Source organism: Narcine bancroftii, chromosome 5 (assembly GCF_036971445.1).
Source record: "Narcine bancroftii isolate sNarBan1 chromosome 5, sNarBan1.hap1, whole genome shotgun sequence".
NCBI lineage: Eukaryota > Metazoa > Chordata > Chondrichthyes > Torpediniformes > Narcinidae > Narcine > Narcine bancroftii.
In genome coordinates, this window is record NC_091473.1 from 70,898,402 (window position 1) to 70,970,490 (window position 72,089).

The 72,089-nt window shown below is 41.7% G+C and overlaps 2 long non-coding RNA genes across 2 annotated transcripts; one reads left to right on the forward strand and one right to left on the reverse strand.

Moving 5' to 3' along the window:
* Positions 1 to 8,058: 8,058 nt before the first annotated feature.
* On the reverse strand, positions 8,059 to 26,321 carry LOC138762711 (uncharacterized). The gene is made up of 3 exons (XR_011357072.1): positions 26,189 to 26,321; positions 19,307 to 19,381; positions 8,059 to 8,232 (listed from the first exon to the last, which is right to left on the reverse strand). It is a non-coding gene; the product is annotated as an uncharacterized lncRNA (long non-coding RNA).
* Positions 26,322 to 26,400: 79 nt separating this feature from the next.
* Positions 26,401 to 40,556, forward strand: LOC138762712 (uncharacterized). The gene is made up of 4 exons (XR_011357073.1): positions 26,401 to 26,432; positions 30,233 to 30,473; positions 40,259 to 40,307; positions 40,458 to 40,556. It is a non-coding gene; the product is annotated as an uncharacterized lncRNA (long non-coding RNA).
* Positions 40,557 to 72,089: the final 31,533 nt, after the last annotated feature.

The window sequence follows — 72,089 nt, forward strand, 5'->3', positions numbered from 1 at the left end:
TCTATTTCTATTTTGTAGTGATGCTGGAAGAGAATAATTCAATGCAGTAACAGGCCATTTCAGCTCACGAGTCCGTGCTGCCCAACTTATACCCAATTAACCTATGCTCACGGTATGTTTTAAATGGTGGGAGGAAACCAGAGCCCCTGGTGAAAACCCATGCAGACATGGGGAGAACGTACAGGCAGCGTGGGATTCAAAGCCTGGTCCCAATCGCTGGTGCTGTAAAGGTGTTGCACTAACTGTTACGCCAACTGTGCCGCCCATAGTATACTGTATACTTATGGGAGTGTAATGTACAGAAGGATCCTTTTAACCCATTATGTTATGCTGAACCTGTACACATTGCCAATTGAGGCACAAATGGAGTATTGCATTCAGTTCTGGTGACATGGTTTAGAAAGCATGTGAGGCTCCAGGAAAGGGCACAGAAAAATTCAGAGATGAATTCGTCCTTGGAGAACGAATTGCAAAAGAGCTAGAAAGAGCTAGAAAGAGATGTTCTCCTGGGACAAGCATAAACTTGGTGGCTTTAAATTCCTGCTATCACTCCAATTAGCACTGTCTCCTGATTTTTTTCCTTTATAACTGCAAGTTTCCTCTTTACTACTTAATCAACATCCAGCCACCAGACATCATTCATAATTAATACAAGCTAAATCAGTGCCAATTGTAATGCACTTTCCTCATTTTGCCTAGATTCCATTTTCAATTGCTATACTACTGACTCACTCATGCTTCCAACCCTTGCAAAGGGCATCTCTAATTCCTTCTTTCTAAACCTCTCCTGTTTTTAAAAATCTGTCAAAAATTAACTTGCCTTTCCACACTAAAGAAAACTGATAATGTGCAAAGAGGGATTAATTCAGGGGGGAGGCTGTTCTTCTGAGTGAAGTTTACAAAAAACAGCAAAGCTGAGAACCGCAGGCACCGCTAGCTCAAAGGAAGGTTAATGAGATCAGTAACTGAACTGGGTAGGCTGCCTTAGGAGGATAGACTGGAGACACTAGTAAACCTGTTGCTTCACTATTTCCAAACAACTGTGTTCATCCCAACCCGTAGTGCTGCTTGTGTGGAAATTTGCTCGTTCTCCCTGTGACTGGACAGGTTTCCTCTGAGTGCTCTGGTTTCTGCTCACATCTCAAAGATGTGCAGTTTGGTCGTTAATTGGGTGACTGCAAATTACTCCGAATATGCATGGTGGAATCTGGGTAGACTTAATGGGAAGGTGAGGAGAATGAAATGAAATGAGCGCAGTATAAATGAGTTCTCAATGTTATGAAGACTCAGAGGGCCAAATGAACTGTTTTTGTCCTCAATGATAAAATAACTATAGTATGAATTTGAGTGACAATTAGAAATAATGCAGATGAAGCAAAAAAATCTTCCCTTACCTGTGTAAGTGATTGGGGGTCTGGGGGGACATTGACGCACACAGATGGTTGATAACCAGGATAGGTAAGATGTTATGAAAGGCAACTGGTAAGTAAAAGCAAATAAAGGGAGCCAGTGGTTGGGAAGACAGGGATGTTCACCAAAGGATCAGATAAGTTATGTGCAATGTGTTTACTAGTAGATGAATGAATCATAACAATTTGTTCGTGGCTAAAATAAGGATTAAAAAGTACAAATATGCAGCCGACAAGATTCTGAGTTTGAAAATTGTAAGTGCATCATTTAAGATATTTACATTGTTTCCTGTGCTAAATTTCGGCTTAAAAAGTTGTGTTTTATTTAAATGGAAGTGCACAAATGGATGAGCCAGAGTTATTTTTGGCAACTGCTAAGTATTGAAGACAGAAATAGATTGGATCATGTGGATAATGTGCGAAAATAATAAAAGATCCAAATAGGTAATATTATGAAGAGCTATGATTTAATGAAATCATAGGGTAAATCTTCATAAATAATTGATTTTAAAAAAGCACTTCAAGTATTTAAATAAAAATAGAAGTGGTTTAATATACACAGGAAGTCATTGTTTATCATCCTGAAAAATGACCTGGGTTTACCAGCATTTCCCCACATGAGCTGAAATTAAGATACTGAAGATGCAGGAAATCTGAAATGAAAGGTATTTTTTCAACACGTTTCTGTTATACTTTGACCTCCTCACCTTAACCCTATGCCCACTCTAAGAGGTTTAGAAGCAATATAAAGAAGATTTTTTTTTACCCCAAGAAGTTTACAGTTTGGGACACTGCATGGTGAATCTCACAGCATTCAAGAAATATCTAGATAATGATTTGAATTGCCAAGGCATGGAAGGCTACGGATCCAATGCTGGTAAAAGAGATTTGTATAGATTGGTGTTTGATGGCCAGCATGGATATGGGGGCCTGAAGGACCTGTTCTCTATGATCCTATGAATTATATTTACATTGGGGAATCTGCTCTCAGATCCAGACTTGACACAGGAAAGACACGTTCGCGCATTCCGATGTTGATTGCGTGGAAGTGAGGATTAGGATGGAAAGAATTAGACTGTTGATATATTTTTTAACTGTTGGTTTTTTCTTTCATGTTTCAATTGGTTTAAATTATTTTAATAAGTAATTAGTTTTTTTTATTAAGAAATAGTATTTTTATTCAAAAACAAACTGCTCGGCAAACTCAGCAGGTCAGGTGGAAAAGGGATGGTTGACATTTTGCGCTAAGACCCTGCATCAGGACTGAGAATGCAGAGGAGCAAAGGGGTGAGGAGGAGAGATGAAGCAAAAGCTGGCAAGCAATAGGTGGATGCAGGAGGGGAGGGATTGATGAGCAGATGGAATCAGCTGGGAGAGGGTAAGGTGACAGCAGCTGTGGGGTGATAAGCAGAGATAACAAATTTCACAGATTACATAATCTGGAATGCGATGAGTGAAACCGGGTATGGGAGGGATAATGGGCGAATGGGTACAGTAGGGGGTGAGGACAAGGAACCCAATGGGTGATGTAGAAAATCAAATGGGAAAAGAAACAAAATAAAAGCAAAAACTTCTGAAAGTATTGCTGAGAGGTGGAAAGGCCATTGAGCAAAGGAAACATGATTAAATCCAGTAAATGTGAAATTTAGATTAATTGCACAGGTTTCATGTTAATGTTGCAAATGATTTCAAAGAACAGCAGAGGAGAGAGTGTGGAAAAACTGAAGAAAAATGAATCAAGGCCAGTTACATCTTTAAATAAAGCAACAGAAATGAGAGAAATTAATCAGTTTTATGTAAGGAGGCATGTTAGAAAAGCAGCAAGAATCATTAAAAAAGATCAACAGAGCAACACAAAAATGTAGAATTTATATTTCTAAGAATGACCTTGCTGCAAGCACAACATTACAAAATAGTGGTACCTGGAACTGGGTAACAGGAGAGAGACACGGATGTATTTGAACTGCTGAAAGATCAATTACTAGAAAATGAATGCCTGCTGTGGGACCAGAGGTCATCCTTCCCATGGTTCCTCCCATGGTCAAGAAGCTTGATTGTGTGTGCTGATCTGGAATTTCAAGTAATGTTTCCCCCCCTGCTTTATCTCAATGACCTTTACAGTTAACACTCTTCAATCTTACAGCATTGTAGTGGGTCCATTGGATTGGTCACACTTGGACTGAATTGTGAGAAGAGATGCAGAATTTAATCCTATTCCACCATGTTTTCCTCAACATCCTGCAAATGAATTCTTGTCACTTGCATATGAAATAGCCTTTTTAAAACTCGTATGGAATTTGATTCCATTCCCTTCTCAAGATGTATCCTGCAGACCTTAATAATCCCATATGAAAATGTTCCTCCTCATTTCCCCCTTTTGTTCCTTTGGCCTATAATTTATTGACCCAATTATTGACCAGCTTGTGGGAGCAAATAGTATCCTCATGCCTAAACTATCAAAGGCCCTCTCAATTCTGTGATGCCTTCCTTTAACCCCTGCTTCACTCATTCTTCCTCAGCAACACAGCTATCCTTCTCAAGCAAAGAGATGTAGCTAAAGAGCCAGCTTGAGTAAATTTGTTGCCTATTTTTCTCATTCCTGGAGAGCAAACCAGCTCCAATGGACCCATTTCACAGTCCTTGCCTCATTCACAACTGTGAGCAGGAGTTCGCTTTCTCCCAGCATGATGATTAGAATAATTAGTACCTTAATCTTGATGAACTAACTCTTCATTAATGCATTCTGAAGCAAATCAGAATTTAACACTGACTTCCCATGTAGTATTCTGAAGAAAAATTAACAGTTTATGAGGAAGTGGCTTCAAACTGAAACATTAACTCTTTTTCTCTTCTTACTGCTGCCTGACCCGCTAAGTATTTCTAGCATTTTCTGGGTTTCTTTTAATTTAGTCTACTTGCATCCTGCAGTTTATTTTGGTTTTTAACAGAGTTTGCCAGTTTTAACAAATCTGTCCGTCTTCTGCTGGAAGAACCTAGTAAGTTGGTCAGCATCAGCGGGAGGGAGAAAAAGAATGCTTGATTCTTTGGGTCAGAACTTTTCATCAAAACTTCATGAAAATCTTGGGGTTCGACCGATAGATTGTTTTATGTGTTCCGTATTCACGGTCCTTTATCCAGACATCTAAAATCCGGAAAGCTCCAAAATCCAGTAAATGCGAAGAGAGGGATCAGCACTTGGGGGAGGCAGTCGGGTGACTGGAAAGGGGTGGGGTGGATACGGCAGCACAATTCGGGTGGACTTTCCAAAATCCAGAAAAATCCGTAATTTGGAATACACCGTCCCTCAAGGGTTCCGGATAAAGGATCGTGTACCTGTATCTGTCAGTCTTCTGCTTGATGCTAAGCTCTATTCAAATCATATCCGACCTGCACATGGAATTCTATTGATTTATTTGCCAGCACATCAGGATTTTGATGCATCATCAATCACTCAAGGACTGAAGTTGAGAAACCAATAGGCTTTTATTCACTAAAAAAACAAAGGTACGTCCACACTGCTCGACTATCCTGCACTGAGGAGGGGGTTGTGGAAAAATCACCTTTATACAGGAGCATGTGGGGAGGGGCCATTGGTACCAGGCAAATAGATACAACAGTGGTTTACCACAGATTCAAATACCAAGGTGCTGCTTACAACACATTAAACCAACTGTGGTGTCTAGTTCTGTTTAAAGATAGTCTGATATTCCTCATTCATTCTGCAGATCAATTGCAGAGGTGATTGCCTTATCTTGGAGAAACCATGGGTATAGAAGTAAAATGCAGGCAGACTTTTCTTTTATTCTTGTGAGCACTGCTATGCGAGTGATTCTTAAGGCAAAGTCCACATTCTGTACCACAGGCTGTAATTAGTTTAAACTTAGTACACACCAGTCTTAGTATCTTTGCTGACTCCACATGTAGTGGGTCCCCCCCCCCCCTCCGCTCTAGGCTGGTAGGAGTGCGGCCAATGTAGTGGTTGTATCACCACAATTCTCTGTTCCCATTCTTTTTTTTATTTTCTCTGAAAGACAGCACACTGGTTGGATTGGGAACTGTGCCTCATACCTGAACTTTGTCTTTGAATCACCATAAATAAACCTGCAGCACCACCTCGTCTTAAGATAGTAAGAAAATCCCCTAATGATATATAACTGTCCTCAGTAATAATTGCCACTTGCTTGGCCTGGTTGATTTGGTTTTGCCAACTGTTTTCCCTGAAACAGCTGACTGTTGAGAAGTTTTGGGACTTTTGCATAGAAACATAGAAAATAACAGCAGCAGAAGGCCACTCAACCATTCAATATGATTATGCAATTTCAGTTCTCTATCCTACTTTCTTTCCTTACCCTCTTGATCATTTTAGCCAATAGAGCTACACCCAACTCCCTTTAAAATAATATATCTAACAAATCCTGAATTCCCTTGTCATGATGTTGGGTTTCGACCAAAAACTGACTGACCATTTCCTTCCATGGATTCTCTTTGTCCTGCTGAGTTGCTCCAGCAATTTGTTTTTCTTTGCTCCCAGGTCCAGCATCTGCAGTCCCTCTAGCGCCTGAACTTCCTGGCAGTGTGCCATCAGCTCTTCCAAAGTTTACATTCCCATGCTCCATGTTGACATTCCCAGTAGAAGCGAGGGAATCAGTTCTTGGACCCTATGCCAGGTTAAACCTCATGCACAATCCATTGAGGAGAAAAGGGATTGCAGAGTTGCAGAGTAAGGCAAGTTGCCTCTTAGCAATTACGGTAAATGTTCTTTCAATTATTTATTGCTTTTTCTTTTTTAATTTAATTTTATTTTGGTATGTTTATTCTTACTGGGAAGAAATTCTCATTATTTTAATGATTCTGAGGCTTAGAGACTTTCTGGAAATATTTCTGTTCCTTCATAATTTTGACAAAGATAGCATTGATGGTATTTATACATAAAGAACATAATTTTGTCGTAGTCAATTTTCACACTTACCTTCCGGAGTGGCCGTTCACACAGAACGACCTGTGTATGGATATCACTGCGTGTTTAGTTAAAGTACTGTAAGTGCAGTACTTATGTAGGCTAAACGTGAGTCTGTGACATATGACGTGCGTGCGATGCACAGTGTCACTGTGTTGACGTTGTCAGTGACATCATTCACCTGCATCCGAAAAATCTCCAACATAGAAGAGCAAAATGGCTCTAGATCCACAGATCCTGTTAATGCCAACATCACTCCAATGATTTGACATAGTGGTTGACTGCTACCTGTCAGTAAATGTCTCCTTGCTTTTCATTTAAATCTCCCACGTTTCAATGTCATGAGCTGAACACGTCGTCATGTACGTCATATTTATTAGCCCATTGTTGCAGACTGCCTGTAATTCAATTTAGATTGCAGGCAGCCCCCAAAATTGTCTTGGGCTGCCACAGGATAAATTTCGGAATGGGAATAAGTCACTCATTTTCGTTTCAAACTTTTTACACAGATGGAATTTTGCAAAAATTTCCTGTTATGCAGTGGCTGTGTAAAGACCATAATTGAGGAGAGCTTCGCATGCTGCTTGAAGCTTTCAGAGGAGTTTCATGAATGAAGCTTGTTCAGGACCATGCAGCGTTCACCATTATATCGTCTGTGCCCTATCACCCTCAGGGTCTTGTGTCTTGGCTTTCGGACAGTTGGGGAATGCAAGACCAGCCTTTCAGATCAAGGGAGATGTTTGGGAAATAACTATGTTCAATAATGCCCTCCAATATATATGAGGTTTCGTTCTCCAGGTGGGTCAGGATGGTATAGCATAGCATCATCAGTGGAATGGTTCCATCTGTAGGCTAATTGAAATTGGTCTAGCATCTCTGGGAGGTGCTACAATGTGTTCATATATGTGCTTACATGTTTTTACACTAAGGACCGAAGAATACCATTTTGTCCAGTTGTACTTTACAATTGTAGGACAATAATAAACTTGAACTTGAACACTAAGGGGGGATGTGTGTCTGGATGACTTTACCATCAAGGGCTAAATACCTCATTAATAATATGGTCACCAGACTCAGAACAACAGATTTCTTCTTAGAGGAACATAATATCCCAGGATTTATATATTAACTCTCCCAGTATACTGCATGCATAGGGAATAAGACTATATTGACCATACCAAATGACGCAAAATAATGCTGTAGGATTTGTAATGGTAAGGTGTTAGGAAGTTCTTCAATTTTGTAGTCATTGTTTACACTGCAGGCAGAGGACAAAATGTCTCCTGATAAAGGGCTCAGATTAGTCCAGATTTAAAATTGGATTGGATTCAAAAGGAATTTTTTAAAATTGCACTGGCAGTTGCCATTTCATGGAAATTGGATATGGATTTGGTATTAGATAGATGTTATGGTGAAATGCAAAGCTGTATACCTTTGGAAAAGATTACATATAATTTAAAAAGCAAATATGATATTTTTTTGAAAATTTGTTTCCATATATGCAAAAGATTGGTGTTATAACTTTATAAGTAATTATATTATGTTAATTGGTAGAATTTGGTGCAAACTTTGTCAATCTCCAGCCTCACTTAAATATTTTATTTTATTATTTTGCTAGATGTTATATATGTGTTTATATAGATTTTGACCAAGTGTTATATGTTACACAGTCGTGTTTTATTTTGTTGTACATTTATATTTAATAGATACACTGTTAGTTGTAAATGTTAGAATAATTAGGTCATAATTTATCTATAAGGTAATATCCAGTATTGTTTTAACAATAGTCTATTTTCTTTCTTTCTTCTTATCCTATCTTCTTTTCTCTCTTCTTTTTTCTTTCTTTGGGAGTTTTTCTGAACGGGGCTGGGGGGGTGGAGAAAAAAATGATTAAACAATATGTATTGATTTTGAGATATAGACATTTTGGCAAAATACATAATTTTTACATGTGCCAATAAAATAAAAATTTGTAAAGATCTGATAAAGGGCTCAAGCCTGAAATGTCAACTGCCTTTTACTGTTGAGTTTCTCCAGCACTTTAGTGTTCTGCACTGGACGCCAGCATCTCTAGATGTTCTTATTTATGAACAAAATATTTAGTTCAGGTTTGTTTATCACATTATACTTGGTGGAGTAAGAAGGGTTCTTCTGTGAGCAGACTAATAGGTCAACTCTAACATTCATTGGAATGGCATGACCGCAGTTACAAAGTATAGAGTTACAATGGGAAAAAAAATAAATTATTTCAAACTAAGGGCAGCATGAGAGCAGTTTATTCAGAAGTCTGATAGCCGGAGGGAAGAAACTTTCATTAGTCCCCTTGGTGCACATTTTCACATTATTTAGCCTTCTCCCCAATGGGAGGAGGGACAAGAGAGCATGTCAAGGTGTTGGGACTGTGTCAGGTACTACGTGTACAAGTACTCCCTGATTTACGACCATAATTGGGACCAGAGTATCTCGAAATGAACGAAAGTCAGAATTGTGCCCGTATGTGTGAAGTAACAAAATCTTAAAGCAAACTTTTTAATCAAATCTTTTTATCATCATAGATTTGATCATAACAACTTAAAGCTTCCTGAATTTGTCAATCAATCTTGGTGAATCTTTCCACATTCTGGTCCATGCTTACTTTGTTAGTCGGTGTCCTGGGGTCCCAGGGTCTGTAGGCTGGGTGCGACCATCTTGATTCTGCATGCACACGGACACCGGGACACTGACTAACAAGGTAAGTACACACATTTTGGCTCTTACATGCCCTGTATCCCTGTTATAGTTTGTCAAATACCACACAATCCGTGTAACTTTTATATTTTTTCTTTAAATTTTTGGTTGTATGTGCAGATGGACATAAGTTGCATAGGTCACAAGTCAGGGAGTACATGTATTCATTGGGACTGAGTCAATGTTGAGTGCAAACATTGTGGGGTAGATTACATAATGGAGAAGGTGTTAACATTTGATCAGTCAGCATCCTCCCAGCTGATCATGATGTCAATCAATATGCAAGGCTCCAGCCTTATTCTTATAAAGTTCAACACTCAAGCTAGCAGTGACCCAATAGCCTCACCCTTCTGAACAGTGCAATGGTCACAAGAAGGATGCCTTCACTTAAAGGGACCATTAACTATTTATTGATTCATCCCTGCATCATTTCTTGTAGTTGTCATTAAAATTCTACATATTTGCTGTTTTTGATGTTTCAGATTGGTTCAGACCATGTGGCTGATGTTGAAGTTTCTGCACAAACAACCTTTTTCTTCGGGCATGGGCACCTTATCTGAAATTCCCTTTGGAATATATCTAACTGCGGTAGAACAAGCTAAATGAAAAGGAAGGGAAAATATGGGCAAAAATATCCTCAGCAGAAGAGCATAACTGCTCTAGATGATCAGTAATTCTTCAAAGTGAACTTTAACAGGGTTCGGTTATTTGATGGAGACATCATGTGTTAGAATCTAGATCAAAAACAGACTGCTGAGGGATCTCAGCAGGACAAGTTGATGGTTTTTAAAATTTAAATTTAGACATACAGTAACAGGCCTTTCCAATCTATGAGCCCAGGTAGCACAAATGCACCAATGAACCTGCAAACCCTGTACCATTTTGAAGGGTGGGAGGAAAGCAGACCACCCGAAGGAAACTCATGCAGGTCAAGGGGAGAATGTACAAACTCCTTGCACATAGCTCCAGATACGAACCCATGTCACTGGCACTGTGTGGTGGTACCACTATGTATACAGATGTATGTATGTGCTGTATGGGATGGCCAGATCCCTGAACCTGTGATTCCTCCCACTCAGATATCCCCATAAAGGCTGTTATACCCAACCCCTCCCTTGGTACCTGTCTTGGAACCAGGCCAGCAACATGCAAGTTGTGCTGATACCTTAAGGTGATTAAAGCCTATTAATCATGATTCTCTGACTGACTGTGGTTGATTGGTAGAACACACTGAAATGGCCTTGCATTAACCATTATGCTAATTGTGCCACCCCATCGTGATGAAATGCTTTGAGAGGCTGGTCAAGGCCAGAATTAACACGTACCTAGCAAAGATATGGACACACTACAATTCACCCATCGTCACAATCACTCCACCACAGATGCAATATCGCTGGCTCTCCACTCAGCTCTACCTCACCTGAAGAACAGAAATTCATACATACGGCTGCACCTCATAGACTACAACCCAGCCTTAAATACTATTATTCCCTCAGTCCTTGTCAAGAAGCCACGAACTCTAGGCCTCTGTACCCCACTCTGCAAATGGATCTTTGACTTTCTCATCAGAAGACTACAGTCAGTTCAAATTAGAAACAATGTCTCCTCCTCACTGATCATCAATTCAGGCACATCCCAAGGATGAGTACTTAGCCCACAGCTTTACTCATTATACACTCATGACTGTGTGGCCAGGCACAATTTCAAAAAGTTTGCGGATGTCACCAGATTTGTTGGCAGAATCACAAATGGCAATGAGGAAGCGTACAGGAGGAAGATAGATCAGCTCATTGAATGGTGTAACAACAACAACCTTGCACTCAACATCAGCAAAACCAAAGAGATGATTGTGGACTTTAGGAGAAAGTTGGGAGAACCAGACCCAGTCCTCATTGAGGACTCAGTAGTGGAGAATATCAAGAACTTCAAATTCATGGGTGTCAACATCTCCAAAGATCTGTCCAGGAACCTCCGTGTTGATGCAATGACAAAGAAGGGTCACCAGCAGCTATACTTTGTGAGGTGTCTGAGGAGATTTGTTATGTCACTAAAAACTCTCAAAAACTTCTACAAGTGTACTGTGGAGAGCACTCTGCCTGGTTGCATCACTGCCTGATAGGGAGGTGCCAACTCTCAGGACAAGAATAAACTCCAGAGGGTTGTTAACTCAGCCTGTGACATCACAGGCACCAGACTTCACTCCATTGAGGACATCTACATGAGGCAGTGTCTTAAAAAAAGCAGTCTCTATCCTCAAAGATCCCCACCACCCAGGCCATGCCCTCTTCACTCTGCTACCATCGGGAAAAAGGTACAGGAGCCGAAAGACGGGCACTCAATGACACAAGGACAGGTTCTTCCCCACTGCCAACAGATTCCTGAATAATCAAAGAACCAAAGACACTGCCTTACTTTTCCTGCACTAATATTTTAATTTTTATAGTAATATTGAAATGCAAGGGTTAATGTGTGAGGAACGTTTGACAGCTCTTAGGTTGTATTCATTGGAGTATAAGAGAATGAGGGGGATCTCATAGAGACATTTTGAAAATTGAAAGGTTTTGACAGGGTGGATGTAGATAAGGTGTTTCTCTTGGTGGGTGAATCAAGGACAAGGGGTCACAGTCTTAAAATTAGAAGTTATCCATTTAAAACAGAGATGAGGAAGAATTTCTTTAGCCAGAGGGTCGTGGATCTGTGTAACTCACTGCCGCATACAGTAGAGGAGGCCAGATCGCTGGGAGTATTTAAACAGAAAATGGATAAGTATCTCATTAGTAAGGGTATCAAGGGATATGGGGAAAAGGCTGGAAATTGGAACTACATGTGACATAGTTCAGCTTAGTGTAGAGTCAAGGAACAAACTTGATTGGCCTTGTGGCCTACTTCTGCTCCTTTATCTTGTAATTTTATGTGATCTTGTGATCTTTTAGCTGGGATTCTGAAAACTGGCAACTTCCAAAAACCAGCACTTTTCTCGGTAATGAAAATGCCTGATTGCCTAGCTCCCACCGTCTGTCACCCCAACCGCCAGCTATTCCCGCCCCCACCCCTGGCTATCTCCCCCCCAGCCTCATCCACACCACCCCCCTGACCATCCATCCGTCCATCACCCTCCTCACCATCTAACTCCTGATGCGGCAGCAGGGGTGCAAAGATGCCGAGCCCAGAGTTCACTCGCAGGGTCGGCTGGCAATGGCTCAATGTGGGATGGCTCTGCCAGTGCCAGAGCAGTTCCAGCTGCGTGAGGGATTTGGGGTAAGGAAGACAGCCCTTGCTCCCGTATTGAGCCAGCAGGCAGTCACCACCTGCTTCTCTCCCACCGGATGCTTGGGACCGAGAGACACCTTTCCACTGAAGGTTAGAGAGAGTGCGGACAGGAACGGCGGGGACGGGGATGGCGGTGGGGATGGCAGGGGGGACCAGGACAGCGGTGGGGATGGGAGTTTGAGCCAGTTTTATTTTGAAGTTTTACATTAAAATAAAAAAAAACACATGCTGGGGATATTATGGTCTTTATTTATCTAAATTCATTTAGCACCCTGTTTTGTGCAATTTTGAAACATCGCGTTTGCTTAAAGGTGCCGCCTTTTTAAAATGATTCCAAAATATGTAAAATTCTGAACAACAGGTGTCTAGTCCTGACAATCCAAAATAGAAGGTTAGGCACCTGTACCAGAATAATTATGGAGAATTTGAAGCTAAAAAACAAACATTTGTGTATTAAAGACACAGGAGACTGCAGCTGCTGGAATCTGGAGCAAAATGTATATTATTCTGGATCACCCAGAAAGGGGAGAAAAAATGGTGTTGATGGTGTTATTTTGTCCTATGTCATCTTTACATATCCTGCATATCTGGATGGAGTACCCAGCCAAGTGTTAAAAACCTGTGCTGACCAACTTGTAAATGTGTTCTTGGATATCCTTAACATCTCACTCTGGCAGGGCATGCTACCCATCTGTTTCAAACAAGTGTCAATCATAGCAGGGCCAAAGAAAAATGTCGTGATCTGCCTAAATCGACCAGTGGCACTCACACGAGCAATGATGAAGTATTTTGAAAGGCTGGTGTTGAAACATATCAGCTCCTGACTGAGAGGTGACAATGATCTGTTCATTGATCAGGTCTACGGCGATGCCATCTCACTACACAAACCCCTGGAACACCAGAACAGCAAAGATGAATACGAATTAATAAGAACATCTCCTCTACAATTTCCACCAGTACTGGACCACCACAAGCATGCATTTTTAGCCCCCTGTTCTACTCACTATACCCCCATGACTGTGTGGCTCAGTATGACAACAACACCATCTACAAATTCGCTGATGATACCACAGTAGTGGGTTGTATAAAAAAGAATGATGAGTCAGCATACAGGAGGGAGATTGAAAACTTGGCTGGATAGTGTACTAACAACAACCTCGCACTCAGTGTCATCAAAATCAAGGAGCTGATCGTTGACGTCAGGAAGGAAAACCAGAGGTGAACAATCCAGTGATCATTGGGGGATCAGAGGTGGAGAGGATGAGCAAATTTAAGTTCTTGGGAGTCACTATCTCTGAAGAACTTTCTTGGATCTAACACACAAATGGCTTTGTGAAAAAAGCACGTCAGCACCTCTACTTCCTCAGGAGTTTGCAGAGCTTTGGTATAAGATTGGAAAACCTAGCAAATTTCTACAGATGTGTGGTGTAAAGTGTACTGACCAGCTGCATCACAGTCTGGTATGGGGACACCAATACCCCTGAGCCAAAAGCCCTGCAGAAGGTAATGGACGCAGCCCAGGACATCACAAGCAAAACCCTTCCCACCATCAAGAACATCTATAGGGAACTCTGCCATTGGAGAGCAGGAGCAATCATCAAGAACCCGTTCTCACTGCTACCATTAGGAAATAGATATAGGTGCCACAAGACTCACACCACCAGATTCAACAGCAGCTGCTACCCCTCCACCATCTGACTCTTCAACAACAAATTCAATCAGGGAGGGACTCATTTAAGGACTTTATTTATTTTTTTCTTTCCTTCCCTATCTTGTCATCAGTTTGTTTACATTTCTTTATTTGTTTACATGTGCACATTGTGTACAGTTTATTTTTTTGGACTGCCAATAAGTGGTAATTCTGCCTCACCAGCAGGAAAACGAATCTCAGGGTTGTATGTGATGTCATGTAGGTACTCTAAAAATAAATCTGAAATCTGATTTAAAAAAGCTTGTTTTTTTTTAGTGTAGGGTTTAGAATGCCATGGGTAACTGGGAATTAAATTCTCGTAAATGTAATTGTCCTTTTGAAAATAACCTGGTATTGTTCTACCAAGTCATATCACATGGTACAATATTTGCATACTATCAGTTGAAAACTTATTTTAAAAGAAAAATTGGGAACTAGCTTAACATTACCTGAGAGTAGCTGCCATGAACACTTATTGCAGACACTTAATTACAGACAGTTAATTACAGATACTGTGATAGTAAAAAAAATCACAAACGTTTAGAGCAAATTGCAATACAAGGAAAATGATGAAGCGATATATAAACACAAACAAGGTTAGGAAATAGATTTAAATATACGAATAAAGAATGAAACATGGGAGAAACTATGCACAGAAACCATAAATACAATAAATACTCAGTTTTGTATGATACAATACAATTGGCTACATTGATTATATGTTACACCTCAAAAATTTAAAGAATGGAATCCAACAATATCAGGCAAATGCTTCCATTGTAAACAAGAAATTGGAACAACATTACATGCAACTTGGACATGTACAAAAGTGACATTTTTTGGGAAGATTTAAACCTAATATTAAATAGAATTGCAAAAAAAATAGGATACCAAAAGATCCAGAAATCTTCCTGTTAAACAACATAAAAGACAAAGAATTAGGCCTAAAATTAGACAGGGCTCAAAAAAGATTTATTATGGTTGCACTCGCAGCAAAAAAGTTCATAATGATAACTTGGAAAACGGAAGCAACCTTAAAAATACAACAATGGTGCATAGAAATGAGCAAGTGTATTCCATTAGAAAAAAATACCTACAATCTAAAAGACAAATATACTTTATTTGAACAAATTTGGGAACCATACATAGAGTATACTAGAAACCGTCGATTTCAGACCTCCATCTCTTAAAGTAATAAGATACAAGTACGAAAGTACTTAAATATGGAATTTTGGATGACACAATTTCTTTTTTTTTGTGTTTTTTTATTGTTTATCTATGTTTCTTCTTTCTCTTTTTTTTCTTGCTTTACGTTATAGGGGTGGGGAGGGTGGGAGGAAGGGGGAAAATGAAAATGTCGCTGTGTATATTTTAATGATGAATATTTGTATATATTGTTATTGACTTGGTTCACAGTGAAGTGTTAAATAAAAACATTATTAATAAAAAGGGGACATCCCAGTTATAAATAGGAATGCACTATGGAGTTAAACAGAAAAGTCTGCCAACATTGTGATCATAGTGCAATGCACAAACGTGCTGGAAAAGCTCAGCAGGTCACGCAGCAGCCATAGGAAGCAAAGAGATATGCCCATCATTTTGATCTTGTGCCCTTCATCAAGTTATGAGCAGAAAGCAGGCAGGCACCTGAATAAAAAGGTGGGGGGGGGGAAAGTAGGGAAGAAGGGACAGTGGGAGGAGCACAAGCCAACAACCAAGAGATCATAGGTTGCTATAGGTAGAAGAAAAAAAACTGAGGAGTGATTGGGGAAGGGGTATCCCTCTGAATAGAAAGGGAAAGGGATGTGGAGCCGGAGGAAGTGGGACAGAGGAAAGGGAAAGAGAGAGAGAGAGAAAGAAAGAAAGATAGAGACAGAGAGATGGGGGGTGGGGGGGGGGGGAATCGGACACCAATGTGTACTTTTTGACTGATTATAATGAATGAGCAGGAAATTACAATGGGTGTGGAAACACATCCTGCTGTCACTGATGTTTTGATATTGAAAGGTTCATTCCCTTCCATATTATGTTTGGCCCCCTGAAGAGGCCTGAAAGTCCATAGATTGGTTCCTGAATCCTCATCAGCTTATAGCTGATAAACTGCAGATGCCAAATGGACAGCCAGAGATAGCTTCCGGTGCAATGAGAATGAAGTTTGACCAACTGCCTCTCCGACTATCAAATAGGGGCTGCAGAAAATGGGGCAACCGTGGAACCTGGAGCAGCAGGAGTGCTTCAGATTCATATGTTTTTATAGAAGAGCCTTATGATTAAGGAGCATGAAAAAGCAATCTCCCAGATTTGCAGTCTTCATACCTGCTCTTTGCAAGGCAACTCAATTTTATGAAGGGAATTTTACACAAATTTTAGGTTTCTCCTCACAGATTCAAAATTGCTCCAGACAGTGTCCTTGATTCCTAACTTCCTGGTATGTCTTGCCTCTTGCACATATTGTCTGCAAAGCTGAATGCTTAAGTGCTTGTTTTACAACTGTAAATGGGCAAATTCCCTAGCAAATATCTTCGACAAGGTTTAACATTGATCATAAAATGTTGAACTAACTTAGCTAATCAAGTTCAAACATTTTTCCCTTTTAGCTAGATAATAAATCCTTTCTGGAAAATCATATGATTGGAAAGGTGAGCGATAACTGGGAAAGAATCAAATGTAACAATAGAAAATCAGTTAAAGAAAGCTCACAAATTCACATTACAGGAAATGACAGGGATATGACTCATCCTTATGGATATCAATGGTGCTTTTTAATATTACTGAGAAGAAAGTGAAAAAGCCTCTAGGAATTCTACTCACAATGATAGACACATCACTGTTAATAAAAAAAAAGTGGCTCCCTACATCATTTCAGTGCTTGAATCCCACTATGCAGAGAAAGGGAACATGCTTTGAGAGGGGGCGGGAACCTCTTAGCACAACCATGTTACAATGGTAACAAGAAACTTAAATTATCAAAGGCATTTTGTCTCTCATGCCCAGTCCAATTTTGCCTTGCTGTTTTATCAGCTAATATTTTATCAGCATATCTAGTATGTGGCATGCCTCTTTAGACATTCATGCATTGCTCCTCTCTTGTCAGTGTTTTCTGATATAGAATTTTGACGTGTCACTCAAGCTTTTGATACGGATTCATTAATTCAGCACTTTGTCTCATCTGTCTCAATCTAGCCTTCTATGTCCTGTGTACCCTGGCTAAATATTTTGGAGCACCTCATGGACATGTCACATTTACTGTCTGTCTTAACACTGCACCAATATATCCATACACCTATGCACACTGAAGATCTTGAGTTCTCTCACAGCAGTTTCATTCAGGGTTAGCATAGCTCCAGTAGTTTGTTCCAAGAACATTTGTGAAACATTGCAAAGCTGCCATTCTAATTAATGGTGGTCTTTGACATAGGTTTGCCCAGCTGATTTCAATGGCCAACTATTGCTTGAGATGTCAGCGGAAGCCTGGTGATGAGGTCTGTGATACCAATACAAGGTACCACAAAAAAAAATAGGTTGAAGGTTGGTGCTTGTTTATCACCAGCAATTCTCATTAACTCTACCCACTGTCAGTCTCTCAGCTCTTGAAGTCATCATCAAGAATTTCAAAGGCCTTTGAATCAAAACCTTGTGGCAGTGGTTCAGCTATCTCAAATGATCAGGGTGTACTTCATTAAAACACAAAAATGCTGGAGGAACTCAGCAGATTTCACAGTGGCCATAGGAGGCAAAGAATTACAATCAATGTTTGAGCCTGAACTTTTCTTCAAGGTCTGATAAAACACAGCCAGGGACCTGAATAAAGAAAGGCTGGGGGAGAAGGGAAGAAGAGACAGAGGGAAGAGCACAGTCCAGCAGACAAAAGGTGATAATTGGGCATGCATAGGAGGACAGGAGAGGAAAGGTGAGAAATGATCAGGGGAGGGGGGATGGCTCTGTGAATGCAGACCTAGAGGAAAGGAGAGAGAGGGGTATGGAAAAAAGAGATAGATCAAGAGGAAAGGAGAAATATGGAGAGATGGAATGAGGGCGTGATAACAGAATCTGGTTAATTTGATATTACTTCCATTCAGTTCGAGGGTATCCAGACAGAATATGAACTGTATTTCCTCCAATTTATAGGTGGTTTTAGTCTGGCAATGAATGAGACCATGGACAGGCATGTCAGCATGGGAATGAAGCAGGCAGTTGAAATGGTTTGCAAATGGAAGATCACAGCTATTGTGGACAGAGCTATGATGCTCAATGAAGCAATCTCCTACCCTGTGCCCATCTCTCCGGTGTAGAGGAGACTGCACCAGGAGTAGCAGATTTAGCAGGTGATCCCTGCAGATTCAGAAGTAGTCAGCTCTCTCGCTATCACCATTCCTCACCAACCTTATGATTTACCACAAATTGTAGAACACAAAAATAATCAGCTTCATTAAATATTTTAACAAGCATAATTATATTGCCGCAGTTTTATTATTTCCATTGAATAGAGTTCCAGGTCCCAAAAATTAACTTGATTGCTAAGAAAGCTCATACATTTTACCATTTTGATATCTATCTTCCAGACTATCTTCAGAAACATTATTGTCTTGAAGAATCAATCCATTTTTGGTCAGCAGCACCAAATGTGGCATCAAGACATGCCAATACAATGGGAGTGATTCATGCAATCTTCATGATTCACTCCCATTGCAGAACCTGGAGCTCACTACTTCATATGCCAAATCCTGTTGACGCATCCAGCCAATGAGTGGCATGGATAGAGATAATCAGCTATAGAATCTGTTGAAAAGACCAAGGACAATGAAGCTGGCCACAGTGATCTCAGCAGGGATGAGATGATAAAAGACTGAGATCTTTGATTTCTCATGGATTAAACTAAACCTTCTTCATTTCTTGCTAAAACTGCTGACTTTGGTGGTTCTCTATGCATGGATCGAAGGTCTCTATCCTAATCTAAATTTTAATTAAATAATTCTATCCATTGAACAACCCACTTCATTTATTTATATTGAACAACTGGATGTGATAAAGCTGCAAATATATTTAGAACAGCCTCTGATCTACTACAGGCCAATTTTGCATCTTTGCATATGACATTACAACAACACAACATCTGAAACTTGTTCATTTGACAAACTAGATCTAAGACTTTAATTACGGTAGTGTACAACAGTCAGCTTAACATTGCTCCATGCATATTTATTGCTTCTGACAGGAGTCCGTGCAGGAATGCTTCCATTAATTACTACATACCAATATGAGAACTGTATCCCCTTTCCTATCCATTAGTGCTCAGCAGCTTTGTCTTCTGAATTTTCAGTTTCATACCTAGCATCTCGGAAGACAACGGATTAATGATCAAATTTCCTTTTATCTTAGACAGACCCCCTGTATTGACAATAACCACACCAGCAGTGTGAGTATAAGACAGCTTTAATAAACTAATATGTACGCTAAGAGATCTTGTCTCTCTGCAAGACTAACCTGGAAGGCTAGACTGTAGCTCTGGACTGCTTTCTATACAAGGTCACTGGTGACCTAGTGGTGTAATTACATATCACCACACCCCCTTTCCAAGATAAATTAGATGACTTTGAAGCACTGTGAGTGGAATGCTTAGCATGTCTTATGCTTTTAGTGGTTGTATGTTATACTCAAGACATCCAATCTGGATAATTAAAGAGCTATGTTAGTGGTTAGCAGAATAAACATAGGGTTAATAATCCATAAACAATGGGAGATAAAGATAACAATGAATATATCTTATTCTTCAAAGAGATTCTGAGTAGTTATTTTTGTGATTTACTACATATTGGAAGTGCAAATATAAACCTGCTCAAAGTACACATGTAAACAAATAAAGAAATTACTTTTGAGTAAACAATTACATTAAGCAGTCTTATTATTGGTTTGTACTTTCAGAGTAAAGAAAATATGGTATGCAAAAGAGTTAGTTTTGTAAAAGAACTTCGGAAAAACTAAAAAAGTTAAACCAAAAAACTGAAGAATTTGTAATTGAGATGAATTGACACTGGAAACTCTGGCAAATTTCAAAAGATATGTAGTGGTAAGTGTGCTGACCAGCTGCATCACAGTTTGGTATAGGGACATCAATGCCCCCAAGCGAAAATCCCGTCAAGAGGTAGTGGACACAGCCCAGGACGTCACAGGCAAAATCCTCCCCACCATCGAGAACATCTATGGGGAACACTGCCGTCCAGCAATCATCAACGATCCACATCACCCTGCACACACTCTTTTCTCACTGCTACCATCAGGAAAATATATGGGTGCCACAAGACTCACACCACCAGATTCAGGAACAGCTACTCCCCCTCCACCATCAGATCCCTCAACAACAAACTCAATCAGAGACTCATTTAAGAACTCTTACTTTTGCACTCTTACTTTTGCACTTTATTGATTTTCTCTCTCTCCCTTTCTCTCTCTCTCTCTCTCTCTCAATCCATATTGCACAGCTTGTTTACATTTCTTTATTTGTTTACATGTGTACATTGAGCAGGTTTATATTTGCACTTCCAATATGTAGTAATTCTGCTGCATCTCAGGTTGTATGTGATGTCATGTATGTACTTTGACAATGAATCTGTAATCTGAATCAGAATCTATAAAGCATTTCATTTACACTCCATCATGCATCATATACTTACTGACAGTGTATTATTTTATTTCAAAAATAAACTATTCATAATAAAAAATATAAATGCAAAGGAAAACAGTGCTGTCTTTTCACATTCTTAGTGTCATATTCATCAATACATTTCATTCCTATACATCAGGTTGCCGAACCTTTTAATTTTTCATTTAGACATGTAGCACGGTAACAGGCCATTTCGGCTCACAGGTCTGCTAAAATGGCCTGTTACTGTACTATATGTCTATAAATGGTTCACCATTGACAGTAAAACTCGTTATCTGGAATTCAGCAAACAGCAACCGGCAAAAAAAATTGAGGAAACTAAATAAATAAATAAGCTGAAATAAATAAGAATAAATAAAAATTGAAATAAAAATTTAAAATTGTAAAAGTAAATGTTCACTAAAGTAACATATAAACCTTTGGTGAAGATGGGAGCAAATATTCAGCCAGTGGAGTGGCTTGGCCATGCTTTGCTCGTAGCAGTTCTTTGAATAAAGTTGTGTTTGAATAAAATGGCATTGCCCAGGATGAAGAACTGGTTGAAGCTGCTACTGTTGGGGTGACTCTCTAAAAGTGTCTCCTTATCCTTGCTTAGTAAGAGTCTTTATCTTTATTAGTATAGTATATTATTAAGGCCTTATCTATAAACTTGGGGGAGGGGTTTTTAATTATCATGTTATTGTTTGGCCTTCAGTTGGCTCCATGGAGGAGGAGGGGCCTGCGGATGCAGTTCAATTCCTCCCCACCTACATCTGCGACACCTCACACACCCTCCACCTCCTCCAAGACTTCAGATTCCCCAAACTGGACACTCATCTTCATAATGGATGTCCAATTCCTTTACACCTCCATTCCCCACACAGAAGGCCTCAAAGCACTTCAATTTTTTTCCTGGACCTCAGACCTGAGCAGTCACCTTCCACCACCACCCTTCTCTCCCTGGCAGAACTTGTCCTCACCCTTAACAATTTTTCCTTTAACTCATCCCATGACCTCCAGATTAAAGGAGTAGCCATGGGTACCCGCATGGGTCGCAGCTATGCCTGCCTGTTTGTGGGTTTTGTGGAGCAAAACATGCTCCAAGCCTACACAGGCAAGACCCCTTTCCAACTCTTCCTCTGATACATCGATGGCTGCACCAGGGTGGCTTTATCCACCATGATGAGCTCACCAATTTCATTAATTTCGCGGCCAATTTCCACCCAGACCTCAAACTCATCTGGTCCATTTCCGATGACCCTCTCCCTTTTCTGGATCTCTCTGTCTCCATTTCAGGAGACAGACTCTCCACTGACATTTATTATAAACCCTCCAACTCCCACAACTACCTGCACTACACATCCTCACACCCTGTCCCCCGAAAGGACTCCATCCCCTTCTCCCAATTTCTCTGTTTCCACCACATCTGCTCCCAACATGAGGTCTTCCAGTCCAGAGCCTCTGAAATGTCTGCCTTCTTCTACAAACATGGCTTCCCCTCCACCACTATTAATGGCCCTCACCTGCACCTCCTCCATTCCCTGCTCATCTGCCCTACCCCCCCACTGCCCCTAGAAACAATAAAAACAGAATGCCCCTCGTCCTCACCTAGCACCCCATCAGCCAACATTGCCAACACATTATCTACTGGAATTTCCAGAACTTACCACCAGACACATTTTACCTTCTCCTCCCCTCTCAGCCTTCTGTAGGGACCACTCCCTCCGTGACTCCTGTGTGCACTCTTCCCTCTCCACCCATTGCCCCTCCCCCCCACCCCCGGCACCTTCCACTGCGTTCATAGGAGGTGTAATACCTGAACCCACACCTCCTCTCTCACCACGGTCTGAGGTCCAAAGCAGACCTTTCAGGTGAAGCAACACTTCACCTGTAACTCCAAAGAACTCATTTACTGTATCTGGTGGACCCTCTTGGCCTTCTCTACATCGAAGAGACTGGTCGCAGATTAGGAAACAACTTCATCCAGCATCTCCTCTCTGTCCGCAACAAAAGCGACTTCCCCGCAGCCAACCATTTCAATTTTGAGTCACACTTTCAAGCTCACATGTCTTTTCATGGCCTTTCACACTACCCCACCCTGACTACCCAAAGATTGGAGGAAAAACACCTCATTTTTCATCTGGGCACCCTCAGGGCATGAACATTGAGTTCACTGCATTCCACTAATCAGCTTGCCTTTTCCCCCTCCCCACCTTTAACTAGTTATTCTAGTTCCTACTTCCTTTATCTCTCCACCTAGCCTAGTCTCCTCCCCCCCACACCCCGTTCCCCTCCATCTCTCCACTTATTATCTCCTACCCTTACCAAACCCCCTCCCACTTCCCCCCTTTGATTCAGACATCTCTCATCTTCCCCCACACCTTGATGAAGGGCTCAAGCCCAAAACGTTGGTGATGTATCTTTACCTTTGCTACATAAAGGCACTGTTTGACCTGCTGAGTTTCTCCAGCATGTGTGCGTTTTTTTCACTTAACCACGGTGTTAACAGAATCCTGTGTTTTACCAGTGATGGTTAAATGTTTTCAAGGAATGCGATTGAAAGTAAAGTAAATGCTTTAAGATTTATATATTCATGTACGTGAAGTTTGTTCAATGTAAGTACAGTATAATATTTTTGTCTTTTGAACTGTTTATTCTTAATCCAAGTGCATTAGTTAGGCATTGTAAGAGTGAGTCTCAAGCAACTGGAAAACTCACTTATCTGGCATCTACCAATCCCTGTAGATGCCAGATGCCAGAGGTTTTACTGTATTTTACTGCATAGCACCCCTATGGCCCTTTCCATTGTTTGATGGGCTTCCCTATCAATCTAATCACCTCAATGCTTGATAGTGGAAGGATCCCTGGACTGTGGTCCATCCCCCCCAGCAAAGTCCTTGCATTGGCTAAGCCAAGTCTCAGTTCATCCCTGTATTCCTGCTGTATTGATGTTGGCAGCATCCCCTCACTCTGTAGGAAGAACCATCGGTTTCGGACAGACCACAGAGCATCTTTCACCAAGTTGATGATCTTCCAGCAGCAACTAGATTACTTTCTGAGTGCATCCCCTGAACATTGCCGTTAGGTATGAACCATTACAAGAACTCTTCCATCCTTCTCCATACACTCTTAGGAAATCCACAGTCTGCAAAGAAGTGGGCGACTATCTCCTCCTGATCACTGTGATCTCAAGGACAATGTGCTTTCGGGATGAGGCAGAAAGGATCTGACCAAGAGGTCCTGGTGCTTGTTAGAAAGTTCTGGCAATGAGGCATTCTGCCAGATGACCTTGCCATTTTGTTCAGGGAACCACCCCACATTGTCCTTGCCATTCAATGATGACAGGATGAATGTTCCATGCTGATGGACTTGTGGTCAAAGGTGTTGGCCTGAAAACATGTTTCTGCAATAGACTGCAGACATGGCACAACAGGCTCATCCTTCACAACACCTGGGATCAGCACAAAGCGGCACTTGGAACCCTCTTGTTTTGGCTCCACACACATCCTGATGCAGCCACATATGGAGGTGGTCATCAGGATGAGGGCCACATTGAGTATGCCCTTGTCCCTGATGTCCAGTAACTTGCGCATGGCTACCATCCCCATATGAACCGGAAAACAGCTCTGTTGACCACCAGGGAGGAGGTACGAGGGATGGGCCACACTTGCACCAAGTACAGAAGTACTGAGAGCACATCTCACCCAAGGACCAGGTTCATCCCTGTTATTGAGAGGGAGCACCATGCTCACCTATCCAATTTCTGGTGGACCTTTGTAATTCACTCCGACCAATTTTTGTTGCACTCCTTGGCCCCTTCAAACCAGATCCCCAACACATTTGGGTAGTCACATATGACTGTGAAGGGGACAGCAGACTGCTCAGACTAGTTACCAAACAGCATTGCCCTTCTCTACTTCTGATTAACTGTGGTGCCTGATGCCAACTCAAACTTGCTGCAGATGCTTATCAGCCTATCAATATCAGGTATCTGAGAAGAAAATAGTGATATTGTCCATTTACAGTGAAGATTTGACCTGAGTGCCTCCACTGCCTGGCAACATCACCCCTCTTATGCCCTCAACCTTCTTGATGGATTGAGCAAAGGGTTCTATGCAGCACACAAGCAACACAGGAGAGAATGGGAAACCCTGACTGACTCCTGACTTGATGGAGAAGCTGTTTCCCACCCATTGATTTGAACTGCAGATGCCCAATGTGGAGCACTTTAATCCAATTTCTGATTTTCTCCACAAAGCCCATTTTTGAGAGCATGTATGTGTTAAATGCCTTATCCTGACTCAATCAGGGATCATCTTTCTCTGCCCTCTGCCACCTTGTATTGGGAAGGGTTGTGGCTATCATGTGATAGCACTGCCCCCTACCTAGTCGGGGGACGCACCAGTTGCCAATCAAGGTTTGTTACCGTCCCACCCATTAGTGGACACCTTGCGTTGGACCCATGTAAATTGCCTGGCTGCACTTGGCCTTGGGCCATTGGCAGCTATAATTGGATTAACCCTCCCGGCACTGAGCCATTTATCCTGTAAATGATCTGGCTGGACCCTCCAGCACTACAAAGGTGCCATGTGGTCTTTGTTCTCTCTCTTTGCCAGCTTGGGCCCACCCTGCTTCACTCCAGGCCTAGAAATGTGGAAGGGTGCTGGAGAAACTGTTGGTAAGGTGTGCATTGTTAAAAGGGTTGGGAGCATTTAATTTTTGTCCCTTGTAGCCTAGACCCATGCCTGCACTGAGTCAAGGAGTGGTGGGGCAGCGAAGTGATTTTTCCTTGATCACTGAATGTAACACTTCATTGTATATTTGTGTGTATTTTGTTCCTACGCTAATTTCCCCACGTTTGTTATTAATTGTCTGCTATTTCTTTCCCACAGCTGGTGTAAACAGTGCATAAGTGTGTGTGGGTGCATGTTGCATCAGTGACCATTTCCCACACTTGCCTTCTGTAAATAAAATCCTTCCCCATCAAAACTGTGTTCAGAGTCCTTGCCTTTGAGACCTACCAAACCTGATTCCTCACTCACAACACACCTCCCCCTATCACTACTTGCCCCTCCCACCAGCATTTGCCAATCACCTGTGCTTTTTCCCCCTTTCCCATCCTCATCCCCCCTATCTTCTTATTTGGGCGTTTGCCCACCCTGATGAAGGGTGCAGACTCAAAAAATCGACTGCCTATTGCATTCCATGGATGCTGCATGACCTGCTGAGTTCCTCCAGCAGTAAATCTTGGTTCTTTGCTCTCTTTGGATGAAATTATTTTGTTAATTCTCTATAGCTTAGTTTCCAAAGTGGAAATGGTGCTTTGCTCCCTGAACAGGCCAGTCATAAGTGGGAGGTTGGAGTCCACTGTGTTCAAAATGAGCATATTAGGAACTCATCAGAAGCTTCTTGTAAGAAAATAAGAAGTGTTCAGTCAGGAATATTTTGATAGGGAGTTATTTTAAAAATAGATGTTCTTATTAAAATCACAATACCTTTGAGGTAGACTGGCCTCTTTTAGTTGTCACTGTCAATAGTACAGAGGTCAAGGTAGTAAGAGCCTATTATAAACACATAAAACAAAGATGCATTGCAAATATTCATCTTTTGTATCTGAGCTGTTTTCTTCATGGCCTCATCACCATGACAACCAAAATGGAAGCAAGCACAATCGACAGACAATCACTTAAGCACTTCAGAAAGCAGTGGTGAGACATGCGAGTGGAGTTTTAATGGAGAGTAAGTGCACCAGCAAATGCATAGATGAAAGCAGATAGGGTCAAGAAATAACAGTTATTTTGGGTCCCATCAGTGAGCTTCATCTTGCATCAAATTCTTGAATATGAGAGAGGAAATCGTTAGTTCATTTGTAAATGTGTATGTCTGTGTTTCATTGTGGCTGAGGTTGTGGTCCTCTTGCTTCTCGATCTCTCTGTCTCCATTTCAGGAGGCAAACTTGACAGATGTTTTCTACAAATCCACCAATTCTCCAATTGCACCTTTTCACACCCTGACCCAGTAAGGACTTCATTCCTTTCTAATCTGCTCCCAGGACGAGGTCATCCATGCAAGATCATCCAAGATGTTGTCCTTCTTCAAAAAATGTGGCTTCCCCTCTACTGCCATCAACTCAGCCCTCATCCACATATCCTCCATTACCCACACATCTGCCCTGGCCCCTTCCTCCCCCATGCACAACAAGGACATGGATCCCCTTTTTCTCATTTGCCAGCCCAATAGCCTCTGCATCCAACATATAATCCTCTGCCACCTGCTACATGGTTCCACTTTGCCACCAGCTACATAATCCCACCACCAGACACATTTTCCCCTCTCCTCCACCTCTCCACCTTCCATCGGGGCCACTCCTTCTGTGACTCTTTCACCCACTCCTCCCTTCCCATGAATCGCCCCTTTGATACCTACCCATGAGATTGCAAGAAATGCTATACTTGAGCCCAGATCTCCTCCGTCACTATTATTTGGAGTCCCAAACAGTCTTTCCAAGTGAATATGCAGGGACATGCCTGTTCACGGTCTCATGCACTTCCAGAGTGAGACCACCCATAAATTGCAGAAACAACACTTCATATTCTGTCTGGGCACCCGCTAACCCAGATGGCATTAACATCGACCTCCAGTTTCCATTAGCCATGCCCCATCCCCATTTCTGTTAGCTGCCTTGTCTCTCCCCTTTCCCTATCCCTATTGTCTCTTTTCCTCTAGCTCTGTCTCTCACTCTCTCTCGCTTTCTTTCTGTCTTCTTTCAGCCAACTCTACATTCACAGAGCCACCCCCCTTCCTCTGATCAATTCTCAGCTTTCCTCTCCTGCCTCCTATTCATATCCATTTATGGCCTTTTGCCTGTTGGCCTGTTGGCCTGTTCCCCTCCCACTGTCTTTTCTTCTCTCCTCCCCCAGCCTTTTACTTCAGGTGCCTGTCTGCTTTTTGCTGGTACTTTGAAGAAGGCTTCAGGCTTGCAATGCCGGTTATATATTTTTACTTCCTATAAATGCTAGGTGTCTAGCTGATTTTCTCCAGCATGTTTCTGTTTTAACTGATCCTTCATTGTAATCTGCATCGAATTGTTCCAATAAAAGAGGGTTTGGTATGAAGTGAATCTCACAATTCCATTGGAAAGACATTTAAAAATTCAGGTGTTGAAGATACCTTGGTTTTGCAATGTTTGCTCCCACCCAGGATGATTTCCCTCTTGGAAGTGTGGAATAATCCACCTTCTTCTATAACTCACTCCATCAAGGCCAGCATTTATTACCCATTCCTAATTGCCCTTGAGAAGGTGGAGTAACCAATGTTTTGGACCTGGACCCTTCATTAAGGTATGTGATCTTCTGAATATTGTTTAGTTTGTGCCACGAGGGCTGCATTCATCCAAGCAAACAGGACATATTCCAGCCCGCTCTCAACTTTCCACCTTGAAAGTCAAGATGTGAGTCATGAGCCACAGGGCACCCAACCTCTGTCCTGCTCCTCGAGTCAACCTATGTTGTTCAGGTTCATGTGGGTCCCACAGGTTAAGAACCAGATCAAAGTGCAGGAACAAAGCACACGTTTATTTCAGGGATGGAAATGAGACAGCAGGGTCGATTGGCTAAGCAAACTTCTACACACACACACACACACACACACACACACACACACACACACACACACACACACACACACACACACACACACACACACACACACACACACACACACACACAATACACAGAAGGTAAATATACACTTCGAATGATGAGGGGGAAACCGACAGAAATTTGGGAAATTACAAGAGCATACACATTCAACAATCAAGATCAAGGTGATATTACGTGCCCCCACCCCTTGACTGGTACGGACATGGCTCCTGCTACTTGGCCTCAAGACTCACCCAAACCCAGTCCAAAGAGGCAGAACAAAGGGGCACATGGACCTTTATAGTTCTGGAGGCAAAACTGGGGGCCAATCATGTGTCAGTGTAGGCCCCATTGGTTGCTGTGGCCAATGGCTCGAAGCCAAGTGCAGGGGCTCAGCAAGGGTAAACTGAGGTGATTCACCTGGGCCAATTGCATGAAGGTCAGGGCTGAGTCTGGGCAGGCTGCCTGGACTACAGCACCTGATGATTTAGATGGGCCAATAGTAAGGGTCACCTTGATGGCTTAGGGTGAATCTTTGACTTGATTAGCAGGTAGTGTGTCCTCCAAACAGGAGCAGAGCAGTGCTGCCCGGTGGTGGATGCTGCCCCTCCACAAAATCTATCTGGTTATTTTGGTGATATTTCTCATCATTCGTGATCCTGAAATTCTTGCTCTCAAGAAAATAGCAGCTTATGGTAAAAGCAGAGAAGGAAATTCCTCTCCTGTCTAAATATACATCCAAGTTACCAATGTGGTTGATAGTTAACTATCTCCTGAGTCCTGAACTTAAAGATGGGTCACAAATGTCAGTGATATCCTTTGAAAGAATAAATAAACAATGTAGATTCCAATCGATGGGAATTGGTGCCTCTGTTGACTCTGTTGGCTGCTTAAGCCTCTTGTGCTTAAACCATACATTGGAAAGAGATCTCAGCTCACCATGAATGTCAAGCATCTCCCAAACCTTACCCCCCACTGCAACTCAGCTTTTAGTAGGGTACCAAACATCCTTGCAGCCAGTTTTCATCTTTTGTCATCAATTCCCAGCAAAATGGTGGAGGAGCCCAGCAGGTCAGACAACATCCATGGAAATCAATGAGCAGTCGACATTTTTGGCCTGAGCTCTTCATCAGGAATGCCAAAGTTCAAGGAAAAACCTGCTCTTTTGCCTGTTTGGGCATTTGCCAGATCTTCCCATTCCTGAAGAAGGGCTCAGGATGAAGTATCAAATGCCTATTGTTTTCTCTGAATACTACATGATCTGCTGAATTTCTCTGGCACGTTGATGTGTATTGTTCCAGTTCTCCCAACTCTCCAGACTTCTCATTTAATACTCCTCTTTGCCATGCCACTTCTCACTGCATTTGCTCAGACCCATATAGAGATAGACAATGATGGCCAGTGCCTGCCCTCACAACAACACACTTCACCTTTAAGGGACATTGGCTAGTTTTAACCAGAATAATCAGTAAAATTGATGTAAGCATGATTGTTGGCAAGATTTTTCAATATCAGGCCAAGGAACACAATCTAGAATGTTAATGTTAATGAGCAGGCAACACAAACTTGGCATTGCAATCAATGGCTATGTGTTAACTGCATGTTCCAAGCCCTGTGACTGCTTTCAAGAATGACTAAATACAATTCTCATCAGGTTAATCTTTCTCTACAAAGAAATGACTGTTTTTTTGCTCCACGCAAACCTCCTCCTACCTCTTTTGATCTCACCTTGTCAGTATAACCTTCCATTTCTTTGGTCTCCAGGGCTTATTCACTTGCCATTCAAATTGTTCAAGTAATTTGCCTCAGTTGAACTTTGTGGTGGAAAATCACTCTGGGGACAACATTTCTCTGGAAACCCCATGGAATTTAGTTGTGATTCTCTTAAATTCTCCACAGGTGGACGTTTCTTCTCGCCGTCAACATGATCAAACAGCATCAGTAAAACATCCAGTTATTGTAATCTTAATACTTCCTGTTCATTATTCAGCCTCATGATTACTGCATTCAACTTTCCTGGAATTCACAGAATAAGGACTAATTCATTTCAAATCCATTTTACTCCTGTGCACCTTTGAGGGCTGCAAAAGACCTTCACTCTGATTCTTGGTTACAGAGGGAGAGACAAACAATATCGGAGGTAAATTATAATTTGTGAAAGATGAAGATATTGAATTCCATTTAACATGACCTTCTGTAAAAGATACAATTTCAAAGTAGGAACAACAAATGAAGCTAGCTGAAAGTTGACTAGAGTAGAAGGTCAGAGATACACTCGCGGTTCCTTGTGTATTGCAGTGTAACCAAGGCGACAGGCTCCAGCAAAACTGTGTCTTAAAAGGAGGAATCAAGCACAAGGTGTAAACAATCTGTTTAAAAATGAAGATGAATTAAGTTTCATTGAAATCACGTTGTTAAATCTCAGCAAATCAGAACATTTGTTCTCAAATCATTTTGATTATGAAATAATTTTTTTTTGTTTTAACATAAAGTTTAAAGTGAGAAGAGAGTTTTGGGAATGGGAAGGTGAGGAAAAGGGTTGACCATCGAATGAAGTTTAATTCCGTCAAAATTACAGTAGATATACATGGGAGCAAGAAAATTGTTTGGTATCGAGATCTTTAAAGTCTTTTTTTTCTCTGATTTTGACACAAGAAATTGAAATAGGAGCAGGTCATCAGGCCCATCAAGACTTCTGCAACATTTAATGAGACCATAGCTTGCCTTTTCTCCAGAACCCTTAAATCCCCTCCTGTGAAAAAAAAACTATCTAATTGTGTCTTAAATATATTTAAGGGGCAGAACATTCCATAGATTCACCACTCTCTGGGAAAAGCAGTTCCTCCTCATCTCTGTCATAAATCTACCCCATCGAATCTTGAGCCTCTGTCCCTTAGTTCTATTCTCATCAAATTGGAAACAATTTTCCTTCCTCTACCTTATCTTCCCCTTTCATAATTTTGTATGTTTCTATCAGATCCCTTCTCATTCTTCTGAATTTTAGTGAATATAGTATCAAGCAACTCAATCTCTCTTCATAAGCTAATCCCCCTCATCTCCAGAATCTAACTGGTGAGCCTCCTCTGTACCAATTTCAGGGCCACTATATCCTTTCACAAATGAGTAAACCAGAGCTGCACACAGTACTCCAGGTGCAGTCTCACTAGCACTCTGTATTGCTGCAGCAGAACCTCCCTGCTCTTAAATCAACCCTTCAATAATTAGGATTTTTAGATTGCAAGCATGTAATGGCATAATCAATGAAATTTGCCATTGCACGGGCAGTCTAAAAAGGAAAGTTCAGGAATTTTTAGTCAATTCCTGCACCACAACTTATCCTGCAGTACCCCTACAACTTTTCAGGGGAAGCTTGCAATCTAAATTGCCCCGCAAAACTCACCTCATGAATTCAACATCCAGCTGATGACTCAGGTCACGTTGCTCCACGCAAAAGCACCAAGACTAATGCGTACAGGAACTTAAAGAGGTGCAGTGTAAATAACCACCAGATGAGTAATTATGTTAATTTATGTTAATTTTTTGCAAAATTTTCCAACATTGCTGTCTAAAAAACACTATTGAAGGCAAGCATCTAATTTGCCAAATTGATTAACTCTTGCAATTCATGCACTCTCAAGTACCAACAACAATCTTTCAAAATTTAAATAATAATCTGATCTACTATTCTTCCTTCCCAAGTGGATGATCTTTGACGTGCACCATCTGTCAGAACCCTGACCACTGCGTTAACTAACTTTTATCTCTCCGCAGGCTCTCCATGTTCTCTGTACAATTTGCTTTTCCACTCAATTTAGTGTCGTCAGCAAACTTATTGTATATTTCAGTGTATAAGTCAGCCCCCCTTTCTCAGCCTCATTTTAACGATTTTATGGTATATCCAGCATATAGGTCAACCCCAATTTTCTGGCTGCCTGATGTGCTCCATTGACCAGCGTATACGTCGACTCCCCATAGATCACATGGATTGATCAGCTGGATGTTAGCTGGAGTTGATTGCTATCATGGATGTTCCATCGACAGTGCAGTACACAACGAAAATATGAAAGTAATAGAAATGGCCAAGAAAACAAATGCTGCGCTGCTGCGAGATAATTTAATGTGCATAAGAAGTTGGTAAGAGATTGGAGGAAGAAAGAAGAGACTTTAAGAAAAATACCAAGCAGGCAATGTTCTTTGAGAAAAGGAATCACTCGTTGGCCAGAGTTGGAAAATTATGTTGCAGAATGGATATGTGACCAGGGGCAAGATTGCTACATAGTCACCCGAAATAAAATAAGAACATTTGCATTGCAGTGGGCCAAGTCGCACCCAGACCTCAGTGATGATTTTGAGGCTACAGTCAGCTGGTGCAATCATTTCTTGAACAGGAAATGTCTGATATTATGACAAAAAAACTAAAATTGCATAGAAATTACCAAAAGATCTTGATCAAAAAGTTGTAAGTTTTCACCAGTTTATTATATGGAACCGGCAGAAACACCAGTTTGTATTGGCAAATATTGAAAACGTAGACAAAATCCCCATGAATTTCAACATGATAAGTAATAGAACAGTGGAATGGAATGGTGTTAAAATCATGCAAACCAGTACAGGCCACAAAAGGACCAAGTTTATCTTGGTGTTATGGCTGATGAGACAAAGTTATGACCCACGGTAATCTTAAAACACAAAATTAAACTGAAATTAAATTCCCTGCAGGTATTTTTGTAATTTTCATGAAAAAGGATGGATAGATGAAAGGAACAGGCTGCCAGGTGGTTTACACAATGAATGGAGTTTGCAGGTCTGGGATATGTTTTGTAGCCACTTAATTGAGAACACTAAAAGTAGATTGACATAAAAGTAGCATGACATAATACTTGTATGGTGGTCATCCCAGGTGCTTTAACCTCTCGATGTCTGCTTGAACAAGCCATTCAAAGACCATGTGTACAAGGAATGGAATACATGGATATCAAGTGCAGAAAAGTCATTTACGAAAGGTGGGACAATGAGTTGCACTTGATGTGCTGTGTAACTTCATGATCAAAGCATGGGACAAAGTTAAAGCAGAGACCAATAAAATTGTTTAAAAAGCGCAGTCTCTCTAGGTGTAATTGATGGCATAGAAGATGATTTATTGTGGGACACTGACGACAAAGCTGAAACTGACTCATCAGATACAGATTGGGACCCATATGATGACTGTTTAAACCGTGAGAGTATGGATGTGCTTGCTATAATCTTTGTCTCAGACAATGATAGCGAGAGTGATTTTGAAGGGGTCAAAATGTGCTGTTGTTTTCCAACAATGATAGCGATTTTGAAGAGTATTAATTGTGTTGTTGTTTTCAATAAAAATCTCAATGAAAATCTGTCACAGTCGGCGTTTTTTTTTTAATTTTTTTTTTCAACTTATACACCAAATCTGTTTTTCAAGCGTTGACTTATACGCCAAATCAGGGCGGATTAGATTTTGAGCTGAATTTAAGGTCCCAAAAGTATATCTGGCATATAAGCTGCCCCCATTTTTTGAGAATTTTTTTTGGGTTTCACAATTCGACTTATATGTTGAAGTATATGGTAGATATGGTACATTCAGTCCCCCTTCCAAATATTTAATGTATCTTAAAACATCTTAACACCTTCAAACTAAGTTTGTTGTTAATGCATTCTTACAGAATCTCTTAAGTTTTCATGTATTTTATACATTCCAGGAAAAATTGCAGTGGCTTTTTTATACTCAATGAGTTATGAGTTTTGCATGTGCCTTATGCAATGTATACAGTTTCCACAATAACCTCACTGTCACTATTTACAGTGTTGAGTTCCTTCTGAAAGTCAAAACTAAATGCAGATCAATCCAGCTTTTAAATAAACATCCCTTGGAGGCACTAGATACTGCACACACTGGGAACTCGTGGACCAGGTGATCTGATGCAGAGTGGAGATCCAGCGAAACGCCAACCTCTGTTGACATGTGACAGTTGGCAAATTTAAGTTTGCCCAGGTCCTTCATGAGACAGGAGTTGATTTGTTCCTTAATCAATCTGTCAAAGTACTTCATCACGGTAGACATAAGTGCCATGAGCTGATAATTGTTGAAGTAGGTCACCTTGCTTTTCCAGGGCAACAGTACGATGAATGCCTTGTCGGGAAGAAAGTAAAGGGGGAAAAGGAAGGAAAGAAGGATTTTCATTTATGTAGTGCCTGTGATGACTTCAGAACATCATCAAGAAAATAAACAGAAACACCTTAGCCCTAAATGTTTGTAATTTCAGTATCATAACGATGTATTTAGTTGTTGATGTCACAACAATTTTAGGGCATTTTGTTTTTCATTTCAAAATATTATCTTGCTACCTGATAATATTTTAAATGAAACACTACCTGTATTACCTAATTTAAAAGTAAAATATAGATAATTATATAGATTAATTCAGAATCACAATGTTCTGCCGAAGCTTTGGTGTCCTGTGTATATTTCTGATCCACATATTAGAACTACAGGCACACGAATCATTATAATTGGAAAATGAGCCACAAAACAACACTAAAGATTATTCCTGCAGAGATAAAATTGCAAAGCAAAGAAGATACATGAAAGTCATTTAACTTGTATTAGATTACTTGCAGTTCTGGCACAGTTCTGTTTTTCCTAGACAACATAGAATGATTTTGAAATCATTAACTTCAGACTCAAGCCTGACCTTGTACTAGGTTACAGAGATGTTTTCCTCATGCAATTTCGAGGAATCCAAGCAAGCTAGAGATCTGCTAGGGAACACTTTGACAAGTCCCTCAATGGACTATTGTCACTGCCAGCCCCCAAATCACAGTGTCTGCACACATATCCCCAGGGCTTCAATTCAGAAAGCTGATTGCTTGTAGGTCCCTTCAGAAACATAAACTACGACCAGCAATATCTGGCAAGATCTGTCTGAATGTCCTTTGATTAGGGGCCAATGTAAAGCAAAGCAGTCCATCAAGATTCTATAAAAAAATTCGAACACCTGTTAATCTCTCCTTAATCTTTTCCCTTCAAGGAAGAACAAGTGCAGATTATTGTTATTTCCCCTATAAAGATAAGGATAACCCTTATCCTTTGAAAATAGTCCAGGAACCTCACTCTGTCGTCTCCACGTCCATCACCTCTTCTTGAAGCCTGCCTCCTAAAACTCAACACAGATAAGGCTAAACTGATAAAAAATATATCCTCTCATGATCCACTCAAGCAGTTTTGATTCTTTTGCTGCTTTTTAATCAACAAAAGCTCTGCCTGTCTCTTTACTGAACTCCTTGAAAATTCTAGGGAATCATACCCTGATGATGCAGGCACCTTCCCAGAGGAAGATTTACAACATGAAGCCAAACTGGCGTCTTTTCATACTGATTTGCAGGCATTAACTTATTTCCCATGAACAAAACGTGTGCTGTCAGAGTTGCTGTAAAGTAGCACTGCTGCTGGGGTGAACTTGGAAGGTGGGAGAGAGAAGCACAGTGCTGCTCCAAAGTTTTCAACTGCTTAGTTCCTAATGCCGGCAGCTCCGTATGGGCTTTAAATGGCCTATTAAAGGAGGCCTATGAAAATAAATCCTGCAACAACAAGGTCTGTGCTCATGATGGCGGTGTCTGTGTTCAACAGCAGCCATGAAGGATTGTAGACTACAGGGGAGAACAGACTGGTTCAAGGTACCAACACCCTGAAGCACTATCAATTAGTCCCAGAAGTCTTTCTTTCTTAATGTAAAGGGAACCGGGAAATACTAATAGCAACTCTGTCTGCCTTACAGCAGGCAAAAGTTAAAGTATATAATGTATGCTATGTTTTTAATGTATTATTACCAGATAATAAAAGGAACATTGAACCTTGAACTTTGAATGGACATCAATAACCTTACTTGCATTTCCCTCCCCAGAGCAATTATACTCAGAGCGTTACCACAGGCACATCTGCCTCTCACTTCTTTATTTACCCTTTCATCAACTTCTCATAAACATGACCACAAATCACAAAAACACCTTGTTCTTAGTGTAAATATAAGACTCAAAAATATATTCAGTTTTCATCGAAAGCTGTTGTAATTAAATTTTGTTTGTTAACATGTCTGATTAGTTGAAGGGATGTCAAAGTGGTTGTAGGTGACACACTCTGTTGATTGCCAAAAGCTTGGAACAGTTTGTTCCCTCTTATAAAATTTCAAGTTGAAACACAATATTATGTGAACCAAAGATAAATGGAACATGTCCATTCATCACATCTTACTCATACTTTTTGTTCATAGATGTCATTAAAGCAATACCTTTCATTGCTCCTGAACATACTGCCAACTATAATTTTAATTACATTTTTATTTCACTTCCACTTTAAACTAAATTAAATCACCCTGTTCTATTCAGTTTTCAAAGAGTAATTCAAGCTCTTGGATTGCTTCCTCCCCAAACACAGGTATTGAATTTAACAGGAAAGTCTGCAGATTGTAGTTTAATGCACTAATGTGCTGGAGAAACTCAGCAGTCACTCAATGTTCTTTTTATTGCAAAGATATAGGACCAATGTTTTAAGCCTAAGCCCTTCATTGGGAAAATGTAAATTTAGCTGATCAGACATAGAACATAGAATTGTATAGCACAGGACAGGGTCTTCAGCCCATCTCACTGCTCTCATCCTGATGCCAATCTAACTCATTCCATCTCCCTGCGCATGGCCCATATCCCTCCATTCCCTGCCTGTTCATGTATCTGTCTGAATACCTCTTAAACATTTCCGTCATGTCTGCTTCTTCCTCCTTTATTCCAGATATCTTCCGCTCTCTGTGTAAAAAGCAAATTTCTTTTAACCCTTTCACCATAAAGCTATGCCCTTTAGCATTTGATATTTCCAGTCTGTAATAAAGACTATGACTATGCATCTTATCAGTGCCTCTCGTCAACTCATGTAATTGTATCAGGTCTCCCCTTCAGAGTTTAACCAACCTCTCCTTTTACTCATCACAAACTAACCTAAGCAACATCTCCATAGCCTTCACACCTTTCCTATTGTTTGGCAACCAGAACTACATTCATTACTCCAAATGTGGTCCAACATTCTTTTATACTGTTGCCCAATATGACTTCCAAACTTTTATACCCAGTGCCCTGACCAATGAAGACAAATACATTGTGCACCTTCTTTACTATCCTTTCTGTTCCTGCTCTCAGCGAGCTTTTGAAATGCACCCCAATATCCCTATAATCCATCAGTGCTCACTACATACTTTCGTCTTGCATTTGACCTTCCAAAGTGCATCAAATTTATCCAGATTTAACTCCATCTGTCATTTTCCACCCATATTTCCACCTGATCTAAATCCTGCTGTAGCCTTTAGCAACCTTCCTCAACTATTCATAATTCTAACAATTTTCATGCCTTCTGGAAACCTAACATCAGACCATCTCCATTTTCATCCAAATCAAAGTAAATACAAAAATCTCAGCAAGATTCCAGCTATCTTGTCCCTTGCTTCACCCAGTACCTGTAATGGAATCCATCAGGACTCAGAAATGTATGGGCATCAGAATCAGGGATGAACAACCCCCATTGAGAAGAAGAAGCATAGGAGATGACCCTACAGGATGGTGACCACAACTGTGAACCAGTGAGGGGCTCAGCAGCTGAAGGACCTAGACAGGCTGCAGGCTGTTGGTGATATGCATCAAAGGACCCATGCAGGCTTCTGGAGACTAGATCATGGAAACCAGATATTGGAACCGAGATTTGAGAGGGTGCTGAGGGCAAGAAGGGCTCCCATTAAGGGCCTTGGGCACTGAAGGCATCCTGATTGTATCAGAGAGTTGGATATGAAGCTTGGGTTGCCAATTCATCGAACAGAAGTCTGTGCGGCTGCAGATGTTAGGAGAGTGGTGGGAGCAAATCCACAGACAATCAATGCTAAATGCAATCTCTTTTGCTTCTCTTTCTCTTACTGTAAGGGGTGCAGGGCAATATCAATGGAGATAGATTAGCTAGTTCAGTGGTGTCATAACAATCTTGCACTCAACATTAGGAAAACTAAGAAGATGACAGTGGATTTTAGGAGTGGAAGTTGATGAAATCATGAAGAAGACTTGCCGGAAAAGAATCGATTTTGGTAGTCTGCTTCACAACTTTCATTAATGAAGGGAACAATAAGTCAAAGATTTCTTTATAAAATTCAGAGGTAAGACCATCCTTGCTTTGGGATTTTCCCCCTAAGCATAGATGGCAATGACTCTTTAATTTCCATCTCATTAAATGGAATATCTAACTCCTTAATCAATCTGGCATTGGGAAAAGGTAAAACCATATTGATAACCTTGTCAAATTTACTCTGCCTCGGCAAAACCAAATGTGTTGAAAACCTCTAGTGCCACGGTAAATAGCATTGCAATCTTCCATGTATCCAGTTGGCTATCGATTCCAATTGCTTACAGGTAAAACATAAACATTTGCTTAAACAGCCTCCACTCATGGTTGATATTTCCAGTCCAATTTACAGCAATAGGAGCTTTTAAACCCTCCATATTTTCTATGCTGATATCGACTGTTACTCACTATGCACACAGTGGGTTTTTTTTCTTATTTCACTTCTGTACATAGCAGAACTTGGCTGTTTCTTCCACTCAAGGCTGGTTCTTCCACTCCTGGTACTATGTGATGTTTATTTTATTACAATAAAGAAGAGGGTTCTTTTTAAAACAACTAGATTTATTAACTAAGTAAACAGCACTAAAAACAGAACACTTGGGACAAAAAGCCTACTGTTCTGGGAGAAGTTAATCCAAAATACTAAACTGTTAGAAAAGAGTAGAGTCAAATACTGAGGAAGAATTGAAGGAGCCTACACTGCAGGAACAGATAAATGCAAAGGATTTAGCCCGCACAGAAACAGAGGAAACACCACCCATGCTAGAGAGTAGTGGACCCGCAGAGCTGACACAAGCACCTGTGTTAAGAAGATCCACATGAGTTGTCAAAGCACCTGACAAACTGAATCTATAAAAGAAAAAGAACTGCACACTTAAAAGTTTGTGCTGTTGATGTTCATGTAACATTTGTGTTGAACTTTAAATTGAAAGAGTACTGTATTAATGTATCATGTTTGATTAAACATCTCAAGGAAAGGGGATGTAGTGATAGAGTCCTACCACCAGGAGGAGTCAGAGACAGATTGTGTAGCATCAGGGGAATGTTGCACCTTGCGAAGGTTGTTGCATCTTTAGGAGATTCAAGATGGATGCCTCCCATGTGATCAGCATGTGTGTGTTCTGTTTTTAATGCTGTTTGCTTAGTTAATAAATATAGTTGTTTTAAAAAGAACCCAAGTGTTTTTATTGTAATAAAAGAAACATCACAGAGGTTAAGTATGGTTATCTCTTGCATTGGTTCATTCACTGCCTGCTGTGAACCTGGTCTGGTTCCTGTGTCCTTCAAAGATGGTATTGTTCTTGCTGATGGACATTGAAGTACCTTCTTTCTATTTTCAGTGCTTCTTCAGTGTTCTGTTGGAGGGCCGAAAATATTTCATCGGCTGAGGGAGAACATTGGTGGCAATCACCAAGAGGTTTCCTTCCCCGTATTTCATCAATTACTATGAGATTTCATGGGATGTGGAAGTATCACTGAGGACATCAAGGGCCTCTGCCTTTACTCCACTGAATTGCCACCTCAGGTCGTGTGTTTTGCTGTGAAGGCAAGATGTACCCAGTGACTGATCAAAGAATCCAGTTTATTGTAGGGTATACTGTCAGGCATTACTTGATCAATCTGCAGTGCAGCTCTCCCATATTGTGCACCAGTCCCAGGATATTTGTGAGGAAGGGATATTTGTGAGGATCAACTGGGGTGGGAGCACTTTTGCTGCGTAGCTTAATGACAAGTGGCTCTTCTGCTTTTATATATTCCAGTGAACCAGAGGTAGAGTGAGAGTGGGCAAGGCCAAGACTGTTTAAATAGGTGAGTATTATGCTGCTCAGTTTATTTTCCAGTGAACAGGAATTGAAGCGAGAGTGTGTGAGAGCAGGACTGTTTAAATAGGTGAGAGGCATAAGCGGAGCGGCAATCAAAAGCAGGTTTTACTTATTTTTTTCTCCCTCTGTTTCATAGACAGTAGAGCATGTTCCTCCTGAAGAATGTGGATAGTCAGAGAACCCAACAATATTCCAGACTACTTCATCTGAGAGGTGCATGCAGTTACAGCCCCTTACAAACGGTAATAGGGAATTGGAGCTGGAATTGGATGCACTCCGGATCATTTGGGAGGTTGAGGGGGTGATAGACAGGTGTCTTAGGAATGTAATCACATCCAAGAGGCAGGAGAAAGGTAGAGAGGTGACAGTCAGGAGAGGGAAAGGGAACAGGTAGTCATTGCAAGGCACCCCTATAGCCATTTCTCTCAATAACACATATCATTATTGCTATTCGTGAGACTTGATTGCAGGAGGGGCAGGACTAACAGCTCAATGTTCCAGGGTTCCTTTTTTGAGACAGGATAGAGGGGGAAGGATGAGAAGGGCATTGCTAGTCAGGGAAAATATCATAACTGTGCTTAGACAGGACAACCTAGAGGGCTCATCTACAGAGGCCATATGGGTGGAGGTGAGGAATGCGAAAGGTGTGACCACATTGATAGGGTTGTATTATAGATGCCTAATAATCAGAGAAAATTGGAGGACCAAATCTGTAGAGAGAGAGCAGAATGATGCAAGAAACAGAAAATTGTGATTGTCAGAGATTTTAACTTCCCACATATTAACTGGGACTCCTATATGGTAAAAAGGGCTGGATGGCTTGGAGTTTGTCAAATAAATTCAGGAAAGTTTTCTAATCAATATATAGAGGTAACAATGAGAGAGGATGATCGCCTCTTAGAAAACCAGACAGGTCAGGTGACAGAAGTCTGTGTAGTTGAACATAATGACATTAGTTTCAAGTTACATATGGATAAGGATAGGACTGGTCCTCGAGTTGAGGTTCTAAATTGGAGCAAGGCCACTTTTGTGAAAATGAGAAAGGATCTAGGAAGAGTAGATTAGGATAAGTTGTTTTCTGCCAAGGATATGTTCAATAAGTGGAAGGGTTGCAAAGGCAAAATTTTGCATGGTCCTGTCAGGATTAAAAGGTAAAGTTAACAGGCACAAGGAACATTGGTTTTCAAGATGTTAGCGATCTTGTTAAGAGGAAGAGAGAGGTGTACGGCAGGTATAGGCAACAAGGAGCAAATGAGATACTTGTAGAGTATAGAAAATGTAAGAAAATACTAAAGAAGGAAATTAGGAAGGAAAAAAGGAGACATGAGGTTATTTTGGCAGATCCTGACCATATAATATAAATCCAAAAGGTTTCTATGTTAAGAGTAAAAGGATAGTAAGGGACAAAATTGGTCCCCTTGAAGATCATGGGTGGAGCCTGAAGAGATGGAGAGATCTTAAACAGTTTTTTTTTTCGCATCAGTATTTACTTAGGAAACTGGCATAGTGTACAAGTAAGGAAGGGAAACAAGCAGTAGTGTTATGGATCATATAGAGATTAAAGAGGATGAGATGCTTGCTGCCTTACAGTAAATAAAGGTAGATCAATCCCCTGGACCTGACATGATATTCCCTCAGGCCTTGAGGGAGACTAGTATAGAAATTTCAGGGGTCCTGGAAGAAATATTTAACATGTCTTTAGCCACAGGAGAGGTGCCAGAAGATTGGAGGGTAGCTCATATTGTTCCATTGTTTAAAAAAGGCTCCAAAAGTAAAACAGGAAACTATAGGTTGGTGAGCTTGACATCAGTAGCAAATTATTGGAGGGTGTTCTGCAAGATCGAGTATACAAGTATTTGGACAAGCAAGGGCTTATTAAGGATAGTCAGCATGGCTTTGTGCATGGTAGATTGTGTTTAATGAATCTTATAGTTTTTTGAGGAGGTTACCAAGGAAGTAGATGAAGAAAATGCTGTGGATGTTGTCTACATGAACTTCTGAAAAGCCTTTGATAAGGTCCCACATGGAAGGTTAGTTCAGAAGGTTCAGACCCTGGTATCCATGGAGAGGTTGTAAACTGGATTTGAAATTGGCTGAATGGGAGAAGCCAGAGAATAGAGGAGGACGATTGCTTCTTAGATGGGAGGCTGTGATTAGGGGTGTGCCTCAGGGATCAGTGGTGAGACCATTGTTGTTTCTTGTCTATATTAATAATCTGGATGATAATGTGGTAAATTGGATCAGCAAGTTTATTGATGACACTAAGATTGGAGACATTGTGGACAGTGAGGAAGGCTTTCAAAGCTTGCCAAAGGTCTGGACCAACTGGAAAAATGGGAGAGAATATGGCAGATGAAATTTAATGCAGACAATCGTGAGGTGTTGCATTTTGGAAGGACAAACAAAGGTAGGACATACACAGTAAATGGTAGGGCACTGAGGAGTGAGGAGGCACAAAGGGATCTGGGAATACAGATACATAAGTCTCTGAAAGTAGCATCGCAGGTAGACAGGATTATGAAGAAAGCTTTTGGAAACCTGGCCTTCATAAATCAAAGTATTGACTACAAGAGTTGGGATGTTCGTATAAGACATTGGTGAGGCCAAACTTGGAATATTGTATGCAGTTCTGGTCACCAAACTACAGAAAGGATATCAGTAAGATTGAAAGGGTACAGAGAAAATTTACTAGGATGTTGCTAGGTCTTCAGGAGTTGAGTTATATGGAAAGATTAAACAGGTTAGGAAATTATTCCTTGGAATGAAAAAGAATGAGGGGAGATCAAACCCATAAACCCTGTTATATGTTTCACACCTTTGTTGTGATTGTCTTCAATGTTATGTGCAACTGTGGTTAGTTAAGTGTTCAGTGTTAAATGTTGAGGATGTGGTGGGGTGGGGGGGGTGGGGAAAGGAGAGGGATGGAAAGAGCTTCAATTCTGCAGAAAACTTTGTATAGAATTGATCACTGTAATTGTAGTCAATGCTGATATTGTTAACATTGACACAGATAATGCTGAGTTTAAGTTTGGAAAATCAAATAAAATATTCAAAAAAGCAATGAGGGGAGATTTGATGGAGGTTTGCAAAATTATGAGGGGTATAGACAGAGTAAATGCAAGTAGGCTTTTTCCACTTAGATTAGGAGAGATAAATACAACATGGCTTTAGGATGAAAGGGGAAAGTTTTAGAGTGAGCATTAGGGGGATCTCCTTCACTCAGAGAGAGTGGTGGAAGTGTGGAACAAGCTGCCATCTGACTTGGTGAATATAGGCTCAATCTTAAGTTTTAAGAATAAATTTAAGATACATGGATGGGAGAGGTCTGGAGGGTTATGGAATGGGTGCAGGTCAATAGGACTAGTGGAATGATGTTTTGGCACAAACTAGAAGGGTTGAATGGCCTATTTCTATTCTACAGTTCTATAGATACTGTTGGGGTGGGGAGGGAGAGCAATCTTCCAGAGACAAGCCACAGTGGTCAGGTCTCTGGCACAATTTGTCCTGGTGGATAAAAAAAAGCGAGCTGTAGTTACAGGTAATTCATAGTTAGGGGAACAGATGTGGAAGAGATTAAGAATTCCAGACAGTATATCCCAGGTACCAAGATCTGGAATATCTCAGATTGTGTTCACGGCATTCTCAGGAGGAAATGTCAAATGTCGTGCTCCATGTAGGAGTCAATGATGTGAATAGGAAGGGTGATGAGGTCCTGCAAAGATAGTTCAGGGAGTTAGGTGTGAAGTTGAAGGACAAGAACTCCAGGGTTGTAATCTCAGGATTGTTACCCTTGCCACATTTCAAGTAAGAGGATAATGCAATTGAACATTTGGATAAAGAAATGATGCAGGAGAGAGGGTTTCAAGTTCTTGGAGCATTGGCCTCTCTTTCAGGGAAAGTGGATCCTGTACCAGCAGGACTGTTTGCATCTGAATTGGAGGAGGATTAATATCCTTGAGGGAAGGTTTGCTAGTGCTGCTTTGAGGGTTTTAAAACTAGATATGCAGGGGCTTGGGAACCAGAGTGCCAGAGCAGATTGTGGAGTGGAGGAAGGAAAAGATAATGTTAAGGCTGCAAATATAGACAGAAATCAAAAGGATATGCATGGTAGATGTGGTAAACCACTGTTATACTGTGATTGGCTACTGCCAGCTGGACACACCTTCAGAGACTGATCCTACCCATTACCCCTTTACATGCTCCCCAGTCTTCCTTCCATGATCAATCGATGAGATTGGTTGTTGCTCCAGTCTATATTCAATAAAAGCCTATTAGTTTCATAACCTCTGTCTTTTGTGGTAATTGATGGTGCATCAGTGGAAATAATGTTCTCAGGTGCATCTATTTCAATGAAAGTAGTATTGTTGGAAAGGCAGATGATCTTAGAGTGTGGATTAGCACTTGGGATTATGATATTGTGGCCATTATTGAAATTTGGTTGCAGGAGGGACAGGATTGGCAGCTCAATGTTCTGGGCCTCCATTGTTTCAGATGTGAGAGAGAGGGTGGGATGAAAGGGGGAGGAGTGGCATTGCTCATCAGGGAAAATATCAGAGCTGTGCTCAGATACAACACACTAGAGGGTTTGTCTACTGAGGCTATATGGGTGAAAATGGGGAATGGGAAATGTATGACCACATAAATGGGGTTGTATCATAGACCATCCAATAGTCAGCAAGGAACAAATTGGCAGAGAGATAGCAAACATCTACAGGAAGCATATAGGCGATTTTCACTTTCCAAGTATTGACTGGGGCTCCCATAATGCAAAAAGGGCTGAATTGTCAAATGTGTTCAGGAAAGTTTACTTAATCAACTAGAGTGCAATACTGAATCTCCTTTTGGGCAATGAGACAGGACAGGTGACAGAAGTATATGTAGGGGGACATTTTGGGTCCAGTGATCATAATGCCATTAGTTTCAAGATAATTATGGATAAGGATAGGTCTGGGCCTAAGGTTGTGATTCTAAATTGTAGAAAGGCCAATTGGGTAATTGAATAGATGAATTGAGAAAGTATCTAGAAAGAGTGGATTGGGCCAGGTTGTTTTATGTCAAGGATGTGCTCGGTAAGTGGAAGGTCTTTAAAGGCAAAATTTTCAGAGTACAGAGTTTGTATGTTCCAATCAGGATTAAAGACAAAATTAATAAGCATAAGAAACTTTGGTCTTCAAGGGATATTAGGGATTTGGTTAAGAAGAAGAGAGAGGTGTAGAGAAGGTAAAAGATCAAGAAGGCTAAAAGAAGATATGAGTTTGCTCTGGCAGGCACGGTGAAGGAAAATCCTAAAGACTTCTACAGGTATATTAAGAGCAAAAGGATGTTAAGGAACTAAATTGGTCCCCTTGAAGATCAGTGAGGTAAGCTATGTTTGGAGATATTAAAAAGATTTTTTCATCAGTCACTGAGTCTGGGGAAGTGAAGCAATCAATCATGGAACCTATATGGATTATGTGCTTGCTGTCTGAAAGCAATTTAGGGGGGATAAATCCCCAGAGTTTGACAAGGTATTCCTTTGGACCTGGAGGGAGATTAGTGTAGAAATTTCAGGGGTTCTGGCAGATATATTTAAAATGTCCTTAGCAACAGGTGAGGTGCCATAAGATTATGTTGTTCTGTTGATTAAAAAAAAAGCTCCAAAAATAACTCAGGAAATTGAGCATGGTAGATCATGTTTAACCAATCTTATAGGAATTTTTGAAGAGGTTACCAGGAAAGTTGATGAAGGAAAGGCTGTGGATATTGTCTACATGAACTTTAGTTAGGCGTTTGACAAGCTCCCACATAGGAGGTTAGTCAGGAAGGTTCAGTCGCTCGATATTCATGGTGACGAACCATATTGGATTTGACATTGGCTTTACAGGAGAAGCCAGAGAGTGGTAGTTGATTATTGCCTCTCAGACCGAAGGCCTGTTACTAGTGGTGTACCTCAGGTTCAATGCTTGAACCATTGTTGCATGTCATCTACACCAATGATCTGGATGTTAATGTGGTTACATAGAACATAGAACACTACAGCACAGTATAGGCCCTTCAGCCCTCGATGTTGTGTCGACCCATATATTCCTTTTAATAAAGTACTAAACCCTCCCTACCCCGTAACCCACTATTTTTCTTCCATCCATGTCTAAGAGTCTCTTAAATCCCCACAATGTTGCAGCATCCACCACCATCCCTGGCAAGGCATTCCAGGCACCCACAACTCTCTGTGTGAAAAACTTACCCCTGTTGTCTCCCCTAAATTTCCCTCCCTTTACTTTGTACATATGTCATTTGGTGTTGCTGTTCCTGCCCTATCTATCTATGCCTCTCATAATTTTGTAGACTTCTATCAAGTCTCCTCTCCAAAGACAAAAGTCCGAGTTCTGCTAACCTTGCCTTATAAGACCTGTTTTCCAATCCAGGCACTCTCTTTATAGCTTTCACATCCTTCTTATAATGAGGTGACCAGAACTGAACACAATACTAAGCGTGGTCTCAGAAAAGATTTGTAGTGTTGCAACATGATCTCTCTACTCCTGAACTCAATCCCCCTATTAATGAAGTCCAACATCCCAAAGGCTTTCTTAACTATCCTACCATCCTGTCTGGCGACCTTGAGGGATGTATGGATTTGAAATCCAAGTGTTAAATTAGATCAGCAAGTTTGCAGATGACTTTAGAAAGTATGATGGACAGAGAAAAAGGCTTTTAAAGCTAGCAGACAGATCTGGATCAGCAGGAAATGTGGGCTGAAGGAATTTAATGCAGATGGAATTTAATGCAGATAAATGTGAGGTGTGGCATTTATGAAGGACAAACCAAAGTAGGTCATACACAGTAAATAGCAGGGCGCTGAGAAGTGCAGTAGAACAGAGGGATCTGGAAATACAGGTGCATAATTCCCTGAAGGTAGTTAGAGTTGTAAAGAGAGCTTTTGCCTCAATGGCCTTGATTTAATTTAAAGTATTGAGCATAGGAGTTGGGATGTTATGGTAAAATTGTATTAGACATTGGTGAGACTATATTTGAAGTATTGTGGATAGCTTTTGTCACCAAATTACTTGAAAGATATAGGAGTTAGGATGAGTTTGAAAGAGTGCAGAGAAGATTGACTAGGATGTTGCCTGTACTTGAGGAACTTTATTCCCTGGAGCTAGTGTTTTTTTTTAAGACTGAGGGAAGATTTTATAGAGGTATACAAAATTATGATGGCTATAGATAGAATAAATGCAAGTAAGCTTTTTCCACTGAGGTTAGGTGAGATACAAACCAGAGGTCATAGGTTAAGTATGAAAGGAGGAAAGTTTAAGGGGATAATGAGGGGTTACATCTTCACTCAGAGACTAGTGGGAGTGTGGAACGAATTTCCAGCTGTAGTCATGAATGCAGGCTCAATGTTAACATTTAAGAAAAATTTGGACAACTACATAGATCAGAGGGGAAAGAGCAATATGGACTGGGTGCAGGTCAGTGGGATGTCCAAATAATAGCTTGGCACAGACTAGAAGGGTCAAAGTGCCTCTTTCTGTTCTGTAATGTTCTATGGTTCCATATGAACATAGCAATGATGGTATAACAGAGGGGCTTGCTTGGCCACTTCAAATAAGCTGCATCTGGATTTACCAATAGGCCAGACCTTTACGAGTGGAAGCTTTCCTCCTCTGAAGAACATTAACAAACTAGTTGGACCTCCACAACAATGCAATCGTTGCTTTTGGCCATGATCATTCAAGGCTAGTGTTTTTTTTTAAATGCCAGGTTATTAAATGAATTTAAATTCCAAACTTCCATGGTGGGATTAAAGCACAGACCTGGGTTGACCACTGTTCACACATGGCAGCCAATGCTACAATCAGTGAGTAACCAGACTATTTTTATTGTCAGATGTCAGGTATTAAACAGATGACTCAGGATTGATAGTGCTACAATATGTAACCCTGCTGAAAGTTTTGGTGGAGGAAAGGCCATATATTATTCAGATGACTCTTGTTCTGTTCTGTAATACATTATGTAGACAAGGACTACCCCAGAACATATTTCCTTGTCAGTGGAACATGGTGCATAAAATGCTACAGACTTTTATTACATAAAGCATGTGCCTTTGTGTGTTGCACTATCGAACAGAAAGCAGGCTTTATTCAACATAAACTTCCACAGAGCTGGCTGTGAGAGTAGCTGTGCAAGCTCTGAGACTGACCTCGAGGGGCCGGATCTAGCTTATATCCCAGAGGGTGATTGGCAGCTGACCGGGTGGGGTTTGGTCCATTCAGGTCAGCTGATTGACAGCCAGCCAGGTGTTGCCTTGTCCTCCAGTGCTCTTCTGCAGGTACACAGGTCGCCCCCTGCTGGAGGTTAATGGTGTGTCACCACACTTTGTTTTTAAAAAGTGGCAACGACCTTAAGCAACTATTGCACTTGACGTGCATCAGTACCAATAGCTCCTGAGTCAGTCCCCTGGAAATCGAGGTAGCTTGTTCCATCCTGGTTTTAAGGGTGCTGGGATGCTGATTGAGGGAACCACAGACTCTAATATAGGAGGAATACAACAGGAATGACAGCATTTTGTTCCCCTCCCCCCTGACCGCTCTGAAGAGATCCTACAAACTGCTCATTCTCATTCTCTGACCTCATCTTTCTTTCCAAGCAGTGATGCAGATAAAAAATTGCACCCAGAACATCCTTCAGTCCTTGAACTCTCACTGCTTCCAGTTTTCAACAGCCCTTACTTTCATCAGCTGGCCGTTCAATCACAAACCTGATTCTAAATGTTACATTGGAAAATAATTTATAGGTCAGAGTATAAACATTATTCATTTTCTGTTGAAAACACTTTGATTTGTTTGTATTAATCTGGATTGAAAATTTTATATTTGTAACAACCTAACAATGTGAATAGAACATCATTTATTAAAATATGATTTGTTTAACTGAAGTAACATTTCTAAGTAATGCAGTAAAGCTCTGCTGTGGTTACTGTTGCCTGAAGCCCACACACTATATGTTAAATCTTACTTGCAGGTGTATCACATATATGAACTTGGATTCAATCTCAGAATGTCATCATGTCTGCAATGAATAATTGTGTAGGGGTCCCATTGACACTATTCAGCCGATATTCCACAGTGAAGATATGCCGTCTCAGTCAATCCTTTTATTATAAAAACTCCAGACTAACAAGAAGCAAGGAAGATTCAGAACAGCTAGCTCCCGCCTTATCCCTTGGAATAACTCATTGCTGGTTTTTACATCTGTTGCTCTGGTTTTCCAAAGATAGTTAAATACACTCTGTATTGTTCATAAATCTTGAGCGGAAGTTTGTAACAGCAGAGCATGCAAAAATGCTGGAGAAACTCAGCAAGTCACGTGGCATCCAGAGAAAGGAAAAGGCAGTCAATGTTTCGGATCAGAGCTCTTCTCCAGAGGTGCTGAAAATCAGGCAGTACCTGAATAAAAAGATGGGGATGGGGCAGGGGAGGGGAGGGGGCAGAGGTGAAGGAGGTGGAGCACAATCTAACACAGTTTTTCTCAATCTCTTCCTTTCCACTCACATACCACTTTAAGTAATCCCTTTGCCATCGGTGCTTTGTAATTAGTAAGGGATTGCTTAAGGTGGTATGTGGGTGGAAAGAAAAAGGTTGAAAACCACTGTTTTAACTATACCTAATTGGCTCATTATGTGTACAGTTTCATAACTCCAAAGGAAATGGGCCAATGACAATTTTTCTCAAGCAAAGTATTTCAGTAACAATTGGATCTAGGGCAGTGATTCTCTTCCTTCCCTTCCCACTCACATACCACCTTAAGCAATCCCTTACTTATTACAAAGCACCGATGGCATAGGGATTACTTAAAGGGACATGTGACATTGATCCAGGACACCAATGTTGAAGGCGTCAGGTCAGACTATGTGCAACAGAGGCTACTTGAGAAGAGTAAGTTGGACTTAAAAGGGGCATTCGACCTCATGAAATCACTAGAGATTGCCCTCCGTAACATGAAAGCTATTATTTTGGGATGCAGGTTTATAGGCCAGCAGTCCACTAGTGTGGTTGATGAGCAAACCCACCACAGCCATGATCTCCCAGGAGTGTCTGAAGGGCTACTTTTGCAGGCAACCAAAGCACCCCCGAAAACGCTGCCTGGCGAAAGATATAACGTGCTGGAAGTGCAGAAAGAAAGGACACTATGTGAAGATATGTCGATCACAGCCACATTCCAGTCCCAGTGCCGTCACGTGCACTCCATCTGGGCTGCCATCTTGGCAGCTGTCATCTTCTGGAGATGACTATGCTATGTCATGGGGGCCACCATCTTGGACACCACCGACTTCCGAGGATAACAAGGATAACGAGGATAATAGGTGCTGCCATTATGGTCCCAGAGTATGAGTCAACAAAGGCCAGACCATGAACTGACATTGGTCTCCGTGGTACTGGATCAAAGCAGCCCGCATCAACTTTGCCAGTCTATGATGGACATCTCAATCAACAATCAGATGACAAGATGCCTTTTTGATAGTGGGAGCACTGAAAGTTTTATCCACCCTGATACAGTGCAGTGTTATTCCCTTAAAGCAAGGCCAGTAAACTATAAAGTCACCCTGGGCTCAAAGTTCCACTCTGCTGAAATCCGGAGCTTACCAGAAATGGCATGACTTGCAGGAACTTTAAACTCTTCATCATGCCACACTGCTGTGTGCCAGTGCTGCTGGGGTTGGAACTTTATTGCTACCTTAAGAGTGTTACAATGCAATATGACGGTCCTATTCCCACACCCCACCCCCACCCCACGTTTGGAAACCCACAGTTTGTCAGCCAGCCACCCGCTCCCCCCACTGCTGGCCAAACCAGGCGATGCAGTGAAGGGGACAGAGTGTTTATTAAAGCGGAAGTGCAGCAATTCTTGAATGAGGGGATCATTGAGGCTAGTACCAGGCCATGGAGAGCTCAAGAAGAGGTGGTCAAGAGTGAGACTATTAACCGCTAAACACAGCTGGATGTGTATCCTCTCCCTCGCATTGCAGATATGGTCAATCAAATTGCCTAATATCGTGTGTTCTCCATGATCGACCTGAAATCTGCCTACCACCAGCTCCCCATCCACCCAGAGGACTGCCAATACACCGACTTTGAGGCAGATGGCCACCTCTTCCACTTCCTCAGGGTCCTCTTCGGTGTTACCAACAGGCTCTCCATCTTCCAGCGGGAGATGGACCAGATAGATGGTGGACCAAAATGACCTGGATGCCACTTTCCCCTACCTGGACAACATCATGATCTATGGTCACAAATTGCAACATCATGACACCAACCTCCAGAAATTCCTCACAACTGCCAAATGCCTCAATATAACCGACAACAGGAATAAATGTGTTTTTCACAATCTCTGCCCGGAGATCTTTGGCTGTGTTCTGGAAAATGGAGTCATTGACCCCGACCCTGACTGCATGCACCCACTACTAGAGCACCCTCTCCCCCACAGCCTCAAGGCCCTGAAAACGTGCCTGCAGTTCTTTTCCTACTACACCCTGTGGGTCCTTCATTATGCAGACAAAGCCTGTCCCCCCTTATCAAGTCCACATCCTTCCCCCTGACAAGAGAGGCATGGGCAGCCTTCTGTCGCAATGAAGACATCGCTAAAATCACAATGTACGCAGTGGATGAATCTGCTCTGTTTCATATGGAGAGCGATGCATTTGATTTCGCCCTGGCCGCCACCCTTAATCAGGCTAGTTGGCCCATGGCCCTCTTCTCCTGTACCCTCCAAGGCCATGAAGTCCAACACTCCTCCATTGAGAAGGAGACTCAGGTAATAGTTGAAGCTGTGTTGCACTGGAAGCATTATCTGGTCGGCAGACATTTTACCCTGCTCACGGACCAACAGGCCTTGGCATTCATGTTTAACAACAAACAGCGGGGTAAGATAAAGAACTATATCATTTTGAGGTGGAGGATTGAACACTCCACCTATAACTACGATACCCTGAATTTGCTGGGGAAGCTTAACAAGGCCCTAAATGCCTTGATCCGAGGGACATATGTCAGTGCACAGATAGACTGCCTCAAAACCCTCCACAATGACCTCTGGCACCCCGTTGTCATGAGACTTTTCTATTTCATAAAATCTCTTAATCTGTTGTACTCCATTGGGGAGGACAGAGAGATGACTAGGGACTGCCGGGTCTGCATGGAGTGCAAACCACACTTCTACCAACAAGTTGGGCACACCTGGTGAAAGATACACGGTCTCTTGAATGCCTGAGAATGGACTTTAAGGGCCCCCTTCCTTCCACTAACAACAATGTGTATTTCCTCATGGTCATTGATGAGTATTCACGTTTCTCCTTTGCCATCCACTGCCCGGACATGACCACCACCATAGTCATCAGGGCACTATGCAACTTGTTCACCCTGTTTGGGTTCCTGTCATATGTCCATGGTGACCGGGAATCCTTGTTCATGAGGAACGAGCTGCGCCAATACCTGCTGGCAAGAGGTATAGTCACCAGCAGGACCACTAGTTATAATCTCCAAGGGAATAGCCAGGTGGAGAGAGAGAATGCCACTGTGTGGAAGGTCATCTTAAGTCCAGGAGGTCGTTCCCGAGACCCTCTACGCAATCAGGTCATTGTTATGTACTGCCACCAATCTTACCCCTCACGAACAAATTTTCTCCTTCCCCAGGAACTTTGCTTCAGGGTCACTCTGTCATCCTGGCTGACGTCCCCAGGGCTGGTCCTGGTATGGAAGCACATGAGGGGTCATAAAATCAATCCACTGGTCGAAAGGATCCAGCTCCTCCATGCAAACTCCCAATATGAACATGTCACCTATCCAGATGGGCAGAAGGAAACTGACTCCATCCAGGATCTCGCACATGTAGGGGCACCTGAGGAGCATACCCACCAAACAGCACCCCCTCTTTCATGGACACACACTACATACCATTGCACACCAACCCAACCCCCGCCCCAGTCACTCCGTTCGAGTTGCCATGCCCCCAGTAGGTCAGCACAGCGCTGGAGGTCCAGGACTCACCAATGACCCCAGCTACAGCAGAGCAATCGACTCTCCACCGGTCACAATGGAAGAATTGGGCCTCCAGACAGACTTAACCTATAAGACTTTGTGCTCCACATCACCCCACTCTGTGACTGTACCCGTGGCTCATTCCTTTTGTTCCTGTATAAAGGCTCCAACATCATAATCCCTCCCCAGAAAGCCGAGATCACAATAAAGGATGACCTTAAAGTTTATTGTAAATAAAAGCCTATTGTTCTGTACTCCAGTCTTTCAAGTTATTGATACCACATAATGCAATTCATGAACTGACAGGTAAATTCGTACTGGAGACAATCCTATGGGAAAGCAGTTCAATTGTTTACAGTTGGAACCATACTTGCTCTGGTTCATTGTTAATTGAAAGAAGAAACGTTATAGAATTTTTCCACAGGAACTGTGGCATTATTTGCTTACATTATTTGCCTGGACTCTATTAAATGACAATAAAAAGTTTTCAGGGAAATTGTGTCTGAACATTAGAATGGCGTTATGCCTTAATGAAATTTCCCTTTTGTAATCTAGTTTAAACAAATTTGCACTTAATGAGGTTTAAAATTAGGCTTTTTTTTCTGTTTGTTTTTATTAGACAAATACTCACTTTTAAAATATTTAATGCTTAGTTGCCAGACATTTAATCATTATTATTATTTATCATAGACTGGTGTTTGAAAGCTTTGCTTAAAGTTATGAAAGTCTGATTATGTATGAAGATAAAATTAGTCCTGCCAACATCCAGTACACACAAAGAATATTTAAAGACAAGGGCCTCTGGAGATTCTCTGATCTAAGTATGTAACTAACTCTGAAGTCCCCCTTGGAAAAGAGTTTAAAAGTCATCAGGACTTAGCAATCTTCACCTGCTGCAATGGAAAATTCTGCTACTGCTTAGACTGTCTGGCCAGAAGGCAGGATGTCAGGATGCAGCACACATTGGTGCTCTTGTCGGCATTTCATCTTTTTTTAAACCAAAGTCAGGCTTATTGCAAAAAAAAGTAGAAGATTTTATTCATGTGTCATTTTACAAAGGATAAGAGTAATTCCCCAGCAAATCAAAAGCGAGTTTTAGGCAGTTGTTCAACTTAGGGTGCATAGAGTTCTGGCCCTGGTTGCTGTTTTGAAGTGTGTAATGATTTAATGGAAGCAAATTTGAGAAGAAAAATTAAAACAATGAAAGAGTCTACAGTTAATGCATTCACCTTTCATCATAATGTATTTTACACCCAATTAAATAATTGTTAAATATGGTCATTGGATCGCATTTTCACATTCCACAACTCATTACATTTTCTTTATTAGACACTTACACTCTTTGTATGCTTCATCCTCTTTCTGAAGTTATAAAGCTGATCCTTAATAAAAACAAGTAGTCATATAGTACATATAACATACACCACAGTGTATGTACAGCCCACGATATTGCACTGACCTATATAAACCGACTCCACGACAATCTTACCTCATATATCCAGTTAAGACAAATATTTGTCTTCAATCCATGTGCCAATCTAAGAATCTTTTAAATATTCCTATTGTATCAGCCTTTACCACCACTCCCAGCAATGCATTCTGGGCACTCACCATTCCTTTTGTTAAAAAAAATTATCTCTGACATCTTCCCTAAACTTTCCTCCACTCACCTTAAACAAATGCTTTCTGGTGTTTGTTATTGTCCACCCCAGAAAAAAGGTGCTCTTCTTTCTTCTTTTCTTTGGCTTGGCTTCGCGGACGAAGATTTATGGAGGGGGTAAAAGTCCACGTCAGCTGTAGGCTCGTTTGTGGCTTACAAGTCCGATGCGGGACAGGCAGACACGGTTGCAGCGGCTGCAGGGGAAAATTGGTTGGTTGGGGTTGGGTGTTGGGTTTTTCCTCCTTTGCCTTTTGTCAGTGAGGTGGGCTCTGCGGTCTTCTTCAAAGGAGGTTGCTGCCCGCCAAACTGTGAGGCGCCAAGATGCACGGTTTGAGGCGATATCAGCCCACTGGTGGTGGTCAATGTGGCAGGCACCAAGAGATTTCTTTAGGCAGTCCTTGTACCTTTTCTTTGGTGCACCTCTGTCACGGTGGCCAGTGGAGAGCTCGCCATATAACACGATCTTGGGAAGGCGATGGTCCTCCATTCTGGAGACGTGACCCACCCAGCGCAGCTGGATCTTCAGCAGCGTGGACTCGATGCTGTCGACCTCTGCCATCTCGGGTACTTCGACGTTAGGGATGAAAGCGCTCCAATGGATGTTGAGGATGGAGCGGAGACAACGCTGGTGGAAGCGTTCTAGGAGCCGTAGGTGATGCCGGTAGAGGACCCATGATTCGGAGCCGAACAGGAGTGTGGGTATGACAACGGCTCTGAATACGCTTATCTTTGTGAGGTTTTTCAGTTGGTTGTTTTTCCAGACTCTTTTGTGTAGTCTTCCAAAGGCGCTATTTGCCTTGGCGAGTCTGTTGTCAATCTCATTGTCGATCCTTGCATCTGATGAAATGGTGCAGCCGAGATAGGTAAACTGGTTGACCGTTTTGAGTTTTGTGTGCCCGATGGAGATGTGGGGGGGTTGGTAGTCATGGTGGGGAGCTGGCTGATGGAGGACCTCAGTTTTCTTCAGGCTGACTTCCAGGCCAAACACTTTGGCAGTTTCCGCAAAGCAGGACGTCAAGCACTGAAGAGCTGGCTCTGAATGGGCAACTAAAGCGGCATCATCTGCAAAGAGTAGTTCACGGACAAGTTTCTCTTGTGTCTTGGTGTGAGCTTGCAGACGCCTCAGATTGAAGAGACTGCCATCCGTGCGGTACCGGATGTAAACAGCGTCTTCATTGTTGGGGTCTTTCATGGCTTGGTTCAGCATCATGCTGAAGAAGATTGAAAAGAGGGTTGGTGCGAGAACACAGCCTTGCTTCACGCCATTGTTAATGGAGAAGGGTTCAGAGAGCTCATTGCTGTATCTGACCTGACCTTGTTGGTTTTCGTGCAGTTGGATAATCATGTTGAGGAACTTTGGGGGACATCTGATGCGCTCTAGTATTTGCCAAAGCCCTTTCCTGCTCACAGTGTCGAAGGCTTTGGTGAGGTCAACAAAGGTGATGTAGAGTCCTTTGTTTTGTTTTCTGCACTTTTCTTGGAGCTGTCTGAGGGCAAAGATCTTATATATTTGTATTAAGTCACCTTTCATCCTTCGTCATTCCAAAAAAAAATCCAAGCTCTGTCAACCTTGCATCATAAGACATGTTTTTCAATCCAAGCAATATCTTCGTAAATCTTTGCTGCACCCTTCTCAAAAGCATTTACATCTTTCCTGCAGAGGAGACAAGAAATGCACGCAATACTCCAAGTGTGGTCGAACCAGAGAGACAGTGGAATCAGGCAACTGATGTCTCCAGGTCAGTGGGGAGCTGATAAACTGGACTGGGACAACTCTACTTACTATGCACAGACTGCTATGTACAGAAACAGGCTCTTCAATCCATCAAGTCCATACCAATGCACCACTTTACACTAATCCTACACTTAAGCCATTTCAAAGTGCCTCCCACCTTGCCACCCTGAAGTCTCTGTGCTTCTTCTACATGTGGAGAGGGAAGCAAATGGACATTAACTGCTTACAAATGTGATTATATTTCGCAGGTTTTGAAAAGTACTGTGGGACGTATCTTTCAGCTAAGATCAAGTATAGATCATCTACTGTGAGCTGATCAACTGGATCCATGAGAAGCTGCAGCATCAAGAAGGAAGAGGAATGAAGAGAAAGACAATTGAGAGGAGGAACAGAAGAGATCATCTGGTGTGAACTGGCCTGCTGCCTAAATCCTTGTAGATTTGGGGATCAATCTAATGCCCTTTCTAACAGTATCCTCATCACCACTACCCTCATGAGGATGGTTACAGCAGAAAACTCCTCAGGAGGACGAAGAATCCGGAACTCTGTCAGGCTGGTAGTGATGGATATGAGGAAAGATTTCCCATTTTCCCGGGACCTCTTCATCCAGCAGAACTTGAATGCTGCAAATTTGAGGCAATGGACATCTATTGCCTCCAGGACGTCATGGACAACAGTCACTTTGACATGATATTCAAGACCCCAGTGGGATAGCAGAAGATGCTTTCAGATGTCCAGGAGCTCTTACTGTTCAACGAACAGTGACTCTTCACCCTTTCAGTGCAGAAGGAACTAGTGATAATGGTGCACGTGTCAGTAGTAAAATACGAGAGTCTGCAGACATCGCGGTTGAATAGAAAACACAAAGTTTAGTGCAGCTGTCAGTGCAACATGATTACAGCACCAATGATCCAGATTTGAATCTGGCACTGTCTGTAAGGGGTTGATATATTCTCCCTATGTCTGCATGGGTTTCCTCCAGCTTTCCTCCCACCATTCAAAATGTACAGGGGTTCTAGGTCATTTAGGTGTAATCGGGCAGCATGGGCTCTTAGGCCAAAAGGGCCTGTTACTGTGATGTATGCCTAAATTATAAACTCAGCAGGTCAAACAGTGTATATGTTATGTATATTCTCCTGCGTGCGTATGATGTGATCACATTGCCATGATGATGTCGTCACTCATAAAAATTGTGTGCTGCTGGGAACCATTTTAGATTTGTAATAAACAATGAATAAAGCATCACATCTCCGTGTGCTGATATATTTCTAAGCATAGATTACATGACAGATTGGTGACAAGGACTGAAACAAATTTCTCTACGCTTCAAATGTTGGAGTGAAGATTTAAAAGGGAAGCACAAGATTACCAGCACAGTGGGCCCCACAGGCTCAGCCACAGAGAACAAAGGAAAGAAGACTCAAAAAAATGGCAGAGGGGCAGTTTAGAAAATTCATGGACTCAGAGGAAGACCGGTATAACTATACAGAAAGATTTAATCATCACTGTCTTGCCCATAATATTACTGACACATCACCTTTGAAATGAAAGCAACTGCTATTTCTGAGCCAAGTGGAAAGCCAGACATTTAAACTGATGAAATCTCTGTTAGCACCTGAAAGACCAGATACTAAAGTTTATGGAGAGCTGCGTGCTACAGTAGGGACACATCTAAGTCCCAAACCACTGGCTATGGCAGAAAGACAAGGATTTTATTTCAGAAAGCAGAGAGCAGGTGAATCTGTAAGCAATATTTTGGTGGAATTGCGTAGACTGTCAAAATACTTTGATTTTGGTGTATTCCTAAAAGAAACATTAAGAGACCAGTTAGTAATGGGTTTAGCAAGTACAAAAGATGTAACCCTTAATTCAGCATTTGATACAGCCTTGAGTGTCAAGAGGGCCAATAACATTGGATATCAGCCAATGCGAACCACAAGTGGTGGAAAAACTTTCCTGCCAAGAATGCTTCCGCTGCGGGAAAAGCAACCACAGTCCAGATTATTGTTATTTCAGAAAATCTAGATCTTATCTATGTGACAAAGAAGGCACTTCAGAGCCAAGTGTCCAAGAAAGAAGGAAAGTTGGAACAAGAGTAAAAATGGTAATAAGCGAAGACCTAAATATGAAAAACACCTTTTGGGAGTAAGAACCTTAGAGGAGGATGAAAAGGATGAATACCTCACCAATGAAGCAAACGTCTCAGAGGAAGACAAAAAACTGCAAGTCACGGATTAAAAGATAAGAATTTGGAAATCAACGTCCAGGTAAAAATGGAGTTGGACACAGGAACAGCAGTGTCATTAATACCACTAAAGGTAAAAACATGGCTGTTACCTCCCTCACCATTAAAGAGTCTGACTCGGTGATGGAAACAGTCACAGTGAGGAAATCAAGGTGTTTGGAAAATGCAATGTTAATCTGGAATATAAAGGACAGAAACTGAAAAGATTATCTCTCTACATCGTTGACATCAAGGGGCTGGCACTGTTTAGAAGAAACTGGCTATCACACATTCAACTCGATTGGATTGAAAATGGATCTGTAATGAATATATGCCTGGAAGATAAGGCCAAGCCAAAACTGGAAATAGTGCTCAAGAAGTATCAGACAGTTTTTGAAAAAGGTCTGGGAAAAATCCAAGGATTCCAGGTGAAATTACACCTGAAATCAAAACCCAAGTTCCTTAAGCCCTCCTTCCTATTCCAAATGAATCTACTTACCTGTGAGTTAATATTCTGAAGGAATCTCTGGGGCATTGCCATGGGGAAAGTTTGGAAGAGGTACTGAATCCTCGGCCACACGTTCATTTTAACACAATTGACCCTGCCCACCAACATGATGGGCAGGGTTGTTCATCTGTTTAGGTCCTCCTCAATTTTTTTGAGTAAGTGGGTATAATTTAGTTATATAAATTTTGCAGATTATTGTCCACCTTGACTCCCAGGTCATTTATCCCCTTTTGTGGCCACTTCAATTGACTGTTTTCTTTAAATTGACTATAGTCCCCTTTTATAAATGGTATAATTTCACTCTTGTCCCAATTAATCTTGTACCCAGAGACTTTCCCATAATCCTCCAGAGTAGAGCTTTGTCAGCGAACTTGCTGGGTCTGTCAGATATATCAGCATATCATCAACAAATAGACTGATTTTGTTTTCTTCCTGGCCCACTCTTAACCCCTTGATGTCTGGATTTTGTTGTAAGGCTTCAACCAATAGCCAAAATGAATAGTGCTGGAGACAATGGACGTCCCTGTCAACTAGATCTCGATAGTGGGAAGGCTGGAGATAGTCGTCCATTGGTCATAACTTTAGCCTTGGGTGTGTGGTACATTGCCCTAATCTAATTTATAAAAGTTGGCCTTAGCCCCAATTTCTCCAGTACCCTAAACAGGAAATCACACACTAATTTATAAAGCACCTTCTCAGCATCCAGGGTCATGGCTACACTTGGATCATCCCTTAACTGTGTCAGATGTATGATGCTCAGCAGTCTGCTTATATTATCGATATCCTGTCTATTTTGCTCAAAGCCTGCTGGTCCATATTTGTTAACTTCAGCAAATGCTTCGCCAATCTATTTGCCAGGGCCTTAGCAAGTATATTATAGTCCATATTCAGCATTGAAATATGTCTATAAGAGGATGGTTTCAATGAGTTCCTATCTTTTTTTAGTAATCACTGTAATAATAGCTATTGAGAAAAATTCTGGGATTGAGTGGGTTTTAACAGCCTGATCCACCATCTCCATAAAGATGGGCATCAGGAGATCTTTGAATTCCCTATAAAACTTGAAGGAAACCCATCCTTCCCCTGAGACTTGCCAGCTTGTAACAGACTCAATGATTTTCCTTTTTTTTTCTTCTGTGAAGGGAGCATTCAATCCTCCTGATCTTCCAGGCCTAAATTTGGAAACTCCAATTTTGACAGGAATTCATTTATTTTCTCAGGCTTTTCCAATGATTCTGATTTATACAGTTTTTCATAAAATTGTCTGAAGGCTTCATTTATCTCCTTTGGCTTATATGAGATCCTGTCATCCCCAGTCTGGACTGCATTAATCATTCTTGAGGCCTGCTCTGCCCTCAGCTGCCAGGAGAGGACTTTATGGGCTCACTCCCCTAGCTCATAATATTTCTGCCTTGATCTTAATATGGCCTTCTCCATTGTATATGTTTGGAGTGTTTTTGTTTGTCAAAGCCTAATATATTTCTTCTGAGCCTGAGTTTTGAAAGTCTTATTTCTAAGTCTGCAATCTCCTGTTCTAATTTCTCTACTTTCCTTAAATATTCTCTTTTAACTGCTTTTGTATAATCCAATTATTTGACCTCTCAGGTATGTCTTAAGGGTGTCCCTAAAAATGAATTTGTTCAGTCAATTTACAGTTGGCCTCACAGACATGTCCATCTGTGTTCTAATAAACCTACAAAACTTTGACTTCTTCAACAGCAATGGATTAAGGTGCCATCTGTTTACCTGGTTATTTTCAATGTCAAAGGGGAAAAGTCTGACAAAAGTCTTGCCGAGTACTTGGTTTCCATGACCCTACCTTCTATTTGGGTTGATGCCAAAAATAAATTTCCCTTCTCCTATCCTTCCCAGTCTACCCCCCCCACCTCATCCCTGGTGATCACATCTCCCCTGGCATTACCATTTCCCTCCATTGTTGGGCCTGTGTACTCTACACCTTTCCTTTCCATTTTTTCCTCCCAGATCCCGTCCCATTTTTCCTCCAATACGTTTACATAAAACTGGTACCAAAATATATATATATCAAAATACTTTCCATTTTACAGCACTTATTTACAGTCAAATATATTAGTCTCCGATTTCATTTTTATTTTTTTCCCCCGAGTGCTGGCAGCTCTTTTGTAAATTGATATGCCTTTTCAAGTTCCACAAAGAACTTCCTTCCACCACCATCCCTCCAACACCACTCCCCCCACCCCCCCCCCCCCCCCCACCCCAGCAAGATTAGCTTGGTACCAAAGAAAGCACTCATATCCCTTCTGTTTGACTGGCCATTTGACTGGTTCACATTCTTTTCTGCTCTGCACTAATATCAGGGTAGAAAAATAGTTTATACCCCTCTAGCTCCATTGGCCCCACTTCTTTCTCACACTGACCGCCGCTGCCCCTAAAATTTTTGCTCTTTCCTGGTAACTCAACAGCTTTACCAGGATGGAGTAGGGTTTCTGCCCAGGGCTCGGTTTACGAAGGGGTGACCGGTGTGCCCCTTCCACCTCTGCCATCTCTCCCAATTTGTCTCTACCTAGCACTTCGGGGATCCAGAACTGAAAAAAAGACTCACAGGATCCTTCCCCTTAAAGCCCTCTATCAGCCAATAGACAATAGACAATAGACAATAGACAATAGGAGCTGGAGTAGGCCATTTGGCCCATCGGGCCAGCACCACCATTTTAGATCATGGCTGATCATTACCATCTGTACCCCTTTCCAGCCTTATCCCCATAACCCTTAACTCCGTTACCCACAAGAGTCTTATCTAACTCTCTTTTGAACATAGTCAGCGAATCCGCCTCTACCACCCTCTGTGGCAGAGCATTCCACAGATTCACACTTCTCTGGGTAAAAAAATGCTTTCTCATCTCCGTCCTAAAGGGCCTACCCTGTATTCTTAAACTACGCCCTCTAGTCCTCGTCTCCCCCATCATTGGGAACAAGTAATCAGACTTCACCTTGTCTATCCCCCTGATGATTTTGTATACCTCAATCATGTCCCCCCTCATCCTTCTAAACTCCAATGGATACAAGTCCAGTTTTTCTAGCCTTGCTGCATATGACAACCCTGCCATCCCTGGAACTAACCTTGTAAATCTGCGCTGCACACCCTCTATAGCTAGTATGTCCTTCAAGTTTGGAGACCAGAACTGGACACAATACTCCAAGTGGGGTCTCACCAGGGCCCTGTATAACTGCAGAAGGGCGTCTCTGTTCCTATACTCCAATCCCCTCTTTATGAAAGCCAACATTCCATTTGCCTTCTTCACAGCTTTCTGAACCTTCAGTGACCAGTGAACAAGTACACCCAGATCCATTTGCACTTCCCCACTCCCTAGCTTGTCTCCATTTAAATAATACTCAGCTTTCCTATTACTTCCTCCAAAATGAATAACCTCACATTTGTTCACATTGAAATTCATCTTCCATTTAGCCGCCCACTCCTCCAGCCTGTCCAAGTCCCTCTGCATTTTCCTTACATCCTCCTCACACCCCACACCGCCACCCAGTTTAGTGTCATCTGCAAATTTGCTCATGTTATTTATAATCCCCTCATCCAAATCATTAACATAAATTACAAACAACTGAGGAACCAACACTGATCCCTGAGGCACTCCACTCGTCACATCCTGCCATTCTGAAAAAGACCCATTTACTCCAACCCTTTGTTTCCTATCTCTTAACCAATTTCCTATCCATGTCAGCACCTTACCTCCAATACCATGCTCCCTGATCTTGCCCACTAGACTCCCGTGCGGTACCTTATCAAAGGCCTTCTGGAAGTCCAAATACACCACATCCACTGGCTCTCCTGAGTCCACCCTCTTTGTCACATCCTCAAAAAATTCCAGAAGGTTAGTCAAGCATGACTTACCCTTAAGGAATCCATGCTGACTAGCCCTTATACTATTATTACTGACTAAGTGTTCTGCTATTTCTCCTTTTATGATGGACTCCAATATCTTCCACACCACTGATGTCAGGCTAACCGGTCTATAATTTCCTGTTTTCTCCCTCCCTCCTTTCTTAAAAAGCGGCACCACATCAGCCACTCTCCAATCCTCAGGGACCTCCCCGGAATCTATGGAACTTTGGAAAATGTCGACCAGTGCCTCCACAATTTCCATAGCCACCTCTTTAAGCACCCTAGGATGCAGCCCATCAGGCCCTGGGGATTTATCAGCCCTCAGTCCCAACAATTTACTCATAACCTCCTGCTTCTGGATCCGGATATCCATTAGATCCCCTACCTCCCCAGTAAAGTTCCCCAAGTCTCTTGGTACCGCATGACCACTACCCCCTAACTGACTATAACCTATATCCTCCTTGGTGAAGACAGTTGCAAAGTATTTGTTAAATTCCTCTGCCATCTCCTTGTTTCCGGTAATAATTTCACCCTTGCCCATTTTCAAAGGGCCAATTTTAGACCGAACCAATTTCTTCCTCTTCACATACTTAAAAAAGCTTTTGCTATCCTCTGCAATATTATCTGCTAATTTCCTCTCGTACTTCATTTTCCTGTCTCTTATGGCTTTCTTAGTTACCCTCTGATGTTCTTTGAAGGTTTCCCAATCCTCTAATTTCCCACTCCGCTTCGCTATCTTATAATTACTCCCTTTGGACTTGATAATGCACTTGATTTCCTTAGTTAGCCAGGGCTGCCATTTGCATCTCCTAGAGCCTTTCCTCCACTTTGGAATAAATTTGTCCTGAATCCTGTGAAAAATGTCCATAAAAACCTGCCATTTTTCCCCAGTTGTCCTCCCAGCTAGTGTATCTTCCCATTTTATTTTGGATAGCTCCTCCCTCATAGTTGCAAAATTCCCTTTTTTTAAACTGAAGTACAGATGCTTCCGACTTCCTTTCCAATTCCCTTTCTAATTGCAGCTTAAAAGTAACCATACCATGGTCACTATTCCCTAATGGCTCCCCTACATCAAGGTCACTTATTAAGTCTGCGTCACTGCACAGCACCCAGTCCAGAATCGACTTCCCCCTGGTAGGTTCCTTCACTAGCTGTTCCAAGTCTAAATTGACTGCAGACACTCCATAATAAACTGGGCTAATAAATACGATATTCGTCCTCCAACAAACTCCCACAACACAGGAAGGCAATGTAAAAGTGCTGAGGGAAAATGCTGTGTAAACGACTGCTCCGGAGGTAAGTATGCAAATTTTTTACAGATTTTTTAATTTATTTCTGCGTAAAAATCACTATTCAATACATTTTCAATACATCTATTAATAGATACAAATAAATGAATAATGTGAATTAAATAACTACTTGGAGAACAAAATTAGGATTTCTGATCCTGGTCCCATAAATGTGCCGTGGACCCCATTGAGAAAGTCTGGCCTGGTGTCCTTCCTTTACCAGCCATTGAGGGGCTGAGACAGAGGGGGGAAAGCCCCTCAAACAACAGAGGGGAGTAATGACAAAATGCTACAATGGTGGCAATGTTGTAAATAGAAATGAAGGTAACAATGTACAGCGAAGAAACTTTAAACAGATTTCTGTTTGTAATTAACTTATTGTGACTAAAGTCTATTTTTGATTGTAAATAAGTATGAAATAGACTTGATTAAAAGAAAGTGCAAGTTCCCCTTCTTTACTGTGAAAACAAGATTAGAAAACAGTTTTATCCAAATTATGGGAATCTGACAATGATCACTGAGCCCTCACATCTGCACTTTTGACTGTTGCGAGCACCCTTGCTGCAAGGTTGCGTCTTGCACTTCCTATGCTTGGCCTATCACAGAAGGCTATTTCAAATGTTGGCTGCCTTCTGTGTAAAAAAAAATTGTGACTGGCCACAGTACGACAGCGACAGCAAAGAGATCAAAGACTGAGAAGTGAGTGGAGGCGCTGATTGCAGAGCAGGAGGGTGGAGAAGGGAGAGGGGAGTAGTGCAAGAGAGGAAAGGAGGAGAAAGATGGAGCAGACAGATAGAGGAGTGAAGAGATTCAGTGGACTTGGCCTCTTATACTGGAGAGAATGAGAGAACCTGTGCACTTCCTAACTTGAAAACATTTTGCATTGTTTTAATACCCTTCCACTGTCCCAAATGCCTTGTTACCCCTCCCCAAGCTCTGCCTGTTGCTCTTGCCTTAGATGATATAAAGCCTGTGCCATTACCCTTGGAAATATTACGAGTCCTGATTCAGCCACATCCTGCAATGCTCTACACCTTGGACAGAATGATATCGGAAATCATTCAACTAGCAGTGCCCGAATAGGCATCACGTTCGATAACATTTGCTTCACTGACTGAACTTCAACCACAATGAAATGGTTTTGAACCATCTGTGACAAATAAATGCATGACAGGTTTGATAGAAACGTAAGTCATTCTGCCCATTGTAGCCAACTGCATGAGCACAGATTGAGGTTGATTGCAGATTTGTGTTAACATAGTGCGTTTAAGGCAGGCTTTGCTGGAAATAAAACACAAAGATTTGCCTTATAAGAGCAACATATGAGAATGACAAAGCATCGATGGGATTACTTGAAAATATTCCCTTTGAATGCTCGATGTTTATAGACTGTAAGATGAAGAAATCAATTACAGGCTGATTAGGATAAGTTTCCAATTACTCACAGGTCTTGTGTCTTGTTCTGCTTCTGTAACTTATAATTACTCTTGCACCATTCCAAAAAAGATACACTACTTTTTGAAAGATATTTAACAGAGCGAAATATAAATGTCAACCCTTAAAAGATAGAACATCAAAACTAGCACAATTGATGACATACTTATAGAACATATGTCAACAGTTTATGTCAATACTGACATCTGTAGCCTGTTTTACAAACTATACTTCAAAAAATTTTTAAAGTGTTTTATTGTCAGATTGCCATGTCCTGGATATTTCCATTGGGAACAGTCAATCAAAGCATTTAATTTACAGTTGGCATTGCAACACAAAAGAAAGCTCCATTAATTATTTACTCTGTGGGCAGGAGATAATTGATAGCAAAAGCCAAATCCAATATTTTCTATGACCAGTTTTAGGACTTGGTAACAGTTGTATACAGGTAGTTCAGATGTAACTCTGTTCATTAATTAAAATTACATTATTCTCCAAAGTCTTCTTTAGATGGTGCCTCTTTGTCAATCCTTTCCAGATTAATTCAGTTCTAACTTCCTCCCCAAAACCCTCAGAAATGTTATTGGAACAAACTATTCCATCTTCTGCTTTTAATCATTATTCAAGTCAACACCTCTGTTCATTGCACAGAACTGCAGTGCTAAAAGGTACAATTAAAGTTCTTTGTGACTGAGGTGTATTAAATATCTCCTTGTCATTTTGCAACTGGGCAACCTAAAGCCTCCCCTCCTGTGTTCCATTTTCAGTGCATTACACTAATTTCATTTAATTCCTCTCACTCCCACACATCTTCTGCAATATTTTATCCTCTCACACCTCTGTTGCTACCGTGGTTCCATATTTTTTTATATTTTAAATATAGGCATAGCAGGTCATTTTGGCCCACAAGTCCATGTCGTCCAATTTAGACCCAATTAACCTAACCCCCAGTACGTTTTGAATGGAGGGAGGAAACCGAGAGGTGACTAAAAAACCCACGCAGACATGGAGAGAATGTATAAACTCCTTATAGAGAATGCAGGATTCAAAACCCTGATCTCGATCACTGGCACTGTAAAGGCGTTACGCTAACCGCTGCACCAACCATGCCACTCCTCAGTTTACATTCATTTCCCATAGCTCATACTATTTCTTCTTTCGCAAACCTCCATGTCTTGATATCCAAAGATACTGAGAGGTTGCCAGTGATGAACTGAATCTGTTAGCACAAAGATATTACCAGGGGAGCAGTGCTAATTTTTTAAGTGCTGCAGTGAACTAGGATTCACTGGTAGTGTATTGTGGTGATGGCTGGGTCTGCCCCCATCTGCTCACATATAACCCTGGTTTCCTGCCTAAACCCAGAACCCTTCCTCCTCCTCTGATGATGTCACCGAGTTTGAATTTGAGTCGCAGCAAGATGGCCACCAAGCACTTTCACGCCATTTTCTCACTTTCACTGCCACTGCCACCTTCTGTCGGCATGTAGCACAGCAAGTGGGTTCAGGTGAATTCGGGGTAGACGGCTTGGGGCTGGAATCAGATCTGGGACTGCAGGCCATGGACTTCCCCGGGCACCCCCTCACGCGGCAAACCCTCGCCCAATGCCCTTTCTTGCCACAGCTGGAACACACTGAGTCTTTAGCTGGGCAACGAGATCGGGGATGCTGGCTCTTGCCGCAGAAAAAGCTCTCCCTAGCACGGGAAGCAGCAGCCGTTAGGGTGGGGGTAGTGGGAGCAGTCGGTCCTGGAAGTGGTCACCTGGGTGAGTGAGCTCACTGGCTTTGAGGTTGTCGTTCTCAAGCTTGGCCTGTTCCAATGATTTGGCCATTGCAACATGGCTAGCCAGGTCCTTCTTTCCCAAATCAGGTAGACACTGCCTCATGTACCTCAAGCAGACCCCCACAACTAGAGTGTCCCGGATCTGTTCTTCTTCATGAATGCGGCCTGTAGCTACTTCGTACCTACACTTCTAGGCAAGTGTCCACAGATCCAGCAGGTTGGCGACGTAGAGTGAGTTGGTGCCTCGTTTGGACCTCATTTTGTGACTTAAGGTACCTAGCCTTCAATGTCTCAATGACAGTGTCATATGTAGTGCAGTCCCTGATGACTGCATACCCTTTCACTCCCATCCTCAAAACGAGTGTAGATCTCCTGAGTGTATCGGTGTGGCAGACGTCTCTGGTCATGTTCAGATAGGCCTGGAAGCAGTCTAGCCCATACGTGAATTCCTCAGCTGCATCGGGGGACAGAGGGTCTATTAGCAACATACCTGTCTTGAGTAGCGCTTCCATCGTTTAGGGAATAAGCTAATAAAGTTGTAGCATGAATAAAAGCTCTCATGACAGGTATACTGCTGATAGACCCTCTCTCCCCTGAACAAATGCTTTTATTAGCTTATAACTAAGGGTTGGGTCTTCAAAAGGGTTCTGGGTTTAGGCAGGAAACCAGGGTTATATGTGAGCAGATGGGGGCGGAGCCAACCATCAACACAATACCCAATAGTGAATCCCAGTTCACGGCATTACCGGATCTCACCAAAAAATGGTGACAAGGAGATGCCCGATCCACCCCATGAGCTTCCCCCTGAGGTGATGGAGTTGCGCTCTGGTGAACTCCGGCAGCACTGCACCCCTGGCTACTGCAGCATCAACGTCCTGCATTCGAATGCAACGGTTTCCTTCAATGTTCCAAAGACGTACAGGGTTTGTAGGTAAATTGGTCACATGGGCACGTTTGGGCGGCGCAGACTCGTGGGCTATGAGGGACTATTTCCATGCTGTATCTCTAAACAAAAATGTAAAAAGAGGATAGAGATGAATCCCCTTGTGTCCACCACCCGTGAGTCCGTGCCACCCAAACACACACATTACCCTAAATTTAATTTTAGAGATGCAGCACAGTAGCAGGTCCTTCTGGCCCACAAGCCCATGCCATCCAAATGCACCAATTAACCTACAAATCCTGTACACTTCTGAAAGGTGGAAGAAACCTGAAGGAAACCCACACACACACAAACATGGAGGGGGGGGGGGCGGGAGAACGTGCAAATTCCTTACAGAAAATGCCGCATTCGAACTCAAGTTGCGGACACTCTAATAGCATTGCACTAATTGCTATGTTAGTCATGCTGCTAAACTTTCTCTATTCCTCTAATACTGACATCCTTTGTATCACATCTCCTTCTACGATGTTCCTCTATCAACATGATGCCAATGTCAATTGTTGTGCTGGAAGTTAAGGAAGGAGTCAGCAATCCCGTCGACATGGGTGTGTACGCAGTGAGCTCAACCATGTTTTGAAAAATACAAAGAATCTAATCAGCTGCATACATTCAATGAACTGGCCAACCCTTGACTGGTGTTCACTTTGCATCCCTGGAATGCACTGGTCATATTCGGGAAAGGCAGGATAATGTATGGCTTTATGAACAGTTCTTAACATAAAAACATAAGAAATAGAAAAAGGAGTAGGCCATCAGGCCCATTGAGCTTCCTCCACCATTCAATGAGACCATGGCTGATCTGATCATAGGCTCATCTCCAACTACTTCGTTTTTCTCATATCCCTTAATTCCCCTACTGTGTAAAAATCTGTCTTAAATATATTTACTGAGGTAGCCTCCACTGCTACAATGGGCAGCAAATTCCATAAATTCACCACTGTGAGAGATGGGAAAATTGACCTAAAATTATGAACATGGAAGAAACTAAAGTTCATCAGTAAAATGGCTGTAACCAGTTCAAACAGGATAAGCTTGGGGCTTAGGATGCAGGAAAGCAGAGTCAGCACGATTAACATAAGAATCTTCTAGTCTTTGTGACAAGACCATAGGACTAAGATAAGGAATGGTAAGGTACAATAGAATGTAGGAAGTTGAGGTAGTCTGGATCAGATAAGGGTCTCCTAGCCCTGGACAGAAGTACCAAGTCATACATTTCTAATTAGCTAACCATACACAGATTTATACATATGAAATTAGCCAACCCTAGATAGAATGAGTCAACTCTGCATATCAAGAGACTGTAGCCCTGAGAATCAGGAAGGTGTGAATAAGGACAATGACATGAAGGGACACCGACAGGATACCCCCCCTGGTTCTCCAAGTATACTCAAATTGCACGTAGGCAGGCAGGATTGCCTAATGCCAAACCTTTCCAGCAGGAGGCAGAAGAATGTAAGGGGGAGGGTATTCCTACACTGAAATCAACTGTATAAAAGTTGGGTGAGCCCCAGTGTCTGTGTGTATTCCCAGGGTAAGGGGAAGCACCCAACTTTGCATTGTTGTAGTAATAAATGTTCTTTGTTCTCAATTTTTGTCTCGAGCAATTTCTTTAAAGGTACTTTAATTCCTAACACCACCCTCTGAGAAAAGTAGTTCCTTCTCATTTCTATCCTAAATCTACTACCCTGAATATTGAGGATATATCCCTTAGTTCGAGTCTCCACACCAATGTAAACAATGTGCTTACCTTTATCTCAGTGGTTCTCAGCCTTTATCTTTCCACTCCAGGGCTCTCAGCTGGAGGGCAAGGAAACACTAACGAGCAGCACAGGAGGGAAGTACAGCAACGAGGCCCAGCAAGAAGAGGCCCGACAAAGAGATACAAGCAGCTCATCAGGAAAAACTGAAGAGGCACAGACACAAAAAAGAGGAGACACAAACACAGATACAGACACAGAAGAAAAGGAAGATGAAGACCAAGATCTTCACAGAGAAGTAGAAGGTAAAACTGATGGACAAAGAGAAATAAAAGGTAAAACTGTGAACAGAATATAGATAAAGTCTTTTTTGAAGAACAAATGAGATAATTAAAATAATGGTTGTCATTAGAGTTTAATGGAATTAAAAGGAAAATGAAAAGAACAGAAGATAAAATGGAACGGTTAGAACTGGTAATGACAGAAATAGGGAAAAGAGTAGAGAGTTTGGAAGAGTGGGAAACGGCTGTAGAATTGGAAGTGAATGACATAAGAGAAAAATTGGAAGAAAATGACAAAAAAATTAAAGGGACACAAGAGTTGTTATCTCAGAAAATTGATATGTTGGAAAATTATAGTAGGCGAAATAACATAAAAATAGTGGGCCTGAAGGAGGGTGAAGAAGGCACAGACATGAAAGAATTTAAAAAAGGATGGATCCTGAAGGTCCTGGAAACGACAGAAATGCAGAAAGAAATGGAAATAGAAAGGGCACACAGAGCATTAGCTCCGAAACCACAGACACATCAAAAACCAAGATCCATCTTAGTAAAATTTTTGTGATATACGACAAGAGAAAATATACTGGAACAGGCAAGGAATAAAATTAGAGAAGATAATAAACAATTGGAATACAAGGGTCAAAAAATATTTTTTTACCCAGATACAAGTTTTGAACTCTTAAAGAGGAGGAAGGAATTTAATACAGTGAAATCAACTTTATAGAAAAAAGGTTACAAATTCATATTAAGACATCCAGCTGTGCTTAAAATATTTATACCCGGGGAGCAAAACAGACTGTTCTCGGATCCAGAGAAAGCCACCAAATACATCTACCCCTTCCCTCTTTATTCCAAGAAGACCATTACCTTTATTCTGATCTTCACTACTTCCAGTACTTCTTCCTCTCATCATTCTTTCCAATGAAATCATTGGAAATGGAAGTCATGCCCTGTCACCCTTCCTCCTGGCTCTCATTTTCCAATATCTCAAGCATTTTTTCCTGCAGAAGCCGCTATTCACTTACAATTAGTATTCTCTATTTCTCTTCTCTCTTGGCTTGGCTTCGCGGATGAAGATTTATGGAGGGGTAATGTCCACATCAGCTGCAGGCTCATTTGTGGCTGACATGTCCGATGTGGGACAGGCAGACACGGTTGCAGCGGTTGCAAGGGAAAATTGGTTGGTTGGGGTTGGGTGTTGGGTTTTTCCTCCTTTGTCTTTTGTCAGTGAGATGGGCTCTGCGGTCTTCTTCAAAGGAGGTTGCTGCCCGCCGAACTGTGAGGCGCCAAGATGCATGGTTTGAGGCGAGATCAGCCCACTGGCGGTG